The sequence below is a fragment of the Ursus americanus genome, chromosome 13, assembly GCF_024610735.1.
Source record: "Ursus americanus isolate L20-20 chromosome 13, mUrsAme1.1.p, whole genome shotgun sequence".
Taxonomy (NCBI): domain Eukaryota; kingdom Metazoa; phylum Chordata; class Mammalia; order Carnivora; family Ursidae; genus Ursus; species Ursus americanus.
Window position 1 is genome coordinate 70399560 of NC_142139.1, and position 67043 is coordinate 70466602.

The window sequence follows — 67043 nt, forward strand, 5'->3', positions numbered from 1 at the left end:
CATGGGCTCCTCTCCAGTGCTGGGCCTGGAAGTACTAGGAATTGGGATGGGGCAGACCCCCAGAACACCAGGCTGGAGCAGGTGTTGGGGCTCATATGGTCCCACCTCCTCTCTGGACACAGGCCCTTAGAGGAGGGACAGACTAGAGCCTAGGTACCCCCAGAACTGCTAAGGCGGGACCCGGTGCCTGCTCTTGGGCCCTGGAAGGGGCCTTGAGTCAAGAATGGTGAAGAGCAGCTTGGCGGAATGAGGATGAGGCCAGGCAGTCATGGGCCAGTGGCGTGTGCCCGTGTGCCAGAGCTGAAGGACCACAAGCAAGTGTTCCAGGAGGCACAGGGTCGGCTGGCGTGGGTCAGGCGCCCATCGCTGACCCGTGAGAACCCGACTGCCCCTGCCAGCTCTGGCACTGCCCCCTCCCAGTCGCCCCGCCCTAGCACCCCGGGGGGCACCCCGCCCCACCGTGGCCTGGTCCGGCCCCTCCCGCCCTTTGCTCCAGTTCCCGGGCTTGGCACCTATAGTGGGGGTGCTGCCCGCCTGCCAGGCTCCGGGGCCGGGCCCACGGGAGGGTGGGGCGGCTGGGAAGCTGGCACGCTGCCCCGGGGGAGCCTCTCTCGGCAGGCGCCCTGGTGCCGCGGGGGGGGAGGGGGGAACAAAGGGCTCATTCTCCCCGTGCGCAGCCGGTGGCATCGCCGGGGCGTTGGCGGAAGCCCCCGGGGCCCGGGAGGGGGCAGGCCCAGGCGGGGCCGCCGAATCACGGGCTCCTGTTTCCCGCAGGGTGCTGGAGGAGGAAACCGGCGGAGCAGCTTCCCCACTCTCAGTTGCGCGTCTGGCGATGGCGATGAGAGGTCCCACTGCGCTGTCCGCCGCGCTCTCCCTCCATTAGCCGCGCTGCGCCGTGCCGCGCCCTCGTTGGTGCCTCTCTCCTGGGACCCGGGATCGGCCCCCACTTCCAGGCACGACCCCCTCCCCCGGCCTCTCGGCCTTTCCCCCCCTACTCGGCCATCTCCGACCCGGGGCGCACGTTCCCCCCGGCCCGGCTCCCACTCTCCCTCCGGGGGCACCCGCTCCCTAGCCCCGGCCCGGCCCTCCCCGCGGCGCAGCACGGAGTCTCGGCGTCCCATGGCGCAACCCACGGCCTCGGCCCAGAAGCTGGTGCGGCCGATCCGCGCCGTGTGCCGCATCCTGCAGATCCCGGAATCCGACCCCTCCAACCTGCGGCCCTAGAGCGCCCCCGCCGCCCCGGGGGAAAGAGAACGCGAGCGCGCTGAGCAGAGAGCGGGAGAACGCGTCGTCGCTCGCCGGCCGGGAGGCCCCGGAGCCGGCCCATGGGGAGCGGGTGCCGGGCGCCGGCCACGACGACCGCCGCCGCCCGCGCCGCGCCCGGCCAGCGAAGCCCAGGTAAGCGGCGAGAGGGGGCGCCAGGGGCGGGTCTTCTGGGGACACTTGTAGCGGGGCATTTCTGAGCCGAGCCCGGGCCGCGCGCAGCGAGTGGGCTCCCTGTGCTTCTCTGGGCTGCGCCACAGGTCTGAAAGTTAGGATACCCGACGGGGCTGGACCGCGACGGAGCGGTGGTCCCAGAAAGCCCGAGAGACCTCTGTCACGGCTTCCTGGGCTACCTCCCCTCCGTCCTGCGGCTTCATCTAGCCGGCCGAGGGGGCCGCGCTGGGAGAGCGCTGCGGCTCTGGTGGCACCTGTCACCCTGGTCCTTTGCACGCACGTTCAATTTTCCCTCCTTTGCCTTTCTCTGGGGCCCGGCCTGCTTTCCCCGCCTCCTTCCCTCCCCCTGCCAGGCTGCAGTTAGCAGCGGCCGCCAGCGGCCCTGGCACTGCCTGCTAGACTGTAGCAGCTTGACCCGTCCCAGCTGAGGCCTCTTAATCCCCCTCTCCTGGGCTGGCTCGCTCCTTCCCTTGGGGGTGCGGTGGAGATCTCAGCCCCCAGCAGTTGTCCTGGGACTCTGCTTCAGAAGCCAAGAAACCATAGAGAGCTGGGAAAAGACACACCAGGGACTGCCCAAGTGTGGGGAGAGATACCAGCCAGCAGCCCTGCCTGGCGGCTCTCCCCAGGGACTCCAGCCCACCCTGCCTGCACGTCCCAGCCCTGCAAGCTTGAGTGGGGCTGAGGGGTGGGGGTAGGTGAGCAGCACGCCCGCGCCACAGACTGCAATGTGGAAAGAGGCCTCCAAGACTGCCAATTTCCAAACCCTATTTTACACAAGGGCACACTGAGGCCCCAGAGGAGAATTTTACTTGCCCAAGGTCACATAGCAGGTGCTGAGTCAGGGCCAGAATCCTGCCTTCTTGTTCCCTAGTGCAGTACCTTCCACCAACCTCATCTTTTGGGTTCTCACCCCTTGCCCTGCCCCATGGCTTGTGCCCAGGGTCCAGGCTCAGCAAATGCAAGGAAAGGTCATCCTAGAAACAGAGGTCTCTGCTGGAGGGCTCCGGCCCAGGTGGGCTGTTATGTCCTGGGCATTTGGGGCAAGGGGTGACCTCCCCGCACTTGAGCATCCCACCCAGGCAGGTCCTTTGAGTTGCATGTGGGCAGGCCACGTGGAGCCTAGCCGTAGGTTGGCACTTGCCTTACTGGTTTGAGCTGCCTTGGTGCTGCCAGGGCGGTGCCCAGGTCTGCACCAGGCGGTAGGGCGCTTGGGGCACATGCCTAAGAAGCTCATGCTTTGTTGGTTATGCTCCAGGGACCCCCTCTGGGAGAGCCCCATGAGGGCAGGAGAGTGATGGAGAGTACGCCCAGCTTCCTGAAGGACAGCCCAGCCTGGGAGAAGACAGCCCCTGAGAATGGTGTCCTGGGACAGGAGCCGGATACCCTGCCTCGAGATGGTCTGCGCCGTGACACACTGTGCCTGGGAGAGCCTGCTCCCTTCTGGAGGGGTGTTCTAAGCACCCCAGACTCCTGGCTTCCCCCTGGCTTTCCCCAGAGCCCCAAGGACACGCTCCCACTGGTGGAGGGAGAAGGCCCCCGAAATGGGGAGAGGAAGGCCGGCTGGCTGGGCAGCAAGGAGGGGCTGCGCTGGAAGGAGACGATGCTTACCCACCCACTGGCACTCTGTGGCTCATCGTGCCCGCCTCGCTATGGCCCCCTGATTCCTGAGCATGGTGGTGGCCATCCCAAGAGTGACCCTGTGGCCTTCCGGCCCTTGCACTGCCCCTTCCTTCTGGAGACCAAGATCCTCGAGCAAGCTCCCTTCTGGGTGCCCACCTGCTTGCCACCCTACCTAGTGTCCAGCCTGCCCCCAGAGCGTCCGTGTGACTGGCCCCTGGCCCCACACCCCTGGGTGTACTCAGGGGGGCAGCCCAAACTGCCCTCTGCCTTCGGTTTGGGCAGCAAGGTGAGTGTTGGAGCAGAGAGTGATCCCCGAACAGCCCTGCCAGGCCACAGCACTCTGCTCTTCTGTTCTGACGAAAGCATAAGGTGGTACCCTAGTAGAGGAGCCTGTCAGCTCAGACAGAGTCAGCCTCCAGCAAATCCTCCTCTGAGCGATTCCATCTCACTGAGCCTTCCCTGCCTTTGGGCCATTTCAGGGATTGACTCTCATTGTCCACCCAGAACAAGGTCCTAGGAACTGCGGCCTCCGAATATGTGGTCTCTTCCTGGGGTCAGGGAGGGGGGCAGACAAGGCCCTCCATCTGGGAGTGGGATGTGCAGGTGTCCCCATGGCCTGTGTCTAAGGCATCTGCCCGCCCCATCCCACCCCCGCCCCAGGCAACCCACCCCCATGCCCAGGAATAAGATTTAAACTATTTTAAGACCAGTAGGATAATGGTCACCAAACAATCCGAATAGATCCTTGGAGGCCCTTCGGTGGTGGCAGGCACTAAGCCTTTTGTTGCTGTATTTGTGCGCAGGTCTGAGAAATCCCAGGGAGGGACGGGGCCGGGGGGTAGCAGGGCGGTGGGGAGGCACTCAGGGAGCGGGGTCTGCCATCCAGTATTGAGGTCTTCAGTGTTTTGCCCCCTTAAGGCCACACAGGCCCACACCTGCTGGTCATCAGTTCTCCTCTGAGGATCAAAGTCGGCATGAGCTGCACCCCTTCTCCTCTCTCTAGGGCTTTTACCACAAGGATCCAAGCATTCTCAGGCTGGCAAAGGAGCCATTGGCAACCGCGGAACCTGGGTTGTTAGGCTTAGCCCCTGGTGGGCATCTCCAGAGAGCTGGGGAAGTGGAACGTCCTTCATCTCACCAGAGAGACGGAGAGGCAGGAGTCGGCAGACATCAGAACCTTTGCCCATTCCTCCTGGGGCATCCAGACGCTGTTCCCCGGACCCCCTGGCCCACTTGTCCCCCGGGCCTGGTTCATACTCTTGGCAACGTCTGGGCTGTACCGGGGGGTGGGGGCCTTGGGTACCAGCTGGGGCCATCCGCCACATCAAGGTGCCCCTCTCCTGGGCCTCCTACCACCCGGGGGGACTGTTGCTCATCTCACCCACCTGCTAGAGATGGAGGTCTTGGCCCGTGTGGGAAGTGCCAGGAGGGGGGCACCATCGGGCCCAGTGAATCCAACGAGGAAGCGAACAAGGCCTCTGGTCCCAGGGCTTGCCCACCCAGCCATCACACCAAGCTAAAGAAGACATGGCTCACACGACACTCTGAGCAGTTCGGGTGTCCAGGTGGCTGCCCTGGGGACGAGGAGAGCCCATCTGCCCAGCTGCAGGCCCTCAAGAGGGCAAGCAGCCCGGAGGTCCAGGGAGCAGGTGGAAGGCCAGCTGCCAAGCGCCCGCCCGACCCTTTCCCAGGGAGCGCGGGGCAGGGGGCCAGAGGCTGGCAGGAGATGCTGGACTCATCCTTTGGAAACAAGGCGCAGGCCGCACAGCAGGATGACCACAGAGGTAAGGGTGCAGGGGGCCGTACCTGGGAAGGGGCGGCCAGGACTGGGGCTTTGCGGGCACGTGGGGTCATTAGGCCCTTGGTGAGTGAATCGCACAAGCAGTTTGGTTTCCTACCCGAGTGTGATGGTTCTCTGGGAGTTCCTCAGCATCTATAGGCCACAGCCTGCCAGCAAGTGGCTTCTTACTTCCATCTGCCTCCGCCCAAGCTGTTATGTGGCAGTGGCAATGTCACATGCTCAGAGCATGGCCTCTGGAGTCAGAGTGCCTGGGTCCTGACTTTGCTGCCTGGTGCTTTGTGACCTTGGGCTGGTTACTTCACCTCTCTGGGCCTCAGTTTCTTCATCTCTAAAATGGGGATAAAGATGGCATCCACCTCGTAAAGAGTGCCGCAAGAGGACATGGTATAATTCACATAAAGGGCTTTGAAGACTTCCTGGCACTGTATTGAGTAAGCACTTAGTAAACATTCATCTTTGTGATTGTGCCGCATAGCCCTGTCTGGGGGACCGTCCCTCCTGAAGGACCTCTTGTCCCACCCCGGGAACGAACAACTCCTCCCTTGGCCACCCAGATCATGGAAACTCAGTTTCGACCCGGCCAGTGATAGGACTTTGGGTGCATCCTGGACCCTCTGTCACGCTGTGTTCTTCATGGAGGGTTCCAGCACTGCCAGCCCCAGTCTCAGCTCTTCAGGGTCACTTCAGTTTCTTGGCCTCCTGGACCACTGGGCCTGGATTGAAGCTCTCAGTGGCCTCACCCAGGCACCCTACACCTGCCGTGGGTCTGTCCGTGCTCTCGCAGGCCTCTGCCGGGGCTGGGAACTGTTGGCCCCTCTCCCTTCTTGGGTTACTGCACCTGTGGCCTATGTTGAAACTCTCCGGCCTTCTCACCTTCCTGCACCCTCCGTCCTATGCCCAGATTGTCTCCTCACGCTGACATGAGGCCAGCAGTACCACTAAGCCCACTGTGGAGCTATCCGAAGTCTGCACTGACTGAGGGGCGCCTGGCCAGCCCGCTGGTGGAGCATGTGACTCTTGATCTCAGGGTTGCGAGTTCAAGCCCCGTGTTGGGGCATAGAGCTTACTTTAAAAAAAAAAAAAAAAAGATAAAACAAAGTCTACACTGACTGGATCTTGCACTTGGGGCAGGATGATCCCCCCAGCTGCTCCAAGCTTGCACAGCAGACCTCTCCTCTCGGCCATCAGGCCATGTCAGGGCATTCTCAGGCTCCCCATCCAGCCCTTTAGGTGAAGTTTCTGGCTGTCTGGTTCACTTTCACTAGCTCCAAATCAGGCTTTGAAGACCAGGGCCTAGGGGCTAGGCTGGCTCCGCGCGCGTGGGTGGGCTGGGTGTAAAGGCAGGGCCTGGGGTTCACAGGAGCTCAGGAGGCCCAGACTTCTGACCAGCTTCATTGTCTCCTCAGGACCCCAAGATGGCAGGGCCATCCTCCAGGACCCAGGGCTTCAGGGTACCTCTCGTTCGGCTCCCCCGGCGGGCATGGCTCAGTGCCCAAGCTGTACCCATGCGGCTGGAGAGGCGGGAGGCCTGGCCCGCCACGCCCAGCGAGTGCCGAGGTGAGGGTGTTGCCCCTGGGTGCCCCCAGCATCTTCCCGGTCGGGGCTCCCTCCTTATCTTCCTGTGCCCTGTCTCCAGATTGCCTCTGGGAGGGGAGCGGCAGCAGGAGGAAGACTCAGCAGCCAGCTCTGAGGCAGGAGGAGGGTCTGGCCCCGAGGCCCGGCTCAGCAAGGGCCTTGCCAAGCATCTGCTAAGTGGTTTGGGGGACCGACTCTGCCGCCTGCTGCGGAGGGAGCGCGAAGCTCTGGCCTGGGGCCATCGGGCAGGTGAGCAGGACCCATGGGGCAGGCAGGAGCCCGGGAAGGCTGGATCCTGTGGTCACCGTGCTTTGACATGGAGCATGGGGCCTGCAGAGTGTGGGTCCCTCCCTCCCATTAGCACTGTCTATCCTGGTACCAACTCAGGAGAGCTCCTGCCCTGCTTTGCCCTTATTCCTGGCTTAGGCTCCTAGTCGACACGAGTTCTGAAGTTTCTTGCCTGGGCGAGGGCCGTTGGGAGGGTGTGAAACCTGGGGCAGTCCAGCTGCCTAAGAGTTTCTGGGTTTGCTGGGGAGACAAGGGTGAGTGCCAAGTGTCTTCAAGGGCATTGGAAGGCGGGGACCCTCCCTGCTGTTCGAGGCTTATGGTCTGGGTCGATGTGAAAAGACCGGTGGGGTGCCAGGCATTCAGCGGGTCTCTCTGGCTTCAGGCTCTCCCTCCTACTCCCTCCCACAACCCCGAGTGTGCATTTGAAAATGTGCGCACACCCCTGCATAAGGTCACAAGCTGGGTAGGGGCCCACTGGTGGCTCCCTCTTGTCCCAGAGTCCAGCGCCGTGCCCCTCTCTTCAGCCGGTCTAGCCTGCCACTCCCTCAGCCTGGATTCCCAGCACTCCACATCACCCGGTGGCCCGTCCTCCTCGGCTCACCCCAGCTTGTCCATCCCCTCAGGCCTTGGCACTCTCTGTTCCTTCTGTCTGGAATGCCCTTCCCCTCCCTTTCTCCCCGATGAATGAACACTTACTCATCACTTGGGGCCCATTTGTGTTGCTGCCCCCATCATCCCCGCCTTCGTCCTTCTACCCCATTCTACTCCAGCGCCCGCCCACCCTGTGCCGTCATGATCATTGCTGTGTGCCTGGGCCCATCTCCCCGCTTGGAGTGTGAGCGCTGGGAGGGCCGCTCTGAGCCCCGAGCAGCTCTGAGTCCTCAGCACTCAGCCCCACACGGGGCAAGGTGTTGGCTGCATGAGTAAATGAACGCATGCTCACTGGCATCCTTCCACCGAACGACCGAGGGGGGCTTCGTCAGAAGCTCTGGGTGAGGGAAGCAGTGGCCTCCTGAGGCCTTCCCTCTTCTGGTATACAGAGTCCCCTGAAGGGTCACCAGCTCGGGGCGAAGGGCGGTGGGCGCAGGACGGTGCTGGAAATAGTGCGGCTCGGTCGTTCAGGGTGATGCGGAAATGCCCGGGGTGGGAATGGTCGGGAGACGAGGCCTGCACTGCACCTGGGAGGGTCTTCTGGAGCCAGTGCTGTGGGGAGCTGCTTTACAGAGGCCGTCTGTCAGGGCCTGTCTCCCCTCGGGGTGGCCCCACAGCAGAAGCCGCTCCTGCTCAGCTCCATCCCTGCCGGGAGGTCCTCAGACGCCCCGTGGTCTGAGCCTTTGCTGACGCTGTGCTCTCCCGTGGTCGACAGGCCAGGGGCCGGCCGGGACAGAGGACAACCCGGGCGCCGCACGCTGCTGCAGCCGCTGCCGCCGTGGACTCTTCAACACCCACTGGAAATGCCCCCACTGCAGCCACCGGCTGTGTGCGGCCTGCGGTCGCGTGGCGGGTGCGAGGAGGGCCAGGGACAGAGCAGGTAGGAAAGGAGCAGGGGCCGAGGGCGGGAGGGCAGGGACGGGGGCCTCAGAAGGGCAGCGCTAAGGTTTGTGGCCATTTCTGGGCTGCCTTTCCCCAAGAAAGCCCCCGTCCCCAGCTCCAGCCTCGGCCACCATGGCTCAATGCCCCTTAGAGCAGACTTTTCCCTCTCCCCAGATCAGAGGGCCACGCCTGTGTCCTTGCCCACCCTTAAAAGAAGTCGAGTGCCTACTCTATGCCTCCCACTTTGCTCAGCTTGCACCTTTTTAAACCTTACAACACGGTGAGGTGGGTATTATTGGCTCCATTTTTCCAGATCAGAAAAACTCAGAGAAGTTAAGTGACTTGTTCAAAGTCACACAGCTAGTAAGTGTCGGGTCCAGGATTTAGACTCAGAACTTGCGATCCCAAGTCTTACTCTTTTCATGGTTCTCAGCTTCTTCTCTCTTGGCTCCAGTCAGTCGCCCAAGGGCTTAAAATTTCCCGGTGTTCCAGCAGAGGTAGCCAAAGAGAGTTCCAGGGTCAGAAACGTTTGAGAACACTATTCTACGAGATCGTTTTGGAGTCTGGCAACTCATGTCAGCATTTGAAAGGCTCTGCGTTCTGCAAGCAAAGGATCCTATGTTATTCTTGAACCCAAGTGTTCCAGAAAGCCCATGTTTTATGGATTCTTGATTTAGATACCATGCCTTTGTCCTTCTTCTCTGACTCTAAGCTGTGGTTACCTTGGTTTCCTGACCTGCAGCTTCTTTCTTCCTACCCCACAGGCCCTCAGGAGGAGTCCGCGGAGGAGTGTCCCCAAGAGGCTGGGCATACTGCCAGTTCCCTGATGCTCACCCAATTCGTTTCTAGCCAGGGTGAGCCATCTCGGAGGGGTGGGGCGTGCAGAGGGCGGGTCCTGGGGGAGAGCAGCTTCCTGTCTGGATGTGGCTCAGCCCAATCCCATGCCCTCCTGCTTGGTGAGGCCAAGCAGCGCAGGGATGGCCTTCTGTCCACACTCACTACCAAACTCCGTCTCCCCTCCCCTACTCACAGCCTTGGCAGAATTGAGCACCGCCATGCACGAGGTTTGGGTCAAGTTTGACATCCGGGGGCACTGCCCCTGCCAAGCTGATGCCCGGGTGTGGGCCCCTGGGAATGGGGGCCAGCAGGTAAGAAGCTGGGCATGGGACAGGTGCCAGCACTAGCTGGTGGGCCCAAGATTCAGCAGTGTGTCTGGAAATTACTGGCAGGGTTTGGCCCTTGTCTTTTGGTGGGGATGAAGGACATGGACGCTGGATAAAATCGAGCTACCTCTCACTCTCCTCTGGGGATTAGGATCCGTGGATGGAGCTGAAGCATCGGCCCCACCTCCCTCTCTGCTTGCTCGGAGCTCCTGCCCACTCTGTGAGCGTTCCAGCTTAGCACTTGCCCGGTCATGCTGGAGCTGCTCGCTGGCGGGCCCTGTCCCTCCACTCCCCAGGCACAGCTCCTGCGGGTGGAGTACGGGCCCACCTTCCCTCTATGCCCTGCTCTTCACAGATGGCAGGCACTCAGTATGCATTTTACAAGGTTTTCATAAAGTTCATGCTTTTATTATAAAAATGATTCATTCAAGAAATAGTTTATCGAATGCATTTTGTGTGCCAGACAGTGGTACACGCCCATTACGGGAAATACAAACAAGTATAAGGAAGAATGCAGCAATAGGCTATAATGCCACCGTTGCTATATTTTTGACATATTTCTTTCCAGTCACTTGTCTATATATTTGTTCAGCCTATTTTTGTATATTTTAAATCAATACTGTGTATGGAATTCTGTGAGCAACTTTTTTGCACCCAATGTTATATCACATAACGTTTTGCTCCCTGTAAACACAATTTTCGGGTCTGTTGTTAATACTTGTGGGTTGAATTGGATTGAGCTGTTTGCCGTTTTTAAAATCTCTGGTTGCATTGGGGGGTTTAACAGAAGGAGCCGACAGAGAACACTCCCCCAGTTCCACAGTCTTCTTGCAATGGGGATACCAACAGGACCAAGGACATCAAAGCGGGTGAGCAGCTCCCCGGGTCCTTGCTTGGACTGTGCAGGGGAGGCTGGGCCACGGTTGGTGTCCCCAGGACAGATTGGAATGGCTTTAGCCACCCTGCGCCCCCGTAATCTCCATCACTCTTCTTAAGTCATTCCAGAGAAAATAAATCTAAATAAAATCTAGGACAAGTCCCCTCACCCCTCTCCAGTCAGACCCCCACTGTGAGCCCCTGCTTCGGAGAGATTTGGGAAGCTGCTGGCAGGCGTGGGAGGTGAGCGCCTCCAGAGCAGAGCTGAGCCTGGCAATGCTAGTGAGGAGAGAGACTTGGCCAGGAGACGAGGGCAGAGCCTGTGGGCAGTGGAGCCTCGAGAGAAAGGGGAAGCCCCTCACCATTTTCCTCCCTGCCAGAGACCCCGGACTCCACCGAGACCCCGGCAGAGGACCGTGCCGGCCGAGGGCCCCTACCTTGTCCCTCTCTCTGTGAACTGCTGGCCTCCACTGCTGTCAAACTCTGCTTGGGGCACGAGCGGATACACATGGCCTTTGCCCCGGTCACTCCTGCCCTGCCCAGCGTGAGCAAGGGCACAGAGGGAGGCCTGGGGGCCCGGGGACAGAGGCTGGGCTGGCCCTCCCTGTGGGGTAAGGCACGTCCTGAGTTGTCCTGCCCCTCCATCCTTCTGTCCACACAGGACGACCGCATCACCAACATCTTGGACAGCATCATCGCGCAGGTGGTGGAACGGAAGATCCAGGAGAAAGCCCTGGGGCCGGGGCTGCGGGCCGGGCCGGGACTGCGCAAAGGCCTGGGTCTGCCCCTCTCACCAGTGCGGCCCCAGCTGCCTCCTCCCGGAGCTTTGCTGTGGCTGCAGGAGCCCAGGCCTCAGCGAGGCTTCCACCTCTTCCAGGAGCACTGGAGGCAGGGTCAGGTGAGGCTCCTTGCCTCCTGGCTCTCAGTTCTCCCGGCCTCGCTTACCCTTAGAGCCTTAATCCGAAGGCCCAGGCAGACCTGGTCTGTCACCCAGAGTGGGCAACAGGGTTGGTCCCCTCGCGGGTCTGGTGTCCTCTACAATGTGCCGCGGCCTGGCCAAGTCGGCTTCCCATCCACTCTCCCTGCATCCCTCTGCCTTTCCTCATTACAGCCCGTGTTGGTGTCAGGGATTCAGAGGACATTGCGAGGCAACCTGTGGGGGACAGAAGCTCTTGGGGCACTTGGAGGCCAGGTGCAGGCACTGACCCCCCTCGGGCCTCCCCAGCCCACAAGCCTCCTCAGTGCAACATTCTGGGAGGGATTCTCCCGGCCTGAAAGTAAGTGTCCCTGAGGTGGGGGAGGGAGAGCTGGGAGGCTGAGCCAGGTGGCAACAGAGTCCCATGGTGACCTGGGGGGGAGCCGGAAGCAGAACCCAGGGCAGAATCCCTCTTGCTGCCACGGGGCCGGGTCTTCTGAGCAAGGAGATTCCTCCGCCGGCCAATGGCATGTCTCCTCCCCTAGTTCGCCCAAAGTCAGACGAGGGGTCCGTCCTCCTGCTGCACAGAGCTCTGGGGGACGAGGACACCTGCAGGTGCGTATAGTACCAAAGGGAAAGGGCTTGCCCTACCTGCCTAGCCTCTGCCCAGCCCCTTGCCCTCACTTCCCCTCCTCCTTTGCCCCCCACCCTGTGACCCTCTTATCTCTGGGAGTGACCCCAGTAGTGGTGGACTTTGAGGGGATTTTGGGTGTCTGGGTTGAGCCTGCTGGGCATGTCCCCGCCCTCTCCAGGATGGAGAACTTGGCTGCCAGCCTGCCCCTCCCAGAGTACTGTGCCCGCCATGGGAAACTCAACTTGGCTTCCTACCTCCCACCTGGCCCTGCCCTGCGTCCACTGGAGCCCCAGCTGTGGGCAGCCTATGGTGAGTGCCCACTCCACTCCTGCCCAGCCCTTGATCCCATGCCTATTGCCTCTGGGCGCATGTGTCTGTGCCGAAGTCCTGGAGCCCATGACCAGCTGGTCCCTTCTCTGCCTCTGCACAGGGGTGAGCCCACACCGTGGGCACCTGGGGACCAAGAACCTCTGTGTGGAGGTGACTGACCTGGTCAGCATCCTGGTGCGTGCTGAAGCCCCACCGCCGGCCTGGCACCGGGCGCAGAAAGGTGGGTCCTGGGCCAGAGGCAGGGGTTGGACAATCCGCGCATTTCGACATGCTGTTTCTGCTCCCCCCAGGCCCTCCTGAGCTCTTTCTTTTCCACAGACTTCCTCTCAGGCTTGGACGGGGAGGGGCTCTGGTCTCCGGGCAGCCAGGTCAGCACTGTGTGGCACGTGTTCCGGGCCCAGGACGCCCAGCGCATCCGCCGCTTTCTCCAGATGGTGAGGAAGGAGCCGGGAGCCCTCCCCTTCCCCTGCACTGCCCTCCTGCTCCTTAGAAGTGGGGGCTCCCAGCCCCCCGAAGCTCTCCCTGTTGCGCGTGCCCCATGTGCTCACTCTCCCCACCCCCCAAGTGAGCTGGACAGCCTTGACTCACACAGAGAAGGCAGATTGGGCCCTTACAAGTTGTGTGGTGGGGCACACAGCAAGAGCAGGGGCCGAGCAGGGAGCTGAAGGTGAAAGGAGAGCAGGAGCTGTTGCAGGCTGGGCCCTGTAGAAGGGCCTTGGGTACATGATCTCAGTTAATTGTCACAACCACCCTGTGTGCTAGGCACTGCTGTGTTCCCATTTTATAAATGAGTAAACTGAGGCCAAGTGGTAGAGCAGAGACCTGAGCTTACAGCTGTTCCCACCCCAGGTTACGTCCCTGTTTCTCCTGGCGGGGGGACAGTCTCCCCTGCATGGGCTCCAGGTGGCAGAGGGTGAAGGGAAGCCCGTCTGAGATGCCCTCCTGCTGCGCCCCCCTCCACGATCTACATCTTTGAGGAGGTGCTCTTTTGGGTGCTGGCAAGTGAGGGCTGAGGAAAGCAGCATGGTAGATGGGAAAGACTGGACCAAGATAAGGAGCTGGGAAGGAGAAGATGAGACGATAAGCAGGAGGTAGGAAGCTCCAGGGGGCAGGGGAGGTGGAAGGCTAGTGTGAAGGTCAGGGCAGACGCAGTGGTTCCAAAGTCCAGCTGAACCCTGACTGTCCTGGGGAAAAGACATCCAGCAAGTGTCACCCCTGCTAAAGACACACACACACGCACAGACCGACACGCAGGGGTTAACGCGGCTGTCCACCACCACCGTCCTGCCCACAGGCACGCATATCTGCAGACACACTGACACACACACAGGGATCGTAGAGGTACACACAGACGCTGGAACACGCCGAAGGAAGCAGACAGAAGCACACCTGCATACACAGATGGCCTCATCTAGTCTGGGTGTGGTGGCGCTAGGCAGTCTCATATGGCCGAACCTGATGATTCACGGAGAAGGTTTGAGGGGATATCCTCACTGGGTGGCCTGGAGCTAGACACTGATCTGGCTCCATGATGGACTCTAAGGCCAAAAGAGCCTTGGCACCTGCCTGGGGCTGCCCTAGGGTCCAGCCCGGCTCACCAGCCTCCCCTTTCCCCATGGCCCAGTCTGCGAACCCTGAGTGCTAACCCCAGGGACAATTGCTGAGGTCCTACCGAAGGGGTGGACTTGGCCAGTGGCCAGGTAGAGCGTGATGCTGGCGTTCGCCTCTGCAGGTACTCCCTGGGCATCTCCTTCTCTGGCTCCCATGAATCCCTGTCTGCCCAAGGAGCTCCCCACTCTGGTTCGGCTGCTGAAGGCCCCCCATAGCCAAGCCTGCTTCAGAGGTCTCAGCCTGGCAGGCAAGACTCTACATCCACGGGGCATCAGAGCTTCTGCGTGGCCTTTGCCGGATCTGGGATCTTGAAAGAATCCGGTGGATGCTTTAGATGGTCCCCCCAGGGACCTGTAGCTATCCAGTGACCCACAGTTTAGCACACAGTTCACGACATTCACGGGACTCCAGGTTGAGAGCTCCTGGTATAGACAGTTAATGAGTTGGGATCATGCAAGGCATCTTTCTGGGTTTTTGGAGAAAGGGGCCCAAGGCCAGGGACACAGAGGCTATTTAAGGCATCTAGCCTCAAGAAAAGTGGGGGTTTAGATCCCTAGCCTCGGAGCCCCTAATCCTGTCCTCTAAGCGCTGTCCAACCAGTCTCTGTTCTGCCGACCTGAGCAGCCCCAGCCCCTCACCACTAGCCTTTCTCCTTCCCCTATGACTGCCCCTGCCTGCCCCTCAAGACTTGATCACTTCAGCCCTTGGCCTTTGTGCCCCTGGCCTTTGGGAAGTCTATGCCCCATCCTATTGCCCTTTCCTCATTTCCCTTGCTCATTCCCCCTTCTCTTCTTTGAGGTGTGCCCGGCTGGAGCAGGCAAACTGGAGCCTGGCACCCCGGGCTGCTGCTACTTGGACGCAGGGCTGCGGCGGCGCCTGCGGGAGGAGTGGGGCGTGAACTGCTGGACCCTGCTGCAGGCCCCTGGAGAGGCCGTGCTGGTTCCCGCCGGGGCTCCCCACCAGGTGCTTCCCCAGCAGGCCAGGGGCTCTGCAGAGTGCTCTGACTATGCGAAGCATCCAGAGCAGACATCACAGTGCTACAGCAGTCCCCTGCCCACTCCGGCCTCGCCCCTCCCAATGCCCTGAGAGCTAGGCAGGGCAGGAAGCCCCACCCCACTGTAAGGAGAGGAGAAGCTGAGCGGTCCGGAAGTCCTCTAGCCCCACTGGGCTTCGTGTCCTCGGATGCCCACCCTGCCTGTGCCATCTCTGGCCTCCCCGTGGCCTGGTTTTGGCCATGCCCTTTGAAGTCCCTGGTGCTGGATCCAGGGCCTCCGTTCTCTGAGAGCTGGGTGGGGCTCATGATGGGAAGTAGACCTTGGGGACAAGAGGGGCAGGGGGAGGATGCCTGAGCCCCAGTCTCCGCTGACCTTCTGCCCACCTGCTCTGTGGCACAGGTGCAGGGCCTGGTAAGCACCGTGAGCGTCACTCAGCACTTCCTGTCCCCTGAGACCTCTGCCCTCTCTGCTCAGCTCTGCCACCAGGGATCCATCCTGTCCCCTGACCACCGTCTGCTTTATGCCCAGGTGAGTGTGATGCTGGCCAGGAGGGCGGCTGGGATGGCACGGCAAATCCACTCTGTGCCAAGCACCGGCCAGCCTGGGCCCAGGAAGGGCATTCTCGGTGGGAAGAGCCCCAGAATGTGATTGTAAACACCTTGTCCTCTCTCTTTCTTCTAGATGGACTGGGCTGTGTTCCAAGCAGTGAAGGTGTCTGTGGGAACATTACAGGAGGCTAAATAGGGGGATCCCCAGTGTCCGGGGTAGGTTGGGGGGCAGGTAGACCAGGTGCTCAGTCCCGGCACAGCTTCAGCAGAGAATGATGCTGGGGGACTTGGGGACTTTTGATCAATCCCTCAAGCACCACTCTGGGCACAGGCAGGGCACCCTGTTCCCCGCTCCAACCTGGTCCCTAAAGCCAAAAACCACAGTGTCATCGAAGCTCACACCTGCCCTTCGCAGGCTGGCACCTGCTCTGTCCCTGCATCCCTCTCCATGGTACCAGGCCCACACTGGGGGTGAATGACTCCCTCCAACCCCTACCCCCTGAGCCCAAGAGACAAACGCCCTTCCTTGGGGGACCTTGGGAATCATGCTGGCTTAAGCAACACCTTCTTCTGCTGCCTCATTCCCTACTGTCCCACCTGTGCCGAGCTCTGCTTACACCACCCACATCTTCACTGGGCTCCAGGGTGGCCCTTCTCACTGCAGGCATGCTGGACAAGGAGCCGCTGAATCCTGCCCTTTTGCCAGAGAATAGTGAAGTGTGGGGAGTGGGGGTGGCATCAGAAGACTGCCCAGGCTTGGCTGGAGGGAATGATATGGGCAATGCCCTGTCCCTGCTCCCTCTTCTCGCCTCCCTCCTTCATGATTTCCATTAAAGTCTGTTGTTTTGTGAATGCTGCTGGAGTGGTTGGCCCTGCTCCCGCAGGCCACATGGATTCGGAGGGGGGGAGACAAGGAAATGGAGTGGGGTTGGGGGGCATGATGAAAGGGACCTCAAACACCCCTGCCTGCTCCTCTTCCTGGGGCCTGGATCCTTCCTTCCCACTGAGGAGCAGATGGAACCTTCCAGGGGTCTGCCCCTGAGGATGCTCCTGAGAGCAGACAGCGGACAAGGCGGAGCCCTGGGGTGTGGCAGCACACAGCCTTCCTGTGCGCACTGGGGCGACAGCGATCTGGGAGCCCCAGCCTGCCCGGCATTGCAGGCTACCCCAGCTCTCCTGTCTGACCTGGAGCTCTGGGAGTGTGGCCCAGAAGAGCTCTTGCCTAGCCGTCTGCCCTCAGCGCCCGTGGCTGGCCCCAGGCCCGCTCCCCAGGGACTGGCTTGCTGCCTGAGACAGTTGACAGCCCCTCCCCACCCCCGGGGCCCTCTGTGGGGCTCTGCCTGTTCCCCTGCCCTTGTACATCGTAGAGCCAGCATGCTCCGACTCTTGGGATGCCTAATTGTTCCTGCAGTGGTTTGGGGAATGTTTTTTTATGAAATAAAATTTTTTTATTATAAATTTAATATACTTTCAGAACATTTAGAAAATAGGAAAAAGTCACCTCTAAGCTCACCTCCACTCACCCCAACCCAACCACTGAATAGCATTTTGGTGTATTTCCTCGTATTTTCACCAAGGAGCTGTTTTATACGTGACTGAGTTGGTGTGTTTTGTGTTTGGTTTCTTTCTTTTAACACTGTGTTGTGGGCATTTTCTGTGTTGCTACCTAACCTTCATTTTAAATGGCTGCTTGTGTTCCCTTCTGTGGCTTTGCTGTGATTCACCTAACCAACCCTCATTTAAAAGAAAAAAAAAATCCAGTTTCTTCATTGTTTGCAGAGCTGGGTTATTTTCATAATCTCATGGGGTAGAGAAGAAAGAAAATCAAGGAGCTCCTACACTTTGCCGCTGTTTTCATGTAACCAGTCTTATTTAATCCCTTTTCATGATTTTGAGGTAGACATTATTTATTTATATTTATATTTTACAGAAAAGGAGAGAGGCAGGCTGGGGTTGAGTCACGCAGGGTCACACAGCAGTTTTAGTGGCAGAATCGGGGTTTGAACCAAGCTTCCTGACTGGAGTCTTGTTTACATTAGTCTTAGCCCTGAACGGTTTTTGCATGTGGGCTTGCTGTCCTCTCTGTCCTCCTTCCAACACAGACACTTTATAGTTGACCATGTTCCAAGTGGCACCAAGTGACCCTTCCCTACCTACATTTCATCTTATATACCTGTGTCCTAATGTCATCCCAGAACCCCAAACACAGGGTCCTTCCTGTGGGAAGAGAGATGGCCCAGTCATCAGGCCTCGCTCTTCTCCACGGGCCTCTCTGCCCTGCCTCCCATCTCATGGCAGGCCACAGCACCCTCAAGGGCATATTGGGTCTGACTCTTGTAAACAGCAGGTGGACCAAATGTTCCAGGACTGGCCCTGGGCAGGAAGCCAGTCCAGGTGGGGACTGATCCTGAGATGCCTGGGGGCACCTGGTGGCCCTCTTCCTTGTGGAGGCTCAGCTGGCTCACCCCCAGTCCGGCACTGCCTTGGGGCCTCTGCTTCTCCCAGCATCCCCACTGTCCACCTTCTGCTCCCGCCCCTCACACTGGCCCACAGGTCACCAAAGTACAACTCTCCGAGCTGGAAGTGACTCCAACATGTGGATAATCAGTGCCGACTTTTCCTTTTTTCCTTTTTTTATAAAACGATTTTATTTATTTATTTGGGAGAGAGAGGGAGAGCACAAGTGCAGGGGAGAGGGAGAGGCAGGCTCCCCACTGAGCAGGGACCTGAGCCGAAGGCAGACGCTTAACCAACTGAGCCACGCAGGAGCCCCTCTTTTTCTTATAAAATAATTTTTAGAATTTGATTCAGAAATGATTTTAGATTTAGAGTCAAGTCACAAACATAGTACAGAAAGTTTCTGAGTACCTTCCTCCAGCTTCCTCTCATGTTAACATCTTACACAAAGAGTGATCAAAACAAGAAATCGTTATCCGTACACTATTAACCAAGCAACAGAGTTTACTGGGATTTCACCAATTTTCCACTAATGTCCCTTTTCGGTTCCAGGTTCCACCTATGTCTGCATCTTACAGAGGGCCTAGAGGGTAGATGTGGCTCCCCCGAGGTCAGTCAGCCAGCTAGTGGCGGCAGGGCCTGAGCCAAACCTCCCCCTCCCTGCACCTTGGGCTACTGCCCTCCTCACTCTCCTGCTTTGCAAGGGGACGGTGTTTGTTGCTCCGCGGAGGCCTGTAGAGCCACGGACGCCCTTGCCCCACCCTGCCTGCCCGCCCATCCCAGGCCCTGTTTCCACGTGGCCTACCTGGCCTTCCTGCGCATGTGCGGCCCGCGCTAGGAAATGGCTGCCTCCCGCTTTGCTCCCGTGGGTGCTGGGAGTACTGGACTAGGAGATCTACCAGTGCCGCCGCTCTTGTCCACCATGCTGCGCCGCCACCCCCACCTCCCCAGCCGGTGCTCCACCCTCTCGGGAAATGGGGGATGCGGAGCAAACTTCAACGAGAACTTTGTTTCTGGTTCTGGAGGCTTCTCCCTCAGCCCCCTTTCCTGCCTCAGCTTTTCCTGTGGGTCTTAGGGCCTCCGCTGCCTCCGTGGAGTGTGTGCTGTCGTCCACCCAATGCCTTGAGAAAGCCTCCTTTCTCTTGTTTCCCTTGGCACTCCCAGAAGGGCTGGGTGCACTGCCTTGAGGGCCCTCTGCCTGTGCAGCTCTTCTCAGTTAACTAGGGGCTTTCCTGAAGCCTCGTGTGTGCCTCACCACAGGGGTGATTAGGTCCACTTAGCAGGGGAGGAGTGCTTTTCCCAGTGATAATGGGGGAGTGCAGTGGTGGTTTGCTGCAGTCTGCTCTTCCAGGCAGTCTGGTGTTTATCTTAGGCTGCCTCTGAGGCTCTCAGGGCCCTGCCAGACATGACCTCATTCTCTCTCAAATCATCCCTGGGAGGCAGAAAGGAGTCTGGGACCAACGCTGTCCCCACTTCACAGATGTGAAAACCGACGTGTGGACACGCACACACACACACACACACACACACACACACACACAGCAAATACGTTGACAAGTTGCTTTGCAGTCCCTGGGGCCTGACTCTCGGCCCTGTGAGTCCCAGTGTTTGGGGGAGAGAAGTCTTGGATAGGGCTGGGGTCAGCAGTGTTCGCCAAGTGCCTCAAAAGCTTGAGGGCCTGGCAGGGGTGCCCCACCACCTAACACAGGACCCGTCCCCAAGGAGCTTGCAGTCAATTCCCTATGTGAGAGGGCCTTAAGGAGGCCAGTCTGGTGTGGCTGGAACTCCTGAGAGGATAGCTGTGTGGCGGCCCTGTAGGCATAGTTCATGACAGTGGGCCTTTGTGCGGCAGCAACAAGTGCTGTGGCCAGAAGGGCTCCCCCCGAGGGTCGGGCTGCCTGGTCATGGCGACCCGCACTGGACAGTCTACAGAGCTCCTCCTGGGGTGTTTCACCTCCTGCAGCAACCCTGTGGAAGAAGGGCTTATGAGGAGCCTAGTCTACAGATGAGGAAACTGAGGCCCACTACTCAGCCAGGGCACAGAGCCAGCCTGGGAGCTGTGTCTGGGCATCTGGCTCCAAGTCCAATGCTTTGCCTGCACCTTTCCTGAAGGAAGGCGCACAAAGCTGGCAAGACGGAAAGTGGAGACCCAACTGGGGATGAGGAACCCAGACTTGGCTGGCTTCACAGTTTCACTCCAGCTGGCCCTGCCTTGCTGTCCTGAGAGTAGGTTAAAGGAAGCTCTGAGGAGGAAAGGTCAGTCTGGGAGAGAGGTAGGAACTCGCCAAAACAACCCACACCCTGCTCTGGAAGTGCCAGGCCACCAGGTCGTGTGAGCTGGGTGTGTGTGTGTGTGGAGTGGGGGAGCAAAGATGAAGGAGCAGGACCTGGTCCCTGCCCTTGCAGGCCTCTCAGTCTGCAGTGGAGAAGGCCCTAAAACTGGGTGAGAAATACAGTGGGCAAGGGGCCAGGACACCGATGAAGCCTGGGCTGGCTGATTCTAGGCCCTCTTTCTGCCCCAAATCCCCTTCTCCCTTCTCGCCAACCACACCGTGACCACCCTAGCCTTGCTCCCTCTCTCCTCTGAGCACCTGTCACACCTCTTGCCCAAGCCGATCATTTAGCATTTGGTTTATAACCCTCATTTGACTTTTTATTATATGTCTATGTCCACCTCCCCAAGGTCAGACTCTCCTCTAAGGCAGGAACTAATGTTCCCCCTGCCACGGTGACGTGAGGTACATTTTTAGTGAAGAAAGGTTATTTGGGAAGTGATCGATTTGGGCAATGCCATGGTAGGTGTATGACCAAAGTTGAACAGTAGGTCCCGGCCACGGCCCCGGGCCTCGGTGATGTCGTCTGGCTTGTTGTGACGTCATCGTCGCGGGTCACAGTGGCGCTCCGCAACCCGCAGGCAAAGATGACGTCATTGCCGGAACCCGCGCCGACAAGTGCTTGCTGGAGGAATTAGCGAGGCTGATGGCTAGAAATGTCCGGAGAGAAGCGGGGGTCGGGGGTAACTAACTGATAGAGAAGCAGAAGGCGGTCCACGGGGCCCACTGCCCAGGCCCCGCTCCGAGCCCGTTCACGGACTGGCCCCGCCCCTGCCATGACCGACGCGAGCCAGCCAATCCGGGCAGGCCGCGGTGACGCGTAGCCTATCAGCGGACAGGGCTCTCCGGGCGCTTCCGCGTTCGCGAGCGCGCCTGGCCGGGAGTCGGCAGGGGGAGGGGGCGAGGGCGGCGGACCGCTGTCTCACCCGTGTCCCACCTTGCCCGGCGGGGCCGGTCTGGGGGGGCCCGTCTGCCGCTTCTCAGGGGACCCGATGGCCTCGGAGGGCCTGGCGGGGGCGCTGGCGGCGGTGCTGGGGGGCCGGGGGCTGAGTGTGCACAGCTGCGACTCGGAGCCGGCCGGCGAGCCTCTGGCGCCGGTGCGGCTGCGGAAGAACGTCTGCTACGTGGTGCTGGCCGTGTTCCTCAACGAGCAGGTGAGCGTCCGCCCGCCCGCTGGGCCCGGCGCCTGGCCCTCCGCAGCGCGCAACCAGCCCCGGTGGGGACAGAGGACCTGCTGGCAACAGCCACCACTTCTTAGTGCGTGGTGCTTCCCAGTTTTGCAAAGCACTCTCACTCACACTTACACCTGAGCCTTGTGCGGCTCAGCCCTGAGATTGCCCTTCTATACTGAAGACGAATCTGGAGCCCAGGAGCGTGTTTATTTCCTCCCGCTAGGCCTCAGTGTCTTGAGAGGAGGCCTGTCCTATTCCTCTTTCCCCAGAATCTAGCACAGTGCCTGCCGCTAGTGGGCTCAACGATCTACCCAGTGCCTCAGAGACCTCCTCTGAGTCCCATGGACAGTAATGGCACGACCTGCTCTTCTATCAGACCTTCTGTACCACTGTGTGATGCTCTTTTCGTGCTGATCCTTGTGCAAGTCGCTGCAAGGACAGCTAGAAGGGGCCAGGGCCATAGGTAGGAGTTGTATGCAGGTGGGAGGTGTTTCAAAGCCTAGGCCCCAGTGTGAGGCCCTGCCACAAACAGTAAATCCCGAGGGGAGGTGAGAGATACACATAGAAACATATGGCATATAGATACAAGTCAGTGCAGGACACATGGCAAACCTCACCGTGGGGCCTAATCCCTAGCCCCTGAAATGGTTCCCAGGAATCTCAGCCCCTTTCTGAAATGAAAGTCTGAATGCAAAGAGGGCTAAATTATAGAGCAAGACAGCTGTGGCCCCCAGACACACAAGGGCCAGCTCCCTGGCGAGCTCAACAGTTTGAAGTATGCACCAGTAAGGGGGTCTTGGGTGACTGCATTTGAGATAGGATCTAACCCCAGGGCAAGGGAAGGTTCCCAGCGAGAATCCTCTCTCTCCCCTCAGGATGAGGTGCTACTGATCCAGGAGGCCAAGAAAGAGTGCCGCGGGTCTTGGTACCTACCCGCGGGGAGAATGGAGCCCGGGGAGACCATCGTGGAGGCACTGCAGCGGGAGGTGAAGGAGGAGGCCGGGCTGCACTGCGAGCCTCTGACATTGCTGTCTGTGGAGGAGCGGGGCCCCTCCTGGATCCGCTTTGTGTTCCTCGCTCGAGCCACAGGTATGGCCCACCTGGTGGCAGTGTTTGGCAGGGGGGCAGCTGACACCTTTCCCCCAGCTTGTCCTCTGGTGAGATGAGCCCCTATTCTGTCCGGCATCTCCAGCCTGAGGATTTGACTCCCAGCCCCTACCAACCCCTACCCCGGAGTAGGTCAGGGCTAGAATGCCTGGGTTGCCATTTAATCTGCCAGACCCAGCCCTTCTCTCAACAGAGACCCTTTCCCCTCCCCCATCCTCGACATCCCCTCCAGGTGGAATTCTCAAGACTTCCAAGGAGGCGGATGCGGAGTCCCTGCAGGCTGGCTGGTACCCCCGGACCTCCCTGCCCACTCCGCTGCGAGCCCAGGACATTCTGCACCTGGTAGAGCTAGCTGCCCAGTACCGCCAGCAAGCCAGGCACCCTCTTACTCTGCCCCAGGAGCTTCCCTGCAGTCTGGTCTGCCAGCGACTTGTGGCCACCTTTACCAGCGTCCAGACAGTGTGGGTGTTGGTGGGCACAGTGGGGATGCCTCACTTGCCCGTCACTGCCTGCGGCTTCACTCCCATGGAGCAAAGGGGTGGCATCAAGATGGCCATCCTGCGGCTGCTACAGGAGTGTCTGACCCTGCACCACTTGGCAGTGGAGACCAAGGGGTTGCTTGGACTGCAACACCTGGGCAAAGACCATGCGGATGGCATCTGCTTGAATGTGCTGGTAACTGTGGCTTTTCGGAATCCAGGTATGCAGAGTGAGCCCCCAAAGGTTCGGGGTGAGAACTTTTTTTGGTGGAAGGTGATGGAGGAAGACCTACAAAGCCAGCTCTTACAGAGGCTTCAGGAATCATCTGTTGTCCCAGTCAACAGATAGGAAGGTGCCATTGTTGCGCAGGGACCCGGGCACCTGTGCCCCTGCTTCCCCACCGTGGCTCTGCCTTCCTCTGACGGAGGCAGGAGATCGGCAGTCAGGGCTCTTGTTGCATTGGGAGCAGAGGATTCTCCTAGTTCTCAGGGTGATTTCCTTCTCTGTGGAACAGGTCCCTGCATTGCACCAAAAGGACGGTGCCTTTAACCAAACAAGGAGTTCAGAGCTCGTGCCTGTGGGCACGATGAGGGCACTACTCCCTAAGGGGATATGAGAACTTTCTGGACCTGAGAGGGCATCTACTTGTCATTTTCTATGCTTGCCTCAGTAAAGGCCTCCATCCGGATTCTCGGGCGCTTAGAACAAGGACTTGGGTTGCTGGGGGAGGTCGTTCCAAGGGAGTGGGCCCCTTGCTGAGTAAATAGGTGGTACTTGCTTTACCTTCCTGCCTAAATGTCTCTGTGGGGAGGAAACGAGCAGGAAGGGGGATTGCATCAGAAAAGAAGCCCCTCCCCTTGTTCCACCACAGGCGCCCAGATCTTCCCAGACAGCAAGCTGGTGTCCCAGACTGTAGGTGACTGGGGCGGGCAGGCTTCCTGCCGTCCACCATAGCCTCTGTGGCCCACTGGAGCTCTCTTTCTCCTGCCTGCCAGGGTGGGATGTGTCGCCATCCCCTTCAGCGTTTGAGTAGTGAGAACAGTGGAAGCTTCAGGTGGGTGAGGAGCCATAAAGTAGAAGCCCATCCTGCCTCTCGGAGGAGTTCCATCTCCTTGAGCTTCCCTCTTCCCTCCCTGCATCACTCTGCTGGCCTCCAGGCTCCTGCCTCTGCCTTTCTACAACTCCAGCCCAAGCCAGACCAAAACCCTTTATTCATCTCCCCTCAGCCCAGCAGAATCATGATAAACATTATTTTTTTAAAACTTTACTAAAATTTAAGGGAAAACCACAGGAAGTGAACAAAGAAAATATATCATGTGCTACTCACTGCATGTAAACAGATTTCTGGTTTTGAGCGAGGGAATACTTGACTAGTCTTCCCTTCTGAGGTGACCCCACTCTGACACTGACGGACCAGGATAAGGCCCCCTTTCCCATCCTCTCTTGGCTGCCATCTTGTCTTTCTGGCCTTAGGCTGTGATAGGAATCCTCTTGCGCCCTCTGAGGACAAACATCTCCCACGTGATGGAATCAAACCCTTTCACTTTGTTCACTTCTTTCAGTGTCTGAGGGACTCACCAGTCCATATCCCTGTTGAAGGGCAATCTTTGCTCCCACCTTATTTAGCCTATAGTTTTCAATCCTGCCCATTAGAATCACCTGGAGAGCTTTAAAAACAACCCCGGGCCCAGCCCCAGAGACACCGATTCCACAGGTACCATCGAATGCAAACCAAGTGACTGTGGCACGCACTGAGGTAAGAGCCGCTCGACAGCCCCGTCCGAGTTTGCAACTTGCTCTGTCCTAGAGTTCTCTCAACTGACTTCCTGAGAGCATCGCCACATCCATCCACCTAGGGACAGGTTTTTAAAATAGGAGGTCCACTAAAGCATTCATACAACTCGCAACAGAAACACCCCCAAATGAGACATGCATACAGATGCTCCAGATGGCCCATTCTTTCGCAGTGTCTCCAAGGCTAGCTGGCTCTCAGCTGTAGGTAAGCTGGGCAGAAAGTGCTGCTTGGCCAAGAAAGAGCCTGGTTCCTGGCAGGCGCCAAGGAACATCAGATTTGCGCTGCCAGAGCCTGTCTCTATTTACCACCACTGCCGCCACCCCCCCCACCCCCAGCACACCACCTCCCTCTGGCCCAGTGCTGGAAAAGGAATTTGTCTTTCTTGGGGAGGAAGATGGGCCCGAATGAGCGGTGGAGTGCTGCGCAGGAGGACGCAAAGGGCGGAGAGCAGGGCCGCTGGGTCCACGCCACGAAACCATTTATTGCTGTGTTGTCTGGGGGGACGCAGTGCGAATGCTGAAGGGGATGGAGGAGGGGAGTGTCTGTGACTCCCGGACGCTCAAACATTTCCTGACTTGAAGAGTTCAGACCCAATTTACCCTGTGAGCTCTGCTCTCTTGTCCCACGCCAACACCCACGTGCGCACACACGCGTGCACACACATGCACGGTGTCCTTCAGAGCAGCGGTTACGTCCTCCTCAGCTCGGAGGAATGCAGGAGAGGGAGAGGTCACAGAGTTCCTCCTCTTCCATGTCACCTCCTGGCAACCTGCGGCCGGCTTCTAGAAGCGGCATAGGCAGGAAAAGGAAGCGAAAGGGGCCCTGGCCTGCTCCTCCTTGCCCAGGAGCGAAGCCAGCAACTGCAGTCCTGCTGTGAGGTAATGCCTGGCGCCGCCTGTGTGTTCCTGCAGGTCGAGACAGATTCGGGCCGGGTGGGGTGGCAGCCCCAGCCGTGAAGGGCATGCAGGGAGAACAACACTGCCACCGGCTGCCTGCGCCCCAGCGCCTCCCTGCTGGGCCTCGGGGGCCTGGGCTCAGCTGGGCGTCCTGGCCTCGTCTGTCCCAGGCTCCCTGACTCCCCCGGAAGAGTATTCCATCAAGAACACTGCAGGCTGGGTGGAATGCTGAGGGCCAGGCCTGGCCTCCCCCGGTCTCTGAGCCCCTCTGCCCAGGTGTGGAGGGCCTGCCGAGACGGGTTCAGAGGCGCCAGAGAGAAACCAGCTGGAGCCGGAGCCTGGCACCCAGCCCCCTGCTTCCCAGGCCCTCTCCCGCCCTGGCTGCAGTTGCACCAAGGCTCTCATTAGCAGCTGCCCCCGCCTGGGCGCGGAGCATGCCTTGGATATTAGCCATGAGGCGGTTGGGAATTTTGCAACAGTCTCTAGGAGGGCTGGGCAGGAAGAGTGGGCTTCCCCTGCCATCCACTGCCCCTTCGCCATGGATTAAGCCAAGGCAGGAGAAAGAACGTCAAGTCTCAGCAGTGTCTGTGGTACCTAGCGTGACAGAGACAGGGCTCCTGCACCCCCATCTCTGGCCTGCGGTCCTGACCAGCCTCAGAACTGTCACTCACTCCCCTCTGTGCCCTGGGAACTAAGCCAGAGGTCTTGGCCCTGGCCACGAATGGCCCGTACCGTAGACTCGGGTGACAGGCACAGAACGCATGAGGGTTGGGGTCTGGGTGCTCACCTGGCAATTACCCAGCTCCCCTGAGAAGGCCCCGAGGACACCATGCTGTCTGGGAGGCCATCTCTTTTGCTCCTTGGCTTCTGGTATCTTGGAGACCCACTCCCTGAACCCAGTGTCTTGGCTGATGGGCCAGGATCTTCTTGAGTTCACCTGGGAGCGGAAGCCCAGGCCTCCTGAGAGGCACAAGTGCCTGGGATATAGAGGAGATGGAGCCAAGCCCCCAGCCTGGGAGGCGGGAGGCAGTGGCAGTGCCAGGTGGGAGGCAGCTCTTGGGCAGAGGTGTGGGCAGAAGTCCCTCCTCCTGTCCTGCTCCTGGCTCAGACGTGCCCTTCTCGGGGAGGGGAGAGGTGAAGGTGAGGACCATGTGGGGGGAACTTGACGAAAGCGATGGCAGCCAGCTCCTTGCAGAATTCCTCAAGAACCACCACGCCCTGGAGGAGGGTCTGGTGGTCCAGCCTGAGGGAGACAGCATGGGGGTCATGGCCGGGAGGCGGTGGGAGCGTGCCCGGTATGACACCCCTGTGTCCATGAGGCACATTCCAGTGGCAGATGCCTCTGAGGGAAGACAGAGCTCAGCAATGGGCCCTCTCCACCCCCTGGCCTGTGCTCCTCCCACATCCTTAAGCAGTCTGCCTTCCCACCCTGGGGTCTGTCCTTGGGCACCCATTTCCCTCGGTTACTTACTGCTCCCCAGGGACCTGACCCATCAGCTGCTTGCGCACCAGGAGCAGTTTGCCCGGGAACTGGGGTACCCTCTGAATTCTCTGCATCAAGTCCCCGATCACCTAGAGCGGGAATGAGACATGACTGAGGTGGGGGCCGACACTCATGCAGGGTTCCCTAGCTCTGCCGTAGTTCAGTGGAGGACGGGGTGTGTGCCTGCGCATTTCCCTGGAGCTGTCCAGAGCGCCCACTCCTGCAGCCCCCCACCCCTGTCCTGATCCCCTCCCTTCCTGCTGCCCCACCAGCACACACCCTTGGGCTCAGCATCCTTACCCTGACGAGCACGGAGAACAGACTCCTGCAGCCAGGGGCCAGGTTGATGTAGGGATCCAGGAGGTACTCATGGATAAGGGGGTGGGGGAAGAGGGCAAGCCGGGACAGGACTGAGGTCACTTGCAGGTTCAGGCTGTATGGCTGTAGGGAACACAGTGGACAAGCCGAGGGTTGGCAGGGGGCGGTGAGCATTTTTGCACTCCCCCAGCAAGGCGCTTGGCCAGTGTGAGCGTGTGCGGGGGCGGGAGTCTCACGTGATGTGTGTGTGTCATGGATTCCCTGGGGCTGAGGGCCAGAACGCGTTAGGGCGTGTGGAGCACAGGCAAGACGGGGCTTCCCGCCTGGAGAAGGGGGTGGGGGAGGGGGGTATGGAGCTGAAGAACCAAAGAGGACTCAACCCCCCCCTCCCAGGGCCACCTGCCTGGAGTTCTCCCATGGGCCCTCACCCTGTAGTCAGGGTCCAGTCCTGTTGGCTACCTGTTCCAAAATCCGGGACATGCGGTCAAACAGCATTCGGAGGAAGTGACCCTCAAAGAAAGGCCGTTCAGGCTCATGGGGGTCCAGGGGTGTAGGGCCCAGGGGCCAGCCCCAGGGGGCAACTCGGGAGCTGCACTCCTGGAACTGAAATAGGAGTGAGAGTGAGGAGGTGGGCCCAGTGGTCAGGAGGCGCCCGCAGACCGCGGGAACCACGGAGGAAGGATGGACTCAAGGCTCTTGGCCGGAGCAGGGAGCACCTCTGGCAGATCACAGAGGGAGAAGGTGGAGTTTATCAACGCCAGGGCTTTGAGGGACAAGCAGTGGGTGTTGGCAGAGGCCTCAACACTCACCAGTCCGTAAGCATCGTGGACGTACGTGTCATACCCAGTCTCCTCTAGGAAAGCCGAGGTCTTGGCTTCCTCAGGAACCAGGCAGAGGAAACTGAGAGACAAGACCCTAGGTGTGGAGGGGCACCGCCTGGGCCACCCTGTTCCTCCCGGCTCCATCTCCAGCCCCGAGGGAACACTCCCTCCTGGCCTGAGCCGCATCAGGGCTACGGCCAAAGGCAGAACAAATCTCAAGTGACTTGGGTTTCCGGATGGCTCCCTACCTGTTGACGATCTCAGTCACTGCTGTTTTGCCGTCCGAGTTGGTGGCGGGGGCGGGAGGAGGCTTTGCAGAGGGCTGAAAGCTGGAGTTGAGGAAGCCGTCTGTGAAGTAGGGGTCTTCCTCCAGATCTCTGTGGCACCAATGAATGAATGAACAGTGCAGGGGTACTGGGGGGTTGTGGTGAGTCCCAGCGGCCTGAGGCCTCCCAGAGGCACAGGGTTGCACTTACAAGGTGTCCTCGTAGCTCTCGGGCTCCGGTGAGCCCCGGGCCACATAATGGCGGCCCTCCAGGTTGCACAGGACCAGGCCACGGATGACCTGCTCGTGCGGCTTCTGGAGCAGCTCCTCGAACAGCCGCAGGGTGGCGATGCTGATCTGGGTAAGAAAGGGTCAGCAGGACCCCGGCTTCCAGGGGTCCCGGGGAACTGCTCACTCAGACAAGAAAAGAGCAGGCAGCAGGTTTTGGGGGGAGCGGGTGGGTGCTGGTCCGGGAGCCGGAAGTCTGCCCAGTCCAGTTCCGTTACCAATTTGATGTGTGCTATCAAGTGAGCCAACTGGCTTTTCTGTGTCTCCGTTTCCATGGCTGAAAAGCGGAATAGCGGCCTCACCTGGCTCAGAGTAGCTGCAAGCCTCACAAGCCAAGTGCATATGAAATAGCTTTGGAAAACAAAGTCGCATGGCAAGCATCACAGAAAATCACTATGTGACAGAAGCAGCCACTGTTTTGGGGGGTACGCGTTTTCAATGCCTCAAAGCCAGTACCACCTGGTAAGCTAATGCAAGCAGGGAGAAGCATTCAGGGGTCCCCTTGGGCAGGGGCGGTTGGAGCCAGAAGGACGATGCTCCCCCCACTCACCTCATCAGAGAGGTGGTCGCAGTGCCCGATGAGGTGGGCGCACAGAGTGCGGGGGCCATCGTCGGGGGCTGCAGGCTGTGGGTCTGTGCCCAGGAGGAAAGCCACAGCCTCTCGCAGCAGCGCAGGGGAGCGGAGCTGACGCAGCATGGCCGTGAGCAAGGCGGTGGAGGTCAGGACGCTCTGCTCAGAACTACAGGGAGAGAACACTGAGCCAGGTCCGGGGGCTGAGAGCCAGGTGGGGGAGGGGAGAGCAGAGAGGGAGCCAGCAGTGAACGAATGTTGGGGGTGACAGAACCCTTTCCTGGTTTCCTTATGCCTTGGCTGGTATTCCTCTGCTTGCTCCCTAGCCCTCCTGAGATCCTGGAGCCGGCCCATGTGGTTCTGAGCCACATGTGTGTCAGGGGGCCAGCCTGGCAAACATTAACCATGGAGCCCACAGACCCATGTGACTCTGGCCAAGGAGATCCCTGGCCTTAGGAACAGGAAAGGGCTTGGTGGGGTGAGCAACTGGGTCCAGACCATGGCCATGCCCAAGGGAACGGGACACAGACTTACACATGCAGGAGGTGGGGCTGCAGAATCTCCACGAATAACTTCTCAGCCACAGCCTTTGCCAAGGCGTCTGCAACCACCTAGATGCCGAAGAAAGTGTCTTAAGCACATTTCACCTCCATGACAGTTTTCCACTGAGAAACAACCATGTCCTTGCACGGCGTCTAACACAATAGGCAGGCCGGCGGCCCTGCCTAGCTCCTGAGAAACCCACTTGGCCCTCAAGGTGGACACAGGGAAGGGAGTGGGGTCAACCACGGGGCACCCCCACAGAGAGCCCTGTTGGGACCCACCCCTGCTCACCGTGTGTGCCTCTGTGATGAGGTGGTCACAGTAATCAAACCAGCCCAAAAAGGCAGCCAAGGCCTCCTTGCCAGGGAAGGAAGCCTCGTCAGACGGGGCACTGGGCAACCTGAGGGGAAGCAAGGGAGGAGCGATGAGGCCTGCCTCAGGTATGTTCCAGAATCTGGGCCTCTTCTCCCTGCAACCTCTGTTGCCGGGGTGGGGGAGGAGGCGGGGGAAGCAAAAGTGATGTTTCCCTGGAGGGAAAGCCCTTGAGGATGGGCTGTGCCCTCAGGAAGAGGGAGGCCAACAGAGGGCCCCATCCCTCCTAGAAAACCGGAGGACAGGGAGGGCTTCCCGCCACTGAAGACGCAGGCCAGCTTTCCCCGACCAAGCACCTACCTCCAGCTGACGCCCTCCAAAGTGGCAATGTCCGCTGGGTCCAGGAAGGCGGGCACGGACTGGTACAGCTGGCAGAGGTGCTCGACGACAGCGGGGCAGCAAGGGCTGCTCTGCACCAGGTAGGTGGCGGCTGCAGGCGAAGCCACACTCACCAGGAGCAACAGGTTCTCCTGGGCCCTCAGAGCCACCCGACCTTTCTAGGGGACAGGGGTACGACTTCAGGGACCCAGGTTGGAGCCCCCAGATCCCTTCCCAGCAATTCGCCCTCCTCGTCCCTGCCCCCGCATCTCGGCGGCTAGCACCTTGCTCTTGCACAGCCCGATCAGGGAGGCGATGAGGTTGCTCTCCCCGGCCCGACCGTCTGGCTCCTCCATCTCGGCAGGTGGCTGTGTGCTCAAGGCCCGGGCCGCACAGGCGCTCACGTCAGCGGCCTTGCTGTGGGACCGGTCCTTGTCTTGGATGCTGGCTGCCTCTCTGGGCAGGGTGGTGGGTTCTTTGGAGGACTTCTTCCTGCTGACAATCTTTTTACCCTGCAAAGAAGGTCGGAGGAAGCCACGTCATGGTGCAGACCCTTCCCCATGATGCCCCCGTGGGAAAGCAGGATGTGCCGGCTGTCAGGGCCTCTGCATGGAGCTGGAGGGGAAGCCGCCTAGGCGCCTGAGTACCTGCTCCCCCCTCTGCTTCCTCAGAAGGGCCAAAGAGGCCTGCCCTGGGGTCGGGGCCCTCCCGCTCCGATGCCTCACAGAGGTGCTCACTTCCAGGATGTAGGTGAGCAGGGCTGGGTCCTGTTGGATCTTGGAGCAGAGGACGGTGGTGAACTGTACCTCCTCCTTTTCTGTCTGGGAACCAGGAACTGTCCCACCAAGTCGGAGAAGCTTCTAGAAGGGAAGTAAGTTAGAAACAGGGAAGAATGGGATAGCAGGGAAGAGAGAGGGCTTGACCCTCAGACACCCCTCAGTCTCCTGGTTCCTCACCTGCACAGGCCTGTGGACGTTGAGGTAATGCAGGAGGGGGTGCTGCACCTGGGCCAGAACCTTGCTGAAGAACTGGAATACCTGCTGCCGCATCCCTGGGGGGTACTGAGGGTCAAGGGACAGAGTGCCCATCAGAAGACGAAGCCGTGCGCACCGCCCGGAATGCTGCTCCCCGCAGGCCACAATCCTCCCTCTGTCACTGCTCAGAGGACACCTTTTCTGCAAGCCTCCTTCCCTCACCACAGCCACACCTCCGAGACGGGCAGCTTCACTTCAGACCACCACAGTGGGGCAAAGGTCGCAATAAGTGAATACCGCAATGAAGCAAGTCAAATTAATGTTCTGGCTTCCCAATGCATACAAAAGCTATGTTTATGCTGTACTGTAGTCTATTGTGCAATGGCGTGTATCTAAAAAGCACTGTATAACCTTAATTTAAAAATATTGCTAAAAATTGCTAACCATCACCTGAGCTTTCAGCGAATTGTAATCTTTTTGCTGGTGGAGGCTCTTGCCTCAATGGTGGTGGCTGCTGACTGATCGGGGGGGGGGGTGGTTGCTGAAGGTGGGGTGGCTGTGGCAATTTCTTAAAATAAGACAACAAAGCTGGCCACATGGATGGACTCTTGCTTTCATGAATGATTTCTCTGTAGCACGCGATGCCGTGTGACGGCATTTTACTCACAGTAGAACTTCTTGCAAAACTAGAGTCAGTCCTCTCCAACCTGCCAGCTCTAGCAACTAAGCTTATGCGATGCTCTAAATCTTTTGTTAACATCTCAACAATCTTTCCAGCTCTTCCCCAGGCGTAGATTCCATCTCAAGAAACCAGTTTCTCTGCTCATCCTCAAGCAGCAACTTCCCATCTGTTAGTATGATCCAGAGATGGCGGCCATTCAGTCCCGTCTTCAGGCTCCACTTCCTGTTCTAGTTCTCTTGCCCTTTCCCCCACACTTCCTCCTCTGAAGTCTTGGACCTGCCGGAGTGCATGAAGGCTGCAATCAAATTCTTCCAAACTCCTGTTCATGTTGATATTTTGACCTCTTCCCATGAATCACGAACGTTCTTAATGGCACCTAGAATGGTGAATCCTTGCCAGAAGGTTTTCGATTTCCTTGCCCAAATCCAGAAGAACCACTATCTATGGCAGCCACAGCCTTACAAATGTATTTCTTAAATAGCAAGACTTGAAAGTCAAATGACTCCTTGATCCAGGGGCTGCAGAACGGAGGCTGTGTCAGCAGAGAACAATGGTCGTCTCGTCTTACCTCCCCATCAGAGCTTGTGCGTGACCAGGTGCAGTGCCAGGGAGCAGTCATATTTTGAAAATATTTTTTTCTGAGCGGTGGGTCTCAACAGTGGACTTAAAATATTCAGGGAACCATGCTGCAACGGGAAGTGCTGCCACGCAGGCTTTGCTGCTCCATTTACTGAGCACAGGCAGAGTGGGCTTAGCATAATTCCTCAGGGCCCTGGGATTTCCAGAACAGTCAACGAGCACTGGCTTCGACTTCAAGTCACCAGCTGAATTAGCCCCTAGCGAGAGAGTCAGCCTGTTCTTGGAAACTTTGAAGCCGGGCATTGACTTTCCGCCTCCAGCTATGAGAGTCCTGGCCGGCATCTTCTTCCGAGAGAGGCCGTTTCATCTGCACTGGAGATCTGTTGCTCAGTGTAGCCTCCTTCATCACTTATCCCAGCTGGATCTCCTGGAGAACTCGCTGCGGCGTCTGCACCAGCACTGGCTGCTTCGCCCTGCGCTCTGATGTTACAGAGACGGCTTCTTCCCTTAAACCTCACGGACCCACCTCTGCCAGCTTCGGACTTTTCTCCTGCAGCTTCCATGGCTCTCAGCCTTCGCAGAATTGAAGAGAGTCGGGGCCTTGCTCAGGGTTAGGCTTTGGCTTAACGCAATGTCGCGGCTGGTTCGATCTTCTACGCAGACGGCTCAGCCTTTCTCCACATCAGCAGTAAGGCTGTTCTGCTTTCTTATCGTTCCTGTGTTCACTGGAAGGCACGTTTAACCTCCTTCAACAACTTTTCCTTTGCATTCACAACCTGGCTAACTGTTTGGTGCAAGAGGCCCAGCTTTTGGCCCATCTCAGCTTTCAACGTGCCTTCCTTACTGAGCTTTATCATTTCTTATTTTTGATTTAAAGTGAGACACGTGACTCTTCCTTTCACTTGAACACTTAGAGGCCAGTGCAGTTATTAGTTGGCCAAATTTGAATATTGTAGCGTCTCAGGGAACAGGGAGGTCCAGGGAGAGGGAGAAAGATGGGGAATGGCTGGTCAGTGGAGCTGTCTTACAGAGGCATTATCTGTGGTCCCCCCAGTTATAATAGCAACATCGAAGATCATTGATCACATATCACCGTAAGGAATATAATAACTAAGTTTGAAATAGTACCAAGAATTACCAAGATGTGACAGAGAGACATGAAGTGAACAAACGCTGTTGGAAAAATGGCGCCGACAGACTTTCACAATGCACCGCTGCCCACAAACCTTCGACTTGTAAAAAACACACTCTTTGTGAAGCACCATCAAGTGGGGTGCAACCAAATGAGGTGCGCCCACATTGGAAACTGGCCTTGCCCGCGCTGCCAGGTCCCCGTCCCCCTTTATCGTTCTCCGTAACCCTGTCATTGTTGGATACACTAGGTGCGGGCTCCCTGATCACCCACCTCTCTCTGACCAGAATTTGTGTCTGTTTTAATAGCTGCTGTGTCCGCAGCACGGAGGCCCCTGCCTGGCACACCTTCGCTGAATGAACCCTGACTGCATAACGGGAGCATTTCCAAGACACGACATGACAGGAACACAGGTGGACGAGCCAGGACTCAGGGGCTCCCCGCGGTCCTGCCCACCTCAGCCTTGCCCAGCGTGCACAGGGTCTCCAGGATTTTGTGCTGCAGCAAGTATTCCAGACAGGGCCCGGCCTCGCCAGCGGCCGTCTGCTGCCTCTCCTCGTACACCAGGATGTCCAGCATCTGCTTCAGCCGCCAGGGAATATCCGTTTTCTTGGCAGGGGTGTTTTCATCTAACAGAGATTCAGGAAACAAGGGTGAGTGGGGTGAAGATGGGCACTCGGGCTTGAGGAGGGGCTGGGGGGTGGAGGGAGACTGAGGGTACACCTGGAGTAAGGCCAGGTTCACAGGTGGCTTCGAACAAAGACCCGAGGAAGTGGAAATTTACAGCTGTATTTAAAAAGACAAAAGACCTTCTGGATGAGGCCCAGGACGCAGCCCTCTGACCGGGAAAGTATGCGTACTCCAGCGCTTTATCAGAGGGAGGCGGCATCATTTTTTCTCCTAACCCGGGGGCGTACAGGAGGATACACTGTTCAGGCCACAGGCCAGCTCTGGGCCCGACTGAGCAGCCGTGGGCTCAGGGGTCTCTGTCATAGAATTTAGAAGCTGTCTTAGAGCAGCTTCCTGACAGGTAAGCCTCTGATCCTTTTTACACTCACAGGAGGCAGAAAGGAGAAACACTTTTTTTTACAAAGGAGAAAAAAATCCATGCACAACTATGAGTTCAGAGGCAAACCTGCTCCATCGTGCAAAGGTCTTGATGGAGAAGCTGGGGCTTTCTTGGTGGGTCTCAGAGTGTTTGCGTAAAGCAAGTTTTTATGCTTTGGGACCGGCCTTGGAGCACCCCCTAGCTTATTTTGAAAGCATTGGCTTTTGAACAACACAGCTCACCTCACCCATCCCTGTACCTATGATCTAAGGACTGTTCTGGAAATTAATGGATTGGGTTCAGGTGAAGCCTCAGGTGGACATGAGTCAGTTCTGGATCTTTTCCTACGTTCTGGTAGATTGGGGCTCTCTGGCAAGAGATCTTCTGTCTAAAAGGTACAGGCTTCCAATTAAAAAATAAATAAGTCCTGGGGCGCCTGAGTGGCTCAGTCGGTTGGGTGTCCAATTCTTGATTTCATCTCAGGTCATGATCTCAGGGTGGTGAGAGTGAGCCCTGCGTCAGGCTCTGTGCTGGACGTGGAGCCTGCTTAAGAGTCTCTCTCTCTCCCTCTCCCTCTGACCCCGCCAAAAAACAAAAAAACAAAAGCACAAAACAATAAATAAATAAGTCCTGAGAATGTTATATACAGCGTAGTGATTATAGTTAATGTATTATATATTTGAAAATTGCTAAGAATAGATCTTAAAAGTTGTCATCACAAGAAAAAAATTGGTGACTAGTTAGGGTGATGGATATTAACTAGACTTACTGTGGTGATCACTTCACGATATATCCGCATATTGAATCAATATGTTGTACACCCAAGTTACATGATATAATGTTACATCTATTATATCTCCAAAAAAGAAAACAGATCTTCAGTTTAAAGCCGTTGTTCTCCACTGGGGGTGACTTTGCCCCCGGGAACATTTGGCAATGTTTGGATAGAAGCCAGAGCTTCTGCTAAACATCCCACCATGCACCCCTAGAAGCCCGCCACCACAAAGTATGATCCAGCCCAAATGTCAACCACGTCAAGCTGGCAAAACCTGGTCTTACAGGACACTTGGGGGTCCCTCAGAGTGTCCAAAGACTGGTTTTTAATTTCTTGGGCTGGCTCCGGCTAGAGATCAAGTCTTCAGGAAAGGGGTAGACTGGAATCAAACCCCAGTCTGAACCAGCAGGTAGAAAGCCAGGGATGCAGGACAGGGTCACCTGGCAACCAGTGTGTATCCACCAATACCAGCGTACTGACTACAAAGCAGCCAATCCGACTCCACCCCTCAGGGAGTGATCCTGCTGGGCCCAGATTACCCAAAGCTTTGGCTGGCTGGGGTGTCAGCTCCGGGAGAAGGACCCAGGCACATTACACGTCTTGGTTTTTGTTCTCCTCCTACCCTAGGTTTCTATAAGGGAAATGCCTTCTAAGTTAGCTCAGGGAAAGGAGGAATTGATTCCGTTTCTTTTCTTTTAATCAGTAAGCCCTGGGCGTGGGCCCTGAAGACAGGCCTGGACACTCTGCCTAGCTGGAAGCTAGGGGCAAGTGGGGCTCACCCTCTGCCTTGCAGTCAGGTCGGTGACATGCCCAACTGCCCAGCGTCCACGCCTGCCTCACACAGTTCCTCTCCCAAAAGGTCAGGGTGGGGCCAGCCCCCACTCTCAACCCCTGTGAGGCCCCTGTCACCTTCTCTGGGCAGCATGCATCTCTGACTGGCATGGCGACGTGGCCCACACCTTCCTCCCCACTGCCTGCAGGGCTCCCCTGGCCAGGGAAGACCAGGCCCCACCTGTACTTTCAATGTAGTAGTGCGTGATGCCCTTCCAGTGCTCCACGAAGGCCTCCAGCAGGTCAATGCTGGGCTCCCGCTGTGGAGAGAAAGGAGACACAGGCTAAGGGGCCGCCACAGTGATCACGGGCTCCACGACCACTGCCACTCATGACAACGGACGTTCCACCGTCTACCAGGTATCGATCAGGTCAGTGCCAGGCCCTGGAGGAGGCGCCGTGATCCAGGTTCTCAAAGGGAACAGGAACGCACTTTCTCCAGGACAGTATCTTGGCACCTCTCCCAGCCCCCCTCTCTCCTGGAGATGCTGTGCTCCTGCTACATGTGATGATTCCACGGTCCCTGGCCCTTGGTCGGGGAGACAGACACAGAAACAGATCGCCTCAAGATGATTATGCCACCGTAGAGGGACGCAGAGGAAAACAGGAGAGCGCCCCCAAGACAATAAAATCAAAATGATACACATGGAAAACTTGGCAAAGACAAAGCTTTCGGGCCCCTCTCGGTTCGAGAGTCTGCACCAATCTGTGTTTGAGGCCGTCGGAAGGCTTTGTTCAGCCAGATGGGTAATGTTAGCACCATATTCACAAGGTGCCTTTCTTATAACATGCCTGCATCTCTTGTCCAAGGCTGCAGGCTGACGGAGGAGCTGGGGACACACAGCCTGCAGCCCCAAAGAATTCTATCTCTGCTACGAGCAGGGCCCAAACCCGCCCCTTTTCCAAAAGTTCTCTCTTCATCACCACACCGATAACAACTGCTTTCTCTGAGAACTCCAAAAAAGAGCATTCATTCTCTTTCCTTGCAGGAAAAAAAAATGCATAATCAAATAGTCCCTCACCACAGGTGCTCTTTTCTACCCCTCTGTCTTTGCTCAGGCCACTCCTCTGCCCAGGAGGCCCTGTGTCCCCCTACACTTGCCTAGATCTGAACAGTCACCGGTGAGGTCCAGCTAAGGGTCACCGGCTCCGGAAAGGCCTCAGCAGAGCTCCTGGACGCGTCTCTTTCTAACCTCGCACTTCACTGCAACACAGAACTGTCCACTCCTGATTCATCCGGAAAGTGTCTTTTGAGTGCCTGATGCTGTAAGCAATACACGGCTGTTGGAGACCCAGTGCAGGGAGAACAGAATTCGAAAACCGCCCAGAATCACTCAGCGGTACGAAATAGTGTGAGAACACAGGACAGGTGGAAAGTGGCCCGTGGGAAAAGAGCACTGGAACAGAGGAAGCTTTACTGAGGTGACCCTGGAACTAAAATGTGACAAATGCAGTCCCACGTCAATAATTAGAGATGAAGGAAGGATGCTTCCTGTGGAAGGAACTCTGCAAAGTGTCTCTGGGACGAGGACGGATTGATGAGTGTGTGGGCCCCTGATCATTGAGCCACCGGGTCAGGACTGTTTTTTGCAGGCAGTGGGGGCGGGTCAAGGATTCCTGCAGAGCACGTTTTAGGTGGGGCGGGCTGGCGGTTGTGTGCAGGACAGGAAGGTGGGAAGAACGGCCTTCTGGCCGTGAGGACAGAGGGAAGAAGCAGGAAAACCGAATCAGAGGCCCTGAAACTCTCCCCCTAACCCTTGGCTGCCCAGGCAACCTTGTCTTCTTTCTTGGTTGGTTGTGGGGGGCATGGCCCTTACCGGAATGGCACCTCCACGGTCATCGCAAGCACACCGTCCACATGGAGCCACTGCCTCTTACCATGCCCTGTGTGAGCCTATGATTGTGGGACTCAAGTCTTCTCTTCTACTAGACTGTGAGCTCCCGGAGGGCTCGGGTTCTGTGTTTTCTAGCTCTGCCGGCCCTTAAAGGGCTCTGCCACTAGTGACTGCTCATTCGTATTTACTAAATATCTCAGCAAACTCCTTTAGACATCCTTTCTGTAGCTCCTCGTCTCAGGAAAGCCCCCCAACACTTGACCAGCACTACAATCATCTTCCAGTGCTGCGACGGGCTCACATGTAGCCTCCAAATTCATTTGTAGTCTCCCAAACCCTTCATCTGGGTTGACACTGAAAACGAACAATCCAGTAAGAACAGGAGACCCGGGAGAATACAGACGGTCAGCAAACAGACTGTAACAAAACAGACCGTTAGAACAAAGCAAGCAGATCATCTTCACCTGAATCTCCTATTAGCTATTGCAACTCCAAAGAAATTGCACCAAATGATTTATTTTAAAGAGAAATTATTAAATTCTAATCTTCACTATCTTTGTTACTAATAATCATAAAGAATATTTTCTAAAAGAACCCTAATGATTGCTATTCTGTTTTGTCAGAAGAGGGCAGGAAGGAGCACTCTTCCCCCTTAACAAGGAGTCAAGCAACCAGCTGGGGTCTCAACCTGGTGACCCAGGCAGGGGAAGACCGATGCCCCCCATGTGGGGGTGAAGGCGAAAAGAGGGGTTCCCCTCTCTCCTGACAGTTCCATGGGGCCAGCCAAACTTCTACGGTATTGTCTATGTAACCGATGCTCAGGGGCCAAAAATCACCTGCCGGAAAATACCTCCCTTGACCAGCAGTACGTCCTCCAGCCCCTGACGCTGACATGCCTGCATTGGAAGCACTAGAAATTCACTTCTCAGGACTAAGGCTCTCTCTGGTCCATCCACCTGCCCTGTGTATGGAGCTTCCCTGGAGAGGTATGAAGTGGTTTGTCACATCACGTCCTAAGATGACAGCTGTTTTGACTGGGGACAAGGAGGAGGGGAAGGCAAGATTACTCTGGAAGCCCTCCCAAGGTGGCCTGCCCTGGACGTCAGGAAGGGCAGGGCTGGGGACAGGTGGAGGAGAGGTGGGGGGAGCGTTTCACTTTCTTCACAAGTCTGATTAAGGCTGAGACTGTTGGCTTTTATAAGAAGCTCTGTTTTGGAGAGTGTGCTGGGGAGAAAGGAGGTGGAACACAAGCATGTTGCTCCTGAGCAAATCTGACAGAATATACTGAATCGATCAATTAGAGGAGGACTTCTACTTTGAGAGAGAAGAGCTGTTAACTTTACAGACAGATTCTTGGCAGGGTTACTTTAAACGGAAGGCATTCGGCCTAGTCTATCTAAACTGCACTTTTATCTTGCTGAATGAAGTGAACCCGCCTCTGACCAGCCTTCAACCCCAACAGAAAATGGCAAACACACCAACTCTCCCTCGTATGGCTGCCCCAAGGTACCCCCCGCTGCTGGCCTCTCCTGACTCAAGGTCACTCTGGCAGGGCCCCTGTGGCGTGAGATACCGGATGCGGCCTGTGCCCGCAGCAGGCTGCGTCCTGGGCCGGGCGCCCACCCACCCCGGAGTGTATCTATACAGGCTTCTTCCTGGGGACGTGTCCAATCCGGGCCGGAACTTCCCAAGTGGAGGCTGAGCGCACACGCGCCTGACTGAGGTCTTGGGGTTGTCTGGGGGCTCGGAAGGAAAGCTAGGGGCATCTATGTTTCCAGCCCAGGTGACCGGGAAGGGAGGAGCGTGGCGGGGGGAGGGGAGGCGGAGGAAGGCAAAGGGCCGGGGGAAAGGACCTTGGGGAAGAAACTACTGGGGGACAAGGGGGCCCTCTAGCACAGAAGACTTTGGGAACTGGGAGCGAACTGGGACCGGGGAGCAGGAAAAATAAACAGGAAGCCATTTGGGGAAAAGGGTTAGGGGCTGGGGCGATCTGAGAGGAGCTGGGAGTGGGCGATCGGGAACGAGGCCACGCGAAGCAAGAAGGGCTGTGCGGGAGCGGCGCCACGGGGGAGAGAGGAGGCCTGGGAAAGGGCGCCACGGCCTGGGTGGGGGTCCCTTCCCGGAGGCGGGCCCGCGCCCCCCGCCCCCCCCGCCCCCCCCGCCCGCCGGCTCCTCCCCCGGCCCCGCGCCCGCCCTTCCGGCCTAGGCCCCGCGCGCCCGGGCCTCCCCGGCCTCACCGCCCCCACGGCCTCCTGCAGCAGCGCGCCGAGCCGGCTCAACATGTTGGCGGCCCGGCCCGGCCCGGCTCGGCTCCCGGGCGGCGGCGGCGGCGGCGGCGGCGGCGGTGCGGCGGCGGCGGAGCTCTCGGGCGGAGGGCGGCCCCGGAGGCGCGGCGAGGGGGCGGGGCCCTGCCTGGTCCGCCCCGCCCCGCCCCGGCCCGCGGGGGGCGCCCGCCGCCCGTCGCCTCCTGCCCGGCCTGGCCCGGCCCGGCCCGCGCGGTCGGGAAGGAGATCGGACGCCGACGTGGAGCCCCGCGCCGCAGCGGAGGGGAGCCGCGTCCCCGTGGGGGGAGCCAGGTGGCAGCGAGAAGGGCGAGGGGCACCGGGAGCTGCTTCGACGAGGAGTGGGAAGGTTTGTGGGTCCTGTAAGTCTCCAGACGCCCCTACCCCCGCGCCCGGCCCCTGTCCGCACTGAAACAAACGTGCTGGTCCAAATTGAGAGGCGCTGAGGGTAAAGGAGACCCCGGATTCTGAAGATTTACTACAAAAAGAAAATGTAAAATAGCTCACTCATGATGTTGTATGTTGATGACTTGTTGAAATTGTAACATATAGATATATCGAGTTAAATGATGTATATTCTGAAAATTAATTTCACTTGTTGCTTGTTCCTTTGCGTGGACACAGCACTGGTCCGGAGGTCCTGCTGAGGAAGTAACAACCGGCCGGGGTGTCCTCGCAGCGCCAAGGAAAGAAACAGAAGGTGGGTCTCCCATGTCAAGAGGCCTCCTGCCCGGAAAAGTTGGGCCCATGAATTACACAGGCAGAACCCTTAAGAGCAGGAGTGAATGTCCAGGACATTTCCTGGAATGTCCAGAGGGACAATTCTGCCAGTTTAAAGCCCATTCTCCCTACCACTTCCACTTCACCCTCCAGCCTCAGGAATGAAAAGATCTTTCTGAGCCGAGGGCTGGTATCTGCTGACCACTGACATGGGATGAAAGGATGGGATTAAGGGTCGCACTAGAGAGGAGGGTAGCCTCTACCCTAAAGCTGTAGGGCCTAGAGCTGTGGGGTCTTAGGGTTTCCCTGCACTAGTCCTGCCCTTTGGGCCCCATTCACCGGTTAGGCTGAGGCCCAGGGGTCAGGCTGAGGCCCAGGAGTCGCCGCCACTCCAGACATGGCTGTGTACCCTGGAGTGGAGCCTGGAGTCTGGCCCAAGTCACCAGGGGTGGGGGCAGTGTTCTGCCCAGCCCAGACATGGCTAGCATTTGGATCTCCTTCTCTGACAGCTGCTTGGGGAAAATAAGCGTTTTTAAATAGCCCATCTGCAAATGGGCCCCTATGAGGAGCCCTATGGGAAATGAGAGGAGGCTTTCAGGCCAGAACGTATAAGAGCAAAGGGAAGAAACGAGCCTGTTTTGTGTACGGAGAGGTGACCTGGAGAGCTGGAGACCTGAGTCCAGTGCTGCACTGTGCTCTTCTGGGCCTGCTTCCTCACAGGTCAGGGGAGCCGCTGCGTGGATTAAACCCACTTTCCCCAGGGGACTCTAGGGGGTAGCGGGAGTGCGTCAGGGATCCGTAACCTTTCATTTGGCTTCACTTTGAAAATTTTATCTTAAAACTTCTAATGAAAGTCAGTGGACACATTTATATGGTTATATGCCAAGAGCGTTAGAGTCCACGGATGTACAGGTGACCCTTGAACAGCATGGGTTTGGACTGCACAGGTCTGCTAATACAGGCAGTTTTTAGCTAAATACAGTGTAGTGCTGTAACTGTATTTTCTCTCCTTTATGATTTTCTTTCTTTTTAAAAACATTTTTTAAGTTTAATATTATTGTTGTTATTATTATAATTACTGTTTAGTAAACTCTCCACCCAACGTGGGGCTCGAACTCCCAACTCCGGGATCAAGCCTTGCATGCTCTTCCAACTGAGCCAGCTAGGCGCCCCTATCCCTTATGATTTTCTTAATATTTTCTTTTCTCGGGGCGCCCGGGGGACTCAGTCAGTTAAGCGTCTGCCTTCAGCTCAGGTCATGATCCTGGGGTCCTGGGGTCAAGACCCCACATCGGGCTCCCTGCTCAGTGGGGTATCTGCTTCTCCCTCTCTCTCTGCCCCTCCCCCTGCTTGTGCACATGTTCTCCCTCTCTCCCTCTCTCAAATAAATAAATCTTTTAAAAAATATTTTCTTTTCTCTAGCTTACTTTACTGTAAGGATACAGTGTAAGTGCATATAACATACGAAACGTGTGTTAATCGACTGTTTATGTTAGGAAGGCTTCTGGTGAACAGGCTAATAGTTAAATTTGGGGGCAGTCAGATTTTATATGCAGATTTTTTACTGTGTTTTCGAACAACCCCCATGTTGTTCAAGGGTCAGCTGTATTTAAAGTCTGCCAGATTAGTTCTTTTGGGAGAAGACCTTTGAATAAAGCCATTCCTCCTGTCGGTTTAAATGAGGGCCAACGTTATTGCTGGGTGAACTGTCTTGGATGTGCAAGTCACTAAGCCCAGCTCCAAGGAGAGGGGACATTGACACTGGGCTAGCTGCTAGCTCAGTGGGAGGAGTGTGAATGGGTTTGTGTGCATTTTTATTTTATTTTTTTAAAGATTTATTTATTTATTTGACAGAGATAGAGACAGCCAGCGAGAGAGGGAACACAAGCAGGGGGAGTGGGAGAGGAAGAAGCAGGCTCATAGCGGAGGAGCCTGATGTGGGGCTCGATCCCATAACGCCGGGATCACGCCCTGAGCTGAAGGCAGACGCTTAACCGCTGTGCCACCCAGGCGCCCCTGTGTGCATTTTTAAAGCACAATTTTGTAACTACTTACCTGTGTGGATCAGGATTTTCCTGATACGATGCAGCCAAATACAATAGTGAGTTAGCTCCTGCATACGATAAAGAGGCAACTGTTGTATATAAATCGTGCCTTAAAATTTTTTTGGTCATCAAAGCTTCTTTGTTCTCATTCACTTTCATCATAATTAGCTATAAAATTCAACTTGTAAATGTATTGCAATTACTAATAATAAAATAGAATTTAAATAAAAAAGGTTTGCTACTGAAAAGCTTTGGAAACCGCTGGACTAAGTGATCACCAAGCTTTTGCATCTGTTTGCTCGCATGTGCCTGCGTACAAGCGAGCGTGCGTGTGTCGTGGGAAGAGGCTCTAAGAGAGTCTCCTAAGGTTTTGTCTGAGGGACCCAGCTCCACTTCAAGTCTCTCCAAATCTCAAAAACTTAAAATCCTTTAGGTCTTAGCATGCAATCTGCCCCACCAAAAACACCTCCCGGGGACCTGTGAGCAAACACTGCCTCAGCACCCCTTGCTGTTCAACAGCCCGGGAGCTCTGTGGACACGGGGGTGCTGGCCTTGTCACCACTGTATCCCAAGTACTGGAACAGGGTAAGGCCTCCAAACATTGGCTGAACACCTAAAATTGGGTAACCATTCTCTCTCTCTCTCTCTCCACCTCCTCGTCTGCCCTCTCCGCTGCCCCTCGAGAGGCAACTGTTTATACTGGGGAAGTCCTGGGTTAGCAGTCGAGAAACTTGGAGGTCTGTCTCCACTCATGAACTCGCACGTAGCTTCAGGCTTCAGATGAACGGTCTCTTCTACCGTGTTCTCTTTCTCTGTAAGGATGAAAATGGTCTATGCCACGGAATGGTCTGTGCCACGGACCTCACGGGTCGTCGAAAGGATAAAACAATGTTGCAGATGTATCAGAACTCCTACATCTTCAAATAATGGTTCACATTTGAGTGATTCTTACCCACTTTGCTTTTGTTTCAGCCAAAGGGGGTGGAAACTCATCTCGGGGGTAGTGGACTTGAATCAGGTCCCAGTTCTTGGGTTTACGCTCCAGCTCCCCGGGTCCTTCTCACAGCACGCCTCCTCATGCGCCCACATCTAGGTTCTATCCGGCTAGCCCTTCGCCAGCACCCACACACGATGTCCCCCTTCCGATCTTCCGGTGATCTTCACCCTCTCCACCCACCTCCACGCTCCAGTTCCCCGTCTGCGCCCCCCGGGGGAGGCCTTGCCAAGTCAAGCGAGACCATGTTACCCCGTCCTCCCTCAGCCTCCACTGAACCCGAGGCCCACTAGACCTCACCCGTTTCTCCGTTGCTTGGCTTTCCCTGCCTGCTCTTCAGTAGTCGCCTACCGCCTACTCATGCACACCGTGGACCTTCTCTGTGTGTTTGGCCTCCCCACCAACCGGGAGCATCGGGCCCTGGAGGGTGCAATCGTGTCAGATACTGACGAGCTTGACTGCCACGCTGGGCGTTCAGGGCCTCAGTCGAGGACAAGCAGGCTTTGCACCCAGCTGGCTCTCGTCTCAGTCTCCAGAGGGTGACTTTCTGCCGTTCCTCCGTGCATCTGTGCTCACACGGGCCCTGAGGAAGAGGCGGTAGCTGGGACCCTGCTAGGCCAGCCCCTGCTTCTGTGGCCCGGGCTTGCGGGAAGGGCAGTGTGCGTGCTGTTTCCATCTCTTCCAACCCTCGGGGCTCCCCATTTGAACCCTCACTCCCAAGCCTTCTCTCAGCCTGGCATCACCTCTTCCTCTTACCCACGATCTGGTGGCCCAGAAAGAACAAATAGATTTGGGGACCCAATGCAACCTTTTAATTCCAAGCAGAGTCCCCCTCCCACAGCATCATCACACACACACAGTGGAAAGGGACGCCAGGGTCTGGGCAGTAACAAAACCCAGACCCGGGCAAAAATATATATATAATTATATACACATATGTATCTGTAGAGAAGAGAAGCTGGGAGTGTGATTAAGGTAGGGCAGAGAGTTAGGAGAGAAAGCAGCTTGGGGGTGCCCCAATAAATTACATTCTTCAGACAGCGTGGTGGGGATGCATGGGAACGCGCAGGACCTGGTGGCCAGGACACTCAGCCTGGCCTCTTGACCCCATCCAAGAGAGCCTGAGGGCCCGGGTTCTACCCAGGCCCTGCGCGCTAGAAGTCTAGCTGACTGCCTGGAGGCTGACGGCGGGCCAGGGTTCTGCAACATCTCCACTCTAAGCCAAGGCTTCTGGGGAAGCCACAGGGCTGGAGCAAGAGGCTTTGAAGCTTAGGGGTCACAAGGAGAGAACAGGGTGAGCTGGAGGCCAGGATGACCTCGCTGCCAGAGGCTGAGCTCACGCTGCTCCTGCTAAGAGTCAGAGGAGCGAGAGGCCCAGGTGCAGGGGAAGCCGTCCAAGGTGAGGGGAGGAGGCGTGCTTGGGTGCACAGGGGGTCCTGGGGCTCTCCCGGCCTGCCTGGCTGCTTCCCACTCTCACCCTCCCTCCTAGCAGGCCCGAGGGTTCTACCCACCCATCGGTCAAGGTTGCCACATGCCTGACCACTAAGTGCTGCCTTCCTTTCTCCTCACTCTCTTGTGGGGACCTTCCTGTGGGGGTGGTGGGGGGAGAGGGTGCAAACATTATCTCTGTGTGTGCTGGGCTCCGGACTGCCCTGTGCGGTGCGGACCAGGGAGGAGGGAAGGGGGCCCCTGGCTCCTTGTGGGGAAGCAAGTTCACGTCCCACAACCCCAGCACTGCAGAGGTCTTGGCTCCCCCTTGGGGAATGGAGCCAACTCTACCTCCGTCCCCCTGCCCTGCTCCCCTAAGAGATGATGCTTTGGGGTCGAGTGGCCCCAGCTCCAGAGCCCTGAAGCAGCAGGGGAGAGCGTCAGTCATGGAGTGGGAAGGGTGGTCAGAAGAGAGAAGCCTTTTTCTTGAGTTCATTCCGCTTCCACAGGGCCAGCTTGCTAAACTCTTCAGGAGACATGGAGAATACCCTTGAGAAGTCCTCGGCTGACAGGTGTCTCTGGAAAGGGGGCATGTGGAGGCAGCTTAGGGACGGGGGCTCGGGGCGGAGCGGGGCCAAATGACTAAGGGAGCACTAGACAAAGAGGCCCCAGGCCTCCCGCACACATTTCCTCTGCATACCTCAAGCCTCATCCGATCCACACCTGGAGGCAGCTTGGTTCTCCCCTTATTGGTCACCACCAGCATCTCGTAGGGATAGATCTGGGAGAGAGGGGAGGGGGCAGACTTAGGCTCACAGAGTCTCCTGTGAGCGGAACCCCCTCAGTTCCCTGGGCTCCTTATCAGCCTGTAAGTGCCGCTGGGGCTCAAGCCATTTTTGCCAACCATCTCCCCCAACTTCCCTGCCGCCCCTCCCATCGTCGACCCCTTAGTGCATTCACCTCCCTGGCTTCTCCCCACCGGCGGGCTGGCCCACCCCCGCAGATGGTCCTGTCCCCTGCCCACCACCCCTGGCTCCGCCCCTGCCCCTCACCTTCTGCTCCAGCACACAGGGCAGGGAGTTCCCCCGGTCCATCCTCCCCCTCTGGCCCTCTCCGTTCTGGGGAGACCAAAGCCGCAGTGAGCCAGAGTGGGGCAGGGAGACCTCCCCAGCCTTACCCTGGGCTTCTCGTGTCCTTATCATGCAGCTCTGTGGCCCCACACCCCCCTCCCCCCACACTCCCGTCACCCGTCCATGGCTTCTGCTGCTCCGCGTGTTCCCCTCCAGAAGGCACTCACCTGCAGGCCTGCGGGAGAGAAGAACCATTGTCCAGAGGCAGCTCTAAGGTCAGCAGGCCTCCACACCTGCCAGCTCAGCCTCCCCGACCTCCAGCCACAGCCCTGCCCACATCTCAGACGCAGGCTGCCCTGGGCCTGCTGAGGCCCCTTTCCCGGCTTGCCTGGCACTGGGCAGCCCTGCCTCTCACCTGGGCTTCCAGTCTCACTTCCAGAGGGGCTGAAGTCTGTGGACTGTAGCTAGAAAGGACATGAAGGGATCAGAAGGAAGCTGGAGAACTCCGCACTGCTCCCCCAGGATTCCCAAGTAGCTCAGTCCCTCCGAGGTGCCAGAAGGCACACTCTTCCCTCACGGTCTGGGATCTCTGGTCTGGGACCTTACCCGGCTCAGCGTGGTCCTGCCATAGGCGGGGAGAGAAGACGACTTCGATGTTCCTGCATGCAAGGCTGGAAGAGAGCAAGAGGCCCCGTTCAGTGCCCTTGGTCTGACCATCATTTCTGAGAGGGCTGCCTCCCTGGCCTCCCCTGCCAGAGGCAAGGCGGTGAAGTTTGGACCCGGGGGGTCCGGGGGGTCCCTGTTGGCTTCTGGGTCCTGCCCGTTACCTTCCGCAAGTGGCACTATGCTGGTGGCTCTGAACTGTCTCACTAAATACACATCTGGGGGCGCCTGGGTGGCTCAGTCCATTGGCGTCTGCCTTCGGCTCAGGTCATGATCTCAGGGTCCTGGGATCGAGCCCCGCATCAGGTTCTCTGCTCATCAGGGCGCCTGCTTCTCCTTCTTCCTCTGCCCCTCCCCCTGCTCGTGCTCCCTCTCTCTCTCTCTCATATAAATAAGTAAAATCTCTAAAAATAAATAAATACACACACACATCTGGGCGAAATGCCCGAGTGTTAAAATTGATTGTCAGCCAATGATGGCCAGGTGATGAGGCCACCGTCATAAAATGAAACTCTGGGCTACAAAAATATATCTGAAATGTAGTCAAAATAGTTGAATCATTACAGTTTTATTATTAGCAATGTTAGTAATCAAACGTTTGTACTACAATCCAGAAACGGCCATTTCCATCAGCTGCTAGACTGTGCCAGCAGCCAAGAAACCTCACATTTGTGGGGGCGCCTGGCTGGCTCAGCCAGCAGAGCACGGGACTCTTGATCTCAGGGTCTCGAGTTCAAACCCCACAGTGCATATAAAGCTTACTTAAAATTATATGTATAGACTTCCCATGTGCAAGCTCAGATGTCACTTTCAGCTTACACATTTCATGGTGTCACTCAGCTTTCTTGCACCGCAGATTGTAACTCAGGAAAACTGGCTTTCAGTTAACAGGGTTTCCTAAAAAATACTTTGTAACTAAGATTCTTAGTTTGGCCAGACCTCAAAACTCTTTCATGTACAAATGTTAGGAATCCTGGCGTTCTACGGCAATCATTTTGATAAACATCTTTAAAGTGTATTTATTTATTTAAGTACGTGATCTCTATACCCGCTGTTGGGCTCGAACTCACGACCCAAGATCAATAGTCACACGCTTCCCCAACTGAGCCAACCAGGCATCCTGGCAAACATTTTTGTTTGAAGGTTTAGCACGGATAGAGTCGAACCTTAAGAAATTGTCTTCTGAAAACATTTTTTAAAAAGCTGTTGCTTAGAAGTTTGGTGAGAACAAAATGTGTTTTGAGGAACTCGTTTTTCTTAATTTTTTTTAAATACTTACTTCTGTGCAGGAAATTATCTGTTTCTACAATGATCATCCATTATTGAAGCATTTCACTTCTTTTTAAAAAAAGATTTTATTTATTTGAGAGAGAGAGAGCACAAGCAGAGGGAGGGGCAGAGGGAGAGGGAGAAACAGACTGCCCACTGAATGCAGGGCTTGATCCCAGGACTCTGGGATCGTGACCTGAGCTGAAGGCAGACGCTTAACTGACTGAGCCACCCAGGCACCCCAGCATTTCACTTTTGTGAGAATAAGTATACATTTACATTTCAAGTGACTGATAGAATTTCAACCCACAAAGCACATACGATTTTCACTTCAAGTTACTTTTAGAGGGCTTATTTATGTTTGAAAGTGACCATTTCAGTGTTATTACAGAGTCAGAATGACACACCTGTTCATAATTCTGAAATTGTTGAGGGCGCCTGGGTGGCTCAGTAGGTTAAGTGTCAGATGCGATTTCGGCTCAGGTCATGATCTCAGGGTCCTGCAATCGAGCCCCACGTTGGGCTCTGGGCTCAGCATGGAGTCTGCTTGGGATTTTCTCTCTCCCTCTGCCCCTCCCCCTGTTCATACGTTCTCTCTCTCGCTCTCTAATAAGTAAATTAAAAAATCTTAAAAAAAGATTCTGAAATTGTTGAGGTTGACCAGCTATGACCATAGCCTATGCAATCATGTGATCACTGGTCACATACAAGTTCAGGGATGCCAAAAATGATAATGAGGTAGATATTTGGCTATTCAACCTTGCAAGACCAAAATGGAAGTTAAACTGCTAATTTTGACTGAATAGCAAAATCTGGTGGAACATGGAGATTGAATCCAACCTTTGGGGCATCTCTCCACCTGCCTCTCTCTTCAGGCCCTCACTCCTCTACATTCTCTAAAAAGGCCCTATTGTAACTCTTCCCACTCACACTGAAATATCATCCTGGGGACTCTCAGTGACCCTAGGGATGTCCATGCACATATGGCCCTTACAGCTCCTTGAATCCCACACCCCGGAGGCCTCCACCTCCACCCCCCATGAGGCAGCCCCTTCAAACGGCCACGCTCTGGGTCTTGTCCACGATGGCTGCACCTTGACATCTGAAGCCCGGGAATCCCACTTTGCAGCCACGGCACCACCCCTTCCTTGTTTGCAGCTTCTCAGCCTCACTCCCAGCACATCTGTTTGTCAGTGTCATGGGGACCTCTGGGGTCTTGACCTCTCCTCTCCCCTCTCCCCGCCCCCAACCTCCGCCCAGCGGTCAGCAGCTCCCCTGGCTCCTCATCCCTCAGCGCCTGCCTGCGTACAAAATCCTCACCCTGGATCGGCCCACTCCCCTGTTGCCTATAGGCCATGGAGATAAAGCCCACGCTGCTGGATTATCCCCACTATAGACAGAACGCCTTGCACCGGTTCCCCTTCCCTGCAGCGGCTAGTCCAAACCTTCCCACCCTCACCCAGCCTCACCCTGCTTCCACTCAGCAGACAGCCTCAAACTCTCCTGGCACCTGCTGCCGGACCCAAGTCCCCAGCCCGCAGAGAAAGGGGCCTTTCGAGGCCAGAGGCCTGCCTCCCACATCGCAGATCTCGCTGGGGGGAGCACTCCAGGGCACAGCCTCACATCCTCCCTTCCCTCTCTCCGCATGATCCCATTTTCCCTCAAGGTCTTACTACTACTTACAAGCTGAAGACTCACTCGCCTACGATCTTCCAACTCAGTAAGACCCGGCTCCCATCTACATGTGCTTTAAGTCCCAAACTGGTCCCTTCATCCTTCCCCCAAGCCCCCCTCCTTCATCACCTCAGTTCCAGGTTTGTCCCCGCCCAGCGCCCAAGGTAAGACCCCCACTCGGCTCTCCCTCCCTCCCCACATCCAATCAGCCACTTAGTCCAGCTGAGTCCATCTCCTGTATGTTTCTCAAACCCACTGCCCTTCCATGAACCTATGTACAACTTTAGCCCTTACCCAGCCCATTGGAAAATGTGGGGGAGTGTCTCCAAAGATGGCCCACCTGTTATCTCGCAGCCTGTGTGCCTTCATCAGGCAGTGCAATGCCTCTCTCCGCCCTTGAGTCTAGGCTGCTCTGACCAGCAGGAGGTAGGAGGCTCCCGAGGCTAGGCTTTCAGGGTTTCAGCCTGGATCCCCACACCTCCCTCCCTCTGCTCCAGCCACGCTGCTCTAGGGAAGTCCAGGCTAGACTCCAGTGACTGAGCCATAGTACCCAAAGCCCAGGACAGCCGGGCTCTCTGGCTAATCCCCGCCACCCCAAGGCACATTCTGGGTTCTGGAACGGCGGGCTCCTGCAGGCCCTGTAAGCTGGCCAGAATGTTTCCTGTTCCTTGCCTTTGCTCCCATGTTGTCCCCAGCGTCCACAAGGCCCTTCTCCCCCACTCACTTTGCCTTTCTCTTCAAGAGCTAGTTACCCACCCTGCCCCCAGTCCTCTGGCCCCGGGCCCTGTCACGGTCCCCGTGAAGCACTCAGTGTGTGCCTTTCATGTCACCACAGCGTGGCCCCACTGTGCTGACCCCAATTTCCTTGTCAATTTCCATGTCAATTTCCCCATGGACTGGAAGCTACTGAAGGAGAATCTATTTTTTGACTCTTTATGCTCTCATGTTTAAGCGTATGTTAGACACTCAATAAACGCTTGATCAATGAAACGAAATTTGCTAATTCTGCTTTAGCGGATACTACCTTTTATCATCTAGTCTTATTCCACAACTGGTACCCTTGCCCTAAGGAGAGCATGAGTGCCTTGAGCCAGTGACAGCCTCTTCTGTCTCCTGTACCCCCACACGATAGACAGACTCAGACTCTGTGCTTCTGGCCTTGAGGTCTGGCCAGGTGATTCGGGGCCCCGGCCATGGCACTCACAGGTATGAAAGGGTGTCCGGTCAGGCAGAGAGCGGGTTTTCCTCCGGATAGGCAATGACTTTTCCATCTCTTCTTTCAAGATCATCTTTCCCAAGTTGGAAGTAACCTGGGGAAGGAGGGAGGAAGACTTCCGGACTGAGTTCTCAAATCCATCGGAGCTGGGTATCGGCAGGCAGGACTGGGGACAGGTTTCCCGAGTGGCTGGGTTGTGCCCTGGAGACCGGGGGGCCTGTCGCTCTGCTCTGAGGCTCTGCCATGCTGGGTTTGGCCACCCTCGAGAGAAAGGAGTCTTCGCGGCTCCGCGTAACTGCACCCGCGTGGCCTCCCGTCCCAGCTCACCGTCCCAGAGCACCAACCCAGGCCCCTCTAAGGCGCCTTTCCATGGCTCCCAACACCCTCTCTCCTGCTCTCCTTCCCACGAACTTAGCCTCCTGAAGCCTGGCACTGGGAGGGGGCACCCTTTTCTTTCCTTTAACCCTAAGTTAACGAGTGTCCCCCCCAAGCGGCGTGAAGTCCTGGTGTCCCTTCAGTAGCAGCAGCCTGCTGTCCCGGGAAGAAGGGGAATCCTCATGTTCCTACAAGGTTGTCCTTCAGATACAAAACTCTTCAGACAAAACAGCTAGCGACCTAGGACTTGTGTCCCCAAGAAGACATGGGCAGGGTGGCTGGGAGAAGCGAGATGCTACCTTACTGAGTTCCTCTCGCTGACGCTCCCTGAGAGCCTTCATCTCCTCCCCGGAGTCATCGTCTTCCTCCTCTTCCTCTTCCTCCGCCCCCCTCCGAGATGCCTTCCGCTTCCTCCATTCTGTCTCTGGGGAACAGGGCAGAAGCAGGCTCCTCAGTCGGCCATTCCCTCACCAAGCATCTACCAGGTGCTGGCTTTGTGCGTGGCACTGAACTGCCCCTTCAAGAGAACCCTACAGATTATTTTGTAAAAAATAAAAGTAGGGGCGCCTGGTGGCTCAGTCGGTTGGGCACCTGCCTTCTGCTCGGGTCCTGGGATTGAGCCCCACCTTGGGCTCCCTGCTCAGCAGAGGCCTGCTTCTCCCTCTCCTCCCAACTTTTGCTCTCTCTTGCTATCTCGGTCTCTCTCTCTCTCTCTCTCTCAAACAAATAAATAATATCTTGGGGAAAAGAAACAAAGAAAGAAAATTTCAAAAAAATCAAAATAAAAATCAAAGTAACAGGGGCACCTGAGTGGTTCAGTCAGTTAAGCGTCTGCCTTTGGCTCAGGTCATGATCCCAGGATCCTGGGATCCAGCCCCGTGTCAGGCTCCCTGCTCAGCGGGGAGCCTGCTTCTCCCTCTCCTCCTTGCTCCTGCTTTCTCTCGCTATCTATGTCTCTCTCTCTCCAATAAATAAATAAAATCTTAAAAAAATAAAAGTAACATTCTCTCGGCTTGTGGTAAAGCCGAGCAGGCAACACACCGTCGCACGACCTAAATTCACTGAGGACCAAGACCTTGTCTCAGTCCTCTTTCTCTTTTCCAGAGCTCCTATCACAGATCCTGGAGGCAGACGTTTGGTCAATGTCTGCTGAGTGGTCAAGGAAGTGAATGGAAAGGGAGTGGAAGACCAACAAGCAAGGCCACGTACACCAAGAGCTAGAGGAAGGCAGGAGGGTCGTGAAGGACATAAGGTGGCAGTGGGGAGAAGGTGGACTCATGGAGCTTTAACAGGGACTATGAGGTGGTGTCTGGGACCTCCCCACCCCTCTCCAACACGGTCTCCTACCCACAACCGCCAGCGACGGGGGGCATGGCCAATAGTCGGTTTCAATCTTGGCTGGCTGGTTGGGGTCGGGCGGCTGGGCTGCAGGGAACTTGGAGGACTCGATGATGAGGTCCTCGATGAGGTGCTTGCTCTGTGGGCTGCCTCCCGTGGACTCTGCAGGTGGAGGCCAGGGTCAGTCCCCACCCCGAGCCAGGCCACCTTGGCCCACCCTAGCCCCCAACTTCCTCTCCCATCCCTGTTCACATCTGTGACACCGTGGGTGTGAAAACAGGGCACAACAGAGGGCACAGGGCAGAGGTTTTGTGCTGTTATGAACAGCCTTTCTCCCGGCCTCCCAGCCCAGCGCAGTGAGGGGAGGCCTCACCTCTCTGCTTGTAGATAGGTGGCTTCTTGTAGATGTTGGAATCTGGGCGGGTGGTCTCTGTGGACAGGGAGCAAGAACCGATGAGAAGGCTACGCTGATGGTGGGTGAGGCCAGCTCAGTGAGGAGAAGGGCACAAACAGGATGGAGGAAGGCAAGGACATTCACGGGCTCCTGCCCAGAGCCAAGACAGAACCGGAGTTCCTGGAACTGTCCCTCAGGGGGCTGGGGCTTTTTGTACTTTTCTGGCTGGGTGGGAGCAAAGGCATGACAGGGTCCATCATTTCGGGGAGTTCTGCCTGGGACCTGGCATCAGAGGTTTGGGCCATTCTGGGGTGAACATATACCCCAGAGAGTGGGGGACTGAGAATAAGAAGCTTGGGTCCCTGTAGGAAAAAGAGATTGTAGGGAAAGGGTGCCACTACAATGACAGTAAAACTTACCAGGATGGTGGAAATGGGGTAGGCTGGTCCGGGGCGTCCCAGTGGTTCTTGGGGCTGAAGCCTGAGAGATGGTTCCAGGGGACCGGCTCTCTGCCCACACCTGCAGAGCAGAAGTGTGGTTGACTGAAGCTCCCAGGTCCCCCACCCTACCCTCTCCAACCCGTGGAGACACTGCTTCACCTCACTCCACCATGTCTGTCCCCCCACCCTAGCAGCCCACGAGCCCCCAACCCCAGGGCAGAGGAAGGGTGTCCAAGGACTTGACCTGCTGATGGTGTCTGACCCAGAGAGAAAGGGTTAAATGAGGTCCTGGGTCAGACAGACAGATGGACCCAGAGCTGGTCTGCGACAGGATGAGGTCATCCCGTGGGCTCTGCATATGTGTGGGGGTGGGGAGCTGGGGAAGTGTCAGGTGTGGGGCAGACTCACCTCTGGGGATGGTGGGGGGGATGTGGATTTGGGTGACAGTGAGCGCTGCGGATGGAGAGGAGGCTGGTCAGAGCCACAAGGGTAGGGGTAAATCCTCATCCCTAGAACCCCGGAGGGGCCACTTCATCCCCCCACCCAACTCTGCACCCGTGCCCGGCCAATTTCTGAGCCACGTCTTCTCTCTCAGTCCTTGCCAGTTCCCAGCACTGGCCCTCCATCCTTCTCCCTCTTAGCGCTCTCCTGGGCAGAGTCCTCTCTTTCTCTGGATGCATGAGGAAGGCACGGATCTTGCAGCATGTGCTTGTGCTCTGAAGGCCGACTGAAGGGGGTTCTGGCTCTGTCCTCAGAGCCTAGCACCCGGGGTGGGGCGGGGGCGGGGGCGGGGGGAGGGCCAAGAGCCGCAGGCATGCAGGATGGAGTCTGGGCAGGTAAGTCTCCCCACAGCCTGCCTCCAGCTCACTGTTCAGCCGTGACACTACCCCTTGCTGGAATACAGTTTACGAAGGAGCTGCTGTGGGTTATCTCTGGCACTCAAGTCGCTGGTGAGGTGGAGGAGCGGACGTATCACCTCTATTTTACAGGAGGGGAAACTGAGGACTTCCAGCCTCCCAGTCCAGTGTTCCTGAGGGCTTTTGGCCAATTTGCTCTTTCTGTCCACTCCCACGCTTCTCCTCTACAGCCCCCAGCCCCTGCTCTGTGATGCTGCCATTCAAGCATGGCCTCCCCCCTTCTGTACATGGAGCTACCCCCCAGCCTCCAGCCAGCCTCTGCCTGCTCTCCACAGACACTGGGCGGACCATCGGTTGATCTCTGCCCACAGTTGCCTTTCTTGTTTTGGAGTCTGGCCACCAAAAAAGAAAGCATGAGAGGGATTCCGCCTCCTCCCCTGTGTGGCTGGGGGAGCCCTTCCCCCAAGTCTCGTCCAAGAGGAGCCTCCCACCCCTCACCTCCCGGCTTCTGGGCAGCTCCACGTGTTCCAGGAGAGAATAGGTAAAGTGGGGCTCGTAGATCATGAGGTCAGGCCGCTCGATGTCCAGGATGGCCTTGTCCTTGGGGATGGCAGCCAAGTCCTTGTAGCCCAGCACCTGATTGTCCATCTTGGCCTGAAGGGAAATAGTAGGAATGGAGCAGATGTGCCAAAAGCCTCACCTAGAAAACTGGCCTTACGAACTGGACTTACAATTTATCAGGAAGAAAATGGGCAGCCGTTTGAGACGCCAGCTCCTATTAGTTAATAATTCTATTGTTTTAATTTTAAGGGTTTAGAGAGTCACCTTAAAAAATGATAGTCCCTCACCTAGCACTTTGGGTACAAGGAGGCCGGACCAGACCAGTAGAAGGTGGGTGTGGGGAACCTTCTCTGGATTTTTGGCTTCTCTCTGCCTACCAGCTCGGGCAGGACCATCGTCTGGGAGGCTCTGCGTGAAGCGGCCCAGCGTGTCCCCACCCCACCCCTCGTCCCAGACTGAGGGTGCTGGTGGCCAGAGGTACTCACCACGATGCTGGAGGGAGAGCCAGGAACACTGGAGCCTCGGGAGGAGCTGACGCTCCCAGGGGAGGTAAGTGGTTGCTGGGGAGAGTGAAAGGTGGGCGGGTGGGAATGAGCGTGCGTGCCAGGGCCGGGAGCGGGCAGGGCTCTCCACCCGGCGGAGGGCCGGGCGGAGGGAGGGCCGCTGGGGCGGGGCAGGGGAGGGCTTCCCTAGGCCTCTGGGGCCCCGGGGTGCGGCGCCGCGGGCAGCCACCAGGTGGCACCGTCGACTCCCGACCTGACCCGCGGCGGGGAAGCCTGGCCCCACCCGCTGCCCGGGCCGCCCACCGCCCGGACGTGGGGGCGGCCCCCGCGCACCTTCTGCAGCCGTTCCATGCAGCAGGGAGCCGGCGGGTCGGGTCACTCGCAGAGCCCCGTGCGCGAGGGGAGACGACAGGGCGTCAGGCTGTGCCCGACTCCGGGGCGCTGCGCGCTCGGGGCCACGAGAGCAGAAAGTGCGTTCCACCGGCCTGTGGCGTCCTCATCCCTCAGTGACTCTCCGGGCTGCTGACCGAGGGCAGGGCCTGCGAGGGGAGGGAGAGCGTGCGGGTGAGGGCGGCGGGGCCCCGGATCTCAGCGAGCTCGGGAGAGCAGGGCGGAAGGGAGCCGGCGCCCTCCAGGAGGTCGGCTTTCCATTCGCTCAGCCCCGGGAAGGCCAGCGCGTGTGGACAGCGAGGCGGGAAAGCGGAGGGGCTGCACTTGTTTTTGAGCCATTGTTCTCCGGTTGGAAAGGAAATGACTGCAGGGGTCAGCCGTTCTGGTGCAGCCTCTACATTCCTGCTTTGTCACACCTGCCCGGCCCGGCCCTGCCCTGCCCTGGGGCCGCGGTCCGGTTTCAGGCCCCGCTTCTCACTCCCCTCCCCTCGGCCAGGCCACGGCCTCTCTGGCTCTGTGCTGGCCCCTGGCCCTCCCCCCCCCCAATCCATTGTCGGCTGTGCTCCCCTCTGTCTCATAGCCCGAGGGACCTACTGAACCTATGAGGTGGACAGACAGGGAGGACACGATGGAGCCAAACTGACTTGGCATGAGTGGTGAGGTTGTGGGGGGGGGGGGTGCCATGGAGATGAAGGGAGGGGAGGCTGGAGGGAGCCCACATTCCCTTTGTCCCTGTCCCTGTTCCCTGCCCTGGCTTCCACTGTGGGGAAGCATGGAGAGGAGACTGGAGGGAGCCCAGAGCCATCACAGCCCTGTCCCTGGCCAGCAGCCTCACTAGCAAGCATGGATTTGGGGCCAAGGCCACATCCCAGCTGTAGGCAGCCTTCTCGGGCCGCCTGTGCTGAGTGGGCCCTCTGCACTGCTGCTTCAGGCAGGGCGGCACCCCTGAGGTTGGGCAGGAAGGGGTGCTGTCCCACACTGCGCTCTCTTTGCTCCTAGAGAGTTAGGTTCGGTTGGCTGCAGTAGATTATGAGTTCCCTGAGGCTACGGTCCATGTCTTGGTGTCTTTGCCTTCAGCCTTCCTCCCTAATTCCCTTAGCGGTCCTCCTCTCCCCCCTCCCCTGTGCTGGACTCATAATAACCATTCAGTGAATGCCTGGCTGAGTTTCCAGCAATGGCGGCAGTGGGACTATCTTTCCATTGGCTGACAATAAGCCTTAGAGTGAAGAGAGCTGATGGCTACAGCAGGTACAGGGAAGAGGCAGCATAATGCATAGGTTAAAAGCATGAGCTCTGGACTGGAGTACTTGGGGGTGAGTATAGACTCTGCTACTCAGCCACTGGGTGACCTTGGGCAAGTTACTTACTCTCTCTGTGCCTCACGTTTCTCATCTGTAAAGTGGAAGACGGTACTAGTATCTATGTCATGGGGACACTCGGTATTAGATAAGTTATAACATGTGAAGTGCTTAAAACATTATACATTCTATGTAGAGTATTAGCTATTATTATTTCTTTTTCCTCAAGGACTAATGAACTTAGATGTCTATTCCGTAGCCGTTCTTTACCACAGGGGGTAATGAAAGACCGAGGCCATTGGTGCTCCCAGTCTTACCACCTATTTCTTTGTATCCGGCCGTTCTTCCGCTCACCCTCTCTCCACCACCAAAACCACCTGCTTGCTGCAGCCCTCACTCCCACTTCCCTGCTTCTGCGCATGCCCTTCCACTACTCTCTGTCCACCTCCTTGCCTCCCAGATCCCACTTGTCCTTCAGGGTCCCTCCTAACCCTCCTCCTCTGGGAGTCCTCCCCTACTATTCTAGTCCTCCTGATAACCCTTCTCTGAGTTCCATTGCGACTGAAAAAGAGACCCCTATAACTTAGCCCTTGATTATACATTGCCTAATGCAGGAACATGTTTTTTCACGAACCAGAATGAGTGCTAACTTCTGGAGGGCAAAATAACAAAGCAATTGCCATCATTTTTTGAATGTTCATGCTAGGTACTTTGATAAGCACTTTATTTTTTTTAAGATTTTATTTTTAAGTAATCTCCGCACCCAATGTGGGCCTCAAACCTACAACCCCAAGATCAAGAGTCACATGCTCCACCAACTGAGCCAGCTGGGTACCCCTAATAAGCAGTTTAAACGGATGATTTGTTTCATCCCCCCCAACAGCCCTACAAAGTAGACCCATTTTACAGATGAGGAAACTGAGGCTCAAAGAGGTTAAAAAGTTGTCCAGAGTCATGGAGCTGAAAATGACTGTGTCTTCAGCACTGGCATGGTTCAAAGTGCCTAGCTAGTACTGTGTCAGGTGCACTGTGGGAATAGACTAAAAGCTGCCACATTTCCCAAGTCTTTTTGGAATTCTAGAGTTAAGCCCTCTCCAAGTCCGTCAGTCACACTAGGTATTTGGTGCCCATGGAAAGACTCCATTCCAGAGCTTTATCCTTCCTTGGCCTTCTTAGCTCTCACTTTGTAATGCTTTTAAAACTAGGTGTCTGAGGATCAGCATAAACTCTAGTACATATTCAAAGAGCTGTTAGCTCTGTTTCACTCCTCTCTGACCTTAAAGAGTGTTTTTAAAAAATATTGTATTTATTTATTTGTCAGAAAGAGAGAGAGAGCACAAGCAGGGGGAGTGGCAGGCAGAGGGAGAAGCAGGCTCCCCCACTGAGCAAGGAGCCTGATGCAGGACTCGATTCCAGGGCACTGGGATCCTGACCTGAGCCGAAGGCAGACACTTAACTGACTGAGCCACCCAGGCGTCCCTGATCTTTACTGTGTTAATAGCCGTTGTCAAACTAGCTGTATACATGGCTTAGCCTTAGAGCCAAACACTCACTCATCCATGTGTCTACCCATCTATCCACCTATCCATCCATCCATCCATCCAGTCATCCACTCATCCCTCCATCCACCAAGCATCTACCCACCCACCCAGTCATACACTGCTGTATCCGTCCATTCATCAGACACTTCCTGAGCACCTATTTTGCAATAACCACAAACAACGCTCTGTGATAAGTCATATGCAGAAAAGAAAGATGAGGCAAGGGAGCTAAGCTGCCCCTGTAGAAATGAGGAATGTTAATAGATAACTCCCATGCAAAGCAGATTACATGTGCCAGATAAGATAATAGAAGGAGCTGTGCGAGGTCACAGGACGAAGGATTGCTTCTACTGGGGTGTTGAGAAGGGAAAAGAAAAACGATTCCTTAGAGGAGGTATTTGAGGTAGGCCTTGAACGCCCAGTTTGAGTTCATGCAAAAACTAAAGAATGGATTCTTGAAAGAGGGCAGCATGAGCAAAAGAAGGGGCATGGGGTGGGGGGGGCGGTGGGCAGCACTGGGTCTGTCTAGGGAACAGCAAATATGGCTAAATTATAGATCTCATGAGGTTGAAATATGTGTGGGGCAAGAGGTTGGGGGTCAGATTACGGAGGCCTCCAACCCAGACCAAGGGATTTAGATTGTATTTTGAGGGCAACAGGAGCCACAGAATGCTTAGAAACTTTTTTCAAACAACGAAGTCACAGATCCAAGCAGTGCTTTGGGACCATGAATGTGGATGCAGCCTGGGAGGGGAGACTGGACAGGAAGGGCAGTTTGGACAGAGACCAGCCTGGAAGCCACGGGAGTAGTTCTGGCATGGGCTTGTGAGGGCCTAGACCTGCGGCCCAAGATGGACAGGAAGCAAACGGGAGAGATCTGAGAGGCAGAATGTGCGAAACAGACTTGATCTGGAGAGCCCCCCAGAGCAAGGGTAGGTGGCCGCTCAGAGACAGAAGAAGGGGCAGCAGTGAGTTCACTTGATGCCTTCTTGAGGGGGAAGTGGGTAGAGTTGATGAGCAGGTGGGAACGTCCAGGAGGAACCGGAGGTCGAGGGAGGGGTGGGCTGGAAAGGAGATTTAGGCGCCATCTGACTAGAGGTGGTAGTCTGTACATGAGGTTGCCAAGGGAGAAAGAAGTGCAAAACCAGCATCCTAGGAAACATCTAGGGGACTAGAAGAAAAATCATCCCAGATGGCATGAAAGGGACCAGGAAAAGGAGACGGCTGCTCCTTGGGGACAGGGAATGTATCTAGTGCAGGCAAGTGCACTAAGTGTGGAGAGCGAGCATGGGAGGCAAGGGCTGAGGAAAAGTCATGAGGCCAGGAGTCCCGGCCAGAGAAGGGGAGACATGCTGGACGGAGTATGGCTCTCCGTGTTGGTGGCCTACGGGAGCATTTTCAGAGAAGTGAGACCTCCTACTCTTGGAGGGCCTGGCTGGGACACAGGCAGGGGAGTGGGACAGAATGGCCGAGCGGGTGGGAGAGTGGCTTTGGAGGAGGCCAGATTGGCTGAAGGTGTTTAAGGAAATGGGGAGACTGGAAGTGGGGAGGGAAGAGTGGAGAGGAAGAAGGGTCTCTGCAGGGGAAGGGATGCGATCCAGGCCCAAGTGGAGGGCTGGCTTTAGAAGGAAAAGTCAGGCTTCCCTGGAAGGACAGGAGAGGGAAAGTTGGTATCCACAGCACAGGGCCCCATGTAGCCTGGGCCAGGCCCTTATTTTCCCAGGAAAAGTGACAAGGAAGGCCATATGCAGATCTTACAGGTCGGTGGCCCAGAAGCTGAAGAGAGTAGAGCAGGTTTGGTGGCTGAGCCAGGAGGGAGAGCAGACTTCCAGTGTGTTCTGGAGCCTCAGGCTGAGACTGGTGGTGGCCCTTAGATAGCAGTGTGTGTGCAGGGTACTGGATGGGGCCATGACTGTATATCAGAGAGGTGCCTGCCCAGGCTAGGAGGGAGGGGAAGGGTCCACGAGGAGCCGAGTCACAGCAGCGCACAATCAGGCCCTGCACCCACACTCACACGTGCACAAACACTGCCTTCAGGCATCGCGGCTCAGAAACGTGATTCAAAATAAGGATGTCTCTGCTCTGTTCCCCAGACCCTTCCTACGCAGAGTGGTCTGCAAGCCCATGCAGTCCCCTGGCTGGTGTCCCCACTGAGCCTCAGGGTCTCCCTTACCCTGGGCCACACTCCTTCAGGGCCGGCTTGGCAGTGCCCAGTGGGGTAGAGCACACGCTCACAAGCCGATCTCTTACCCTCGCAGGGCTCACCTTAAGAAGTGAAGGTCTTACTGCTGAATTAAGGAAAATGTGTTGGGGTGGAGTGTCCTTTCTCTCTCTGTCTCTCTCAGGAGGGAGAGAGGGAGGATAGCAAGAGGGAGGGAGGGAGGAAGGAGAGAGGGAGGGAAGGAGGGTTTTCTTGGCTTCTCTCAAATCCCATCACGCAGGCAACTGTTTACTCCCCCACGAGCGGCCCCCTCCCCCAAAGCTCCTTCCTTCCCAAGTCAACACCCACCCTCCCCCTCCTCCAGTCCTGACACTCTCTCCCCTCTGGACACACCCCTTGTGTCACACAGGCACAATGTGCTGCCTCCATCCCGGCAGCCTCGGGTAGGGTAGACGGTGGACGGAGACCAAGAGGGCAGGCTGCAGCAGGAAGCGAGCTCAGGATGGAAGGAAAGGGAAGGAAGGCGGTGGAGGCAGGCCAGCCCAGGTGGTGGAGGGGACCTCCCAGCTGCTCACTCCCCTCAGAGGCGGGGGCTCCTCCCTCCTCCAGATCCGCCCCACCCTCCCCTTATCTGAGCCACCAGCCCAGCCCCGCCTGACGAGGCCGGCATCTGCATCTCTGCGGCGACTAGAACCTCTGGGCCTCGGGCTGGGGTGATAAGACCCGAGCACCCATCCCAGCCAGCTCCTGCTCCGGGTGGGACTAACCTGGCTCTGGTGCCCTGGACTGGGAGAATGAAGGCTCAGCAGGCAGAACGACAGCCTCCCGTGCTAAGCCGGCCACCGTGCCAGGGACTTTCACGCATCCCCTCCACTCATCACGCAAGCCGGCGCCCTCCCCGCTTAGAGATGAGGAGCCATGGTGGAGAGGTTGACTTGCCAAAGGCCACCCAAATAGAAGTCAGGCTGGAATCCCTACCCAGGCCTGGCTCAGGTCAAAGCCAATGGACACTCTTCTCAGTGGGCCCCGGAAGATCCCCCTTCAATGTGAACTTGGGCCTGGGGGCTAACCTTACACGGTGGAGACACCCAGATCCCTGCTCCCTGGCCTGGCCTGTGGACAAGGAGCAGAGAGGCTTTGTGCCCCGGGCAGGGTCAGGCCAGGCTGGACTTCGGTGGCGCAGACAGTAAGTGAGTTATGAAATGAGGCAAATGAGCTGTCCAAGTGGGCTGAGGTCAGGGTGGGCAGGGAATTTGCCCTTCTCCCTTTTCTCTAGTTTCACTCACAGTGGGACTGCCTGCCTTGCCCCCTCCCTGCGCCTTCTCCACTCTTTCTGCTTTCCATTCCCCTTTCCTTCTCTTTCTTCATCTTTCCTCCCTGGGCTCTGCTTCCCTTTCACACTGTCCTGCTCCCGGCCCCACCCCCACAGTTACTGTGGCAACAATTCAATGCCAGAAATAAAGGCAGGATCCAGCTAGGTCACCAGTTCCCAAAACAGCATCCCATCCCAGGGTGGAGTGGGGAAGGGCGGGCAGGGGCAGGCCAGCAGCAGCAAGGGAGGCCCGAGTGTGTGTGTGTGTGTGTGTGTAGGGGGCACCCATGCTTGCCCCAAAAGGGCGTGCGAGAGCAGGGGAGGGCTCCTAGCTTTGGGCCGGGGTTCATGGAGCATCCCTGAAGCCTGTACCCTCTCTCGCCTTCTCTCCTTTTCTCCTCTCCCATCCCCATTCTTAAAGCCCTGATCTATCTGCTAGGATGAGGGTTGGGCTTCCTCTAATGCCAACACTATACAGCACCCTCTCACACTCTGATGGAGCCTCAGGCAGGGACAGGTGGGCCCCGAATCTGGGTCCCGGCCTGAGAACCCACCTGCTCAAGGCCCTGCCTGGTCTTTGCTCCTCATGGCAGTGGGCCTGGGCCCAGGCCCCCCCTTCCATTCCTCCTGCATCGCACAAACATGCACTTTTCATCCAGTTTCTCCTAGCGCTCTCGGGTTTCTGTAGCCTTCCCCTCTCCCTTCCCTCGGAAGATTTCCCCCAACCCCTCAGGCTAGAGTGGTCCTCAGCTCCTTCCTACTCTGCCCTCTATTGATAGCCAGTCCGCTGGTGGGTTGTGGTGTCACTGGTACAAGCTGGATTGAGAGGGAAGACACAAGGGTCTTGTGTCCCCAGTTCAGCTTTCTGAATTCTGGGGGTATCCCTATTCTGGTGTCTACACACACACACACACACACACACACACACACACACACACACGTGAGCTCCAAAAGAGGAATCCCTACAGACCTGCACCCCGAGGTGAACAGCATGACTCAAGTGTTCAACATATGGAGAGGCCAGCAGCACGGAGGCTCACACGTGGACACAGCACTTCACCCACACACACAGGAGCCCACACTGAAACACAGTTGCAGAACCCATGCACCCTGCTTGCAAGATCACGCCCCCACTTTCCCGGCAGGGCCCCCCCATAGTGACACACGGTGCCACTGACACCCACTCACAGCCACCCACCGAGCCTCCCTTGGCGCCCGTTCTCCATGCTCACCACCACCTGCGTCACATGCCGACACCCCCTCCCCGAGCTGTGCACGTGTACCGGAACACACACAGCACCCCCCATTTACCCATGCCCTGGAGCTTTCCGGCTCCCCATTCCCAAAGCCCGACTGCCTTCCTTCTCTGACACCTGCCCCTGCTCCCCTGACTCTCACAGCCTGGCAACACCGTCCCCTGGGAGGGAAACACCAGGCGCACCTGCCCAGGAAGGGGCACAGCTAGCAAGAGGGCGCCACTGGATCCTCAGGGGCCTCCACGTCCGCTCAGCCCCCAGCCCCTTCAAGCACTGCACCAGCGCCCCGCGCCCCAGCGAGCAGGGGGCAGGCCTGCGGCCACACCCTGCCACCCAACCTCATTCTGCATGTGGCTCTCACCGCAGCCTGGCCAGCCAAGGGCGAGAGAGGGGCTCCCCAGATACCTCCCCACAGGGAGCACACACATCACCACCAGTGTTCAGGTGTCTGGCTCCCCTCAAAAGGTCTGTGGCGCACTGCGAGGGAGACCGGGGTCCCTTCAGCTCTCCTCCCCACGTGCTCCCCGTTCTTCAGCAAAGAAAGAACAGCCCCCCTGCCCTCCCCTGTCCCCCCCATCCCATCGCTTGGACTTCTGTCCAGCACAGCTAGGTGAAGGGGGTACTGGGGTGACAGTATGAAACACCCCGGCCCTCTTCCTCAACTCAGATTTGAGGAGATCAAACCCAGCTAGTCCCTGGGTCTGGCCACGCAGGACCCTTCTCCCACTGAACAGGGGCCACAGCTGACCCCTCCCCGGGGGATCCCTGCCACCACCCAGAGCCCAAAGTGCCCACAGAGGGGAAGAGAGGTGGGAGACCTTGCCACCTACCTCTTCCCAGACAGTGTGGCCCAGACGCTCTGAGGCCCCAAGGCCGGGCTGGGCAGGCGCAGGCCCAGGTCCCAGGTCCCAGGGCTGCCGCTTTTTCTCAAGAGCCAAGGTAATAGGCGTCTCTTCCAGGAACCTAGCCGTGCTTTCCCAGAGCACAAATAACAGGAAAAAAGCCGGCTTGGGGCTTGGGGTAGGTGGGTGGGTGGGTGGGGGGAGCTGGCACAGGAGGGGACCTACCCTCTGGGCCCCCACCCCCTCGTCCCCACCCTGCTTCTCCGCGAGCCGGCGCTCCGAGCCTGCGTCTGGCGGCGGGGGGGGGGGGGGAGAGGGGGGGCGCTGGCTCCCCCGCGGCACCCTCCCCACCTCCCGCTGATAGCGCGTGGCCGGCCTGAGGGTGTGTGTGCGTCCGCGTCCCTCTTCCACCTCGCGCTGCAGCTCAATCCGCTTCAAACAAGAGGAGCATTAACCAGGCGTCATGATGAAGCAGAATCGGAAGCAGACACGGCGAGCTGCTGGCTTGTTTCCCTTTCCCGTAGCCCCAGCCCGTAACATGCTCACTCACCCCCCACCACACAGAGCCCCTCCTCAGAAACAGCCAGAGTTTGCGTGGGTGGGGGCCAAAGGGGGCTCTACTGAGACTGAGGGGTGACAACACCTGGTTTCTCCCAGCACCTGTATCTCCTACTCATCCCCTAAAAGCAGCGACAGAGGCCCCTGAGGGCCCTGCCTGAGACGCCGAAGGGCACAGATGCTCAGGGGCAGGGAGAGGGCAACGATGCCCTCCTGCTGAGGGATGAATGGGGAGGATCTGAGAAACGCAGTCCTCAGCATGGAGACTGGGCTGGCCCTTAGGTCACCTGAGTCCCCTGGGGAGTGGTGAGAAGGACCCCGTGTCTCATCAGGGCGGCTGCATCAGAAGGGAATTTCCTGCCAGGTGATGTCCTGGTCCCAGCACAGAACTACAGGATGGGCCTTCCCTGAATGGGAGAACCTTCACCGCTCCAGGACCCTGCCATTGGCCCATTGGTTCTCTCTGGGCTCAGAGCAGAGCCTGGTTCATTTGTAACCCCTGAGGGAGCCCCGCGGGCTGACCCTGGCCATGGCCCCAGCCTCCTCTCCACCTCACAGCAGACTTGCCTACCTAGGCAGCCCTTGCTGTTGCCCTGGTAACCACTGCCCACAGCCAGTCAGCTGATGGTATGAGCTGTCCTTGGGGAAATCTAGAATCTGGGGAGGGGGCTCTGGGGTATCCGAATGGAAAATCACAGGGGAAGGGGCTTGGGGGGGGGGGACAGGTGAGAGTGTGCCCAGGACCTCTTTCTCAAAGAAAAGAGGACAGGAGGGGACAGGTAGGGACAGGAAGGGAGGGATGTCTGGGGTAGTGGAAGACAGAGCAGAATGAATTCTGAAGGATGGGCTCCAGCGAGAAAGGAGGAATGAAGAAGGCAGGCAGCTGAGTGGCTGAGGAAGAGTAGAAAGAATTCAGGCTTAGCTGCTGGGGAGTGGTTGGGGAGAAGGCCTTGTAGGAAGGAACCAGAGAGCCTGGAGGTGGGGGAAGAAACATCTAACCAGGAAAAAAAGGTCAGGACATGATGCAGGAGGGGGTGTACCTTTGATGTGTCAGGAGGGGCCACAGCCTTAAGGAGGGAGTGGGGGACCAGGCCTGTCTGTCCCCAGCCGGGTCTCAGCCAGCCTCTCTGCTTTCCTCCCTTCAAGCCCACCCTTACTGCCTGGGCCCCGCCCCGCCGTCGTGCATAGCCTCCTGCCACCCTTCCGGGACACCAGGCACCAGGTGCTTTTCCACCGCATTCCGTTAGGACCCCTGATTTTTCCCACTACCGCGGTTCCTGCCCTGCTCCCACTTGCCCCCCACCAGACCCCACCCCAGGAGATTTGTCTTCTGGTGCAAGGGTGACCAGAGGTAGGGCTGGAATGAGCTGTTGTCAGGAAGGACAGCTGTGGACAGGGGCCTGGACTGAGGTGGCTCCTGAGGAATGGGTAGGAGTCTCTGGGCCCGGGAGGAG

At 57.3% G+C, this 67043-nt stretch overlaps 5 protein-coding genes across 7 annotated transcripts in view; 3 read left to right on the plus strand and 2 right to left on the minus strand.

The window, feature by feature from the left end:
* The first annotated feature begins 1119 nt into the window (after positions 1-1119).
* On the plus strand, positions 1120-1224 carry HRURF (HR upstream open reading frame). The gene has a single exon (XM_087866625.1). The coding sequence runs from the start codon at positions 1120-1122 to the stop codon at positions 1222-1224; it is 105 nt and encodes a 34-aa protein (XP_087722751.1).
* Positions 1225-1278: 54 nt separating this feature from the next.
* Positions 1279-16211, plus strand: HR (HR lysine demethylase and nuclear receptor corepressor). Its single transcript, XM_045774127.2, has 19 exons — positions 1279-1398; positions 2693-3343; positions 4061-4841; positions 6265-6415; positions 6495-6682; positions 8088-8252; positions 9019-9108; positions 9287-9402; positions 10205-10286; positions 10674-10837; positions 10955-11191; positions 11405-11570; positions 11755-11824; positions 12022-12152; positions 12274-12393; positions 12492-12607; positions 14583-14747; positions 15179-15307; positions 15461-16211. The coding sequence occupies exons 2-19, from the start codon at positions 2732-2734 to the stop codon at positions 15521-15523; spliced, it is 3546 nt and encodes a 1181-aa protein (XP_045630083.2). The 5' UTR covers positions 1279-1398; positions 2693-2731; the 3' UTR covers positions 15524-16211.
* A 4797-nt stretch (positions 16212-21008) lies between these two features.
* Positions 21009-23658, plus strand: NUDT18 (nudix hydrolase 18). The gene is made up of 3 exons (XM_045774027.2): positions 21009-21271; positions 22165-22378; positions 22629-23658. Exons 1-3 carry the CDS (start codon positions 21110-21112, stop codon positions 23222-23224), a joined length of 972 nt encoding a protein of 323 aa, XP_045629983.1. The 5' UTR covers positions 21009-21109; the 3' UTR covers positions 23225-23658.
* A 1474-nt stretch (positions 23659-25132) lies between these two features.
* On the minus strand, positions 25133-40788 carry FHIP2B (FHF complex subunit HOOK interacting protein 2B). 3 transcript variants are annotated; one of them, XM_087866626.1, is made up of 18 exons: positions 40640-40781; positions 37670-37831; positions 36749-36827; positions 34370-34542; positions 31503-31607; positions 31284-31406; positions 30831-31058; positions 30529-30725; positions 30148-30256; positions 29848-29924; positions 29293-29482; positions 28666-28811; positions 28438-28566; positions 28178-28268; positions 27828-27971; positions 27351-27491; positions 27039-27139; positions 25133-26810 (listed from the first exon to the last, which is right to left on the minus strand). In XM_087866626.1, the coding sequence occupies exons 4-18, from the start codon at positions 34490-34492 to the stop codon at positions 26672-26674; spliced, it is 2043 nt and encodes a 680-aa protein (XP_087722752.1). In that variant the 5' UTR covers positions 34493-34542; positions 36749-36827; positions 37670-37831; positions 40640-40781; the 3' UTR covers positions 25133-26671. The 3 variants fall into 3 exon arrangements, with proteins under 3 accessions (XP_087722752.1, XP_045629978.1, XP_045629982.1); XM_045774022.2 differs by lacking the exon at positions 37670-37831 and having other exon boundaries at positions 40640-40788; XM_045774026.2 differs by lacking the exons at positions 25133-26810; positions 27039-27139; positions 37670-37831 and having other exon boundaries at positions 27358-27491; positions 27797-27971; positions 40640-40788.
* Positions 40789-45232: 4444 nt separating this feature from the next.
* Positions 45233-67043, minus strand: part of DMTN (dematin actin binding protein) — a 23533-nt gene continuing 1722 nt past the window's right edge. The window contains 16 exon segments of the mRNA XM_087866627.1: positions 45233-46449; positions 46572-46652; positions 46924-47117; positions 47120-47176; positions 47357-47405; positions 47548-47612; positions 51752-51857; positions 52438-52562; positions 53486-53638; positions 53850-53906; positions 54290-54389; positions 54719-54763; positions 55666-55821; positions 56214-56288; positions 56565-56770; positions 65020-65161. Of these exon segments, the coding sequence (XP_087722753.1) occupies positions 46336-46449; positions 46572-46652; positions 46924-47117; positions 47120-47176; positions 47357-47405; positions 47548-47612; positions 51752-51857; positions 52438-52562; positions 53486-53638; positions 53850-53906; positions 54290-54389; positions 54719-54763; positions 55666-55821; positions 56214-56288; positions 56565-56582 (1395 nt within the window). The 5' untranslated portion in view covers positions 56583-56770; positions 65020-65161 and the 3' untranslated portion in view covers positions 45233-46335.

Excerpts from the sequence above, each read along its gene's own strand:
- HRURF (XM_087866625.1), top strand. The coding sequence starts at position 1,120 with ATGGCGCAACCCACGGCCTCGGCCCAGAAGCTGGTGCGGCCGATCCGC.
- NUDT18 (XM_045774027.2), top strand. The coding sequence starts at position 21,110 with ATGGCCTCGGAGGGCCTGGCGGGGGCGCTGGCGGCGGTGCTGGGGGGC. Across the intron at positions 21,272-22,164 it reads CCGTGTTCCTCAACGAGCAG|GATGAGGTGCTACTGATCCA; the intron begins GTGAGCGTCCGC and ends CTCTCCCCTCAG. Across the intron at positions 22,379-22,628 it reads GTTCCTCGCTCGAGCCACAG|GTGGAATTCTCAAGACTTCC; the intron begins GTATGGCCCACC and ends CATCCCCTCCAG.
- FHIP2B (XM_045774022.2), bottom strand. The coding sequence starts at position 40,684 with ATGTTGAGCCGGCTCGGCGCGCTGCTGCAGGAGGCCGTGGGGGCG. Across the intron at positions 31,407-31,502 it reads ACGTCCACAGGCCTGTGCAG|AAGCTTCTCCGACTTGGTGG; the intron begins GTGAGGAACCAG and ends CTTCCCTTCTAG. Across the intron at positions 31,059-31,283 it reads TGCTCACCTACATCCTGGAA|GGTAAAAAGATTGTCAGCAG; the intron begins GTGAGCACCTCT and ends CCTTCTTTGCAG.
- HR (XM_045774127.2), top strand. The coding sequence starts at position 2,732 with ATGGAGAGTACGCCCAGCTTCCTGAAGGACAGCCCAGCCTGGGAGAAG. Across the intron at positions 9,109-9,286 it reads CCAATTCGTTTCTAGCCAGG|CCTTGGCAGAATTGAGCACC; the intron begins GTGAGCCATCTC and ends CCCTACTCACAG. Across the intron at positions 11,571-11,754 it reads GGGATTCTCCCGGCCTGAAA|TTCGCCCAAAGTCAGACGAG; the intron begins GTAAGTGTCCCT and ends CTCCTCCCCTAG.